Consider the following 72,089-nt stretch of genomic DNA (forward strand, 5'->3'; position numbering starts at 1 on the left):
AACTATTGTTTAATTCCATCGGTAATCAAATATATTCTTATAATGATATATATATATATATATATATATATATATATTCCAACACTTTCTAAATACATATTCATGGAAGTGTTTCTAATATATCATCATCATGCACAATTTTAACAGACAGAAACTTCAGGGCTGTGAGATAGCTTATTTTGGACACCGAAAAAACTTGCATGACTTTATAACACTAGCAGCCTAGCTAGAGGATTGATTATCAGACCAACAAAAATCAATTTAATTTATTTCCTGGTTGGACATGTATATAATATATATATATATATGTATCTATGGTGTGCAAATTAAAAATATCACCCAAAAATTACTAACTATTAACGCCCCACATCAACACCTACACAAAATGCAAATTTAAAGGTGGCATTTTCGTGCAAAAAGCATCAAGCTTCCTGACCCAAACAGATGGAAATTAGTCTACAAGAAAAATGCACCGATTGTTGTAAAGCAACCAGTCTACATATGAAGGTGGAGAGATAGAGAAATTACCCCAAGCAATACCTCTGTTCACTAAAGGAATTCACTCCAAGAGTCTTGGTGGAATATGCTTGCCCTCTGATACTTGATTCCAGAAGAACTACTCCAAAAATTACGACCCTCGCTTCTGTGGGGAAGAAAAATGAAGTGGAGGTCAGAGGCGCAGAAGCTTTGGGGCGTATTTGAAAATGGAGATGAAGTCGTGTGTGTGAAGTGGGTGGATTTAATTGCAGGTAGCCGAACTGGGGAAGAACGTGGAAGCAGCGAGGAAGAACGGAGATGATTTTAGAAATGGGTAAGGCTCGGGACGGGAGGGAAAGGGGGAAATAAATTAGATTTCGCGCCCAGAGCTATCCCGTCGATTTCATGTCGCTACAACATGTGATTTAATATCCCGGCGATTGTTTTCGCAGCTAGAATCTATTAAATCGCTGCAATTGTTGCATTTGGCCCGGCCCGTATTTTTAATGAGGATTGGATTTTAAAACCTGCGGCGAGTTTTTAATCGCTGGCAAAAATTACATATAGCGGCGATTTATTTTGCAGCAGATAGAAAATCGCTGCTATAAGGCCTATTTCTTGTAGTGTCATATAATCTTATATCATTAAAATTAATTGTATAATCATTGGTTTTAATAATGGAAAATAAAATTTCCATCGACAAAACCCACCTATTATATTTTTATTTATTTATTTATGTTTACTTAATGGTTAAGAAAATATTTTTTAATAAGTTTATATATATTGTTTTTTTGCCGCTGAGTGGCTCCACTCAGTGGGTGTAGCAGCACCATTTAATAATGTGATATCTATAATAAGTTGAAAGTAGTATATGTATTGATATATCAAAATTATTACTCAATAATTGCTGGAAAAAGTCACTTCCCTTGTAGTGATCTCACCAGCAGTATAAACAGTCACATTATGCCTAGCTAGCATCACTTGTATACATATATGAATTTGATAAAGACTTGGATATATAATAAGGTTTTTCTAAAGTTTATAGGTGACGTTATTGGAGATCAGTGAGTACTCATGCTTGACTTGGATCCGTAATCAATATTATATATCATCAATAATTTCATTTTTTATAAGTTATTAATATATCTTATTAAAGAATTATGATATTTATAATTAAATTGGTGTGTTGTGAGATTCATTATAATTATAAACTGAGAATCAAATCGAGTAATATTTTTATATATGAGCTCATGATGATCATGTATAAATTCTCAGATCAAGGATATGGTGATCAGCTTATTAATAAATAAATTATCAATATTTTTTTTTTCTCAAACTCGACTTCAATAATCATTGAACTTAAATGAGTAATAAAACTGCATAAGAGGACTAGTATCATCAGCTTGGCTATCTCATTGGTCAAAATTTGCCTAATATCATATTTTTTGCCTTCCACATATCTCCTATATATAAAATCTAATCTCATATTAGATTATTCATCTAAACTTTATATAACAACAAAATATTATTTATTTTTGACATTTTTTTTATTATTTTATCTAATTTCCTTTAGTCAAATAAAATATATTTTATTTTAATATCATAATTTATAACGGATACTTTTTTTTTTTGGTTTTATATTTAATAACATAATGGTTATTCTATTCATTCAAATTAAATTATTTTTTTACTATTTTCAATGATTTTTTTTCTCAAATCTAACATTAATATATAAAATTATATGATTACACTCATTTAAAATTCCATCTAAGAGTCACACCTTTCATTTTATCTATTTTTTTTCTAAAAAAGGAAATGTGAAACTACAAAAATTTACCAAATTGTAACGTACTGTCTGCTTGAATTTCCTTTTATAATGTAACATAACAACTTACGTTGTTGATAAAGATTTTCTCTGCTTACAAGAGTTATGGTTTTTGTTATACATATTTTATCTACTTTTGTAAAATATTAGTGAAATGTTCTCTACTTTTTGTCATGGTTTAAGAGCAACTGTAATTAGCTTAGTCAAATTTCGGTGAAACACAATAAATTAATGACCAACTTCAACCAAAATCGATCTACGTACAAAAGTATGGCTTAGAGTAAATTTAAGAGTACTGGTGTTAGCTTAGTCAAATGTCAGTGAAACACAATAAATGGTTAATTTGAGCCAAAACAGACCTACAATGGATTAGGCAAGATGAAGTTATCCTAATTTTGAGCTGTATAATAATAGTGAAATGATTTGAGTGAATATATTTTATTAATTGGGTTTTGGAAAATGAAAAAAAAAGTTGTATAAAAATATTTTTTAAAATAAGTATTGTATTGGAGTTTGTAAAAGTGAATTATATATAAAGTTTAAAAAATTATTTGAATGTAAGTTTTTAATATTATTTTTATTTTGAAGTTTGTAAAAGTCGTATTGATTTTTGTAATTTTTTTTTAATTTTATAAAAATTGTTTGATTTTTTTACTTGAATAATTATTAAGTAACGAGTAGATGAAAATATTGAAAATTTAAAATTAAAAAGCGTTTTATATTTAAGTCTTGGAAATGAAGTTATGAGACATATTGACAATTTTGGAAATTCAGCTTGCCAAACATGTCCTAATCTTAATGTGTTTATAGTAGAAAGAATTGGGCAGAAATGATTAGCTTGTGCAAGAAGATTGGATTAAAACAAACACTGAGATTAATTTTTTAGTGGACCCAATTTAATATATAAAACGTGAGAAATGATTTGTATAAGTCTCAAATAAATAAGTCTCATATAAATTCTTGTAAAAAAGTAGACTCCACGTAAAAAATGTAAAAAAAAAAAATACTATTCTTTATTAGTGGGACCCACTTTTTTACAAAAAACTTGTATATAACTTGTCTATTTGAAACTTGTACCTAGCATTACTCATAAAACTCATATTATATAACTGAAGGTTGAAACATTAACATCACATCCGTCATTAAAAAAGAAAAAAAAAATCACATTTATGTAAAATATTATATGCACGAAATAATAAAAAGAAATATTGAAAATATTTGTTTCTTGCAAGATAATTGCCAAAAATATTTTTCATAAAACATCAATCATATTTCTAACAACCCTAATTGTAAAGGAAAATAATTTGTATAATCTTAAAGTATACAGGTCTTGCATATATACATCCTTCTTGTATCCTTCGTCAGTATTGTATTAATTGATGTACCTTATCAAATCCATATATAGCAGCCAATAACGAATGGATGGAAAAGCTCGAAGCAGACGTGCACGAGTCACCGAGAGCAAATTGCTGCTCAGAAGTGGAACCGGCCGAGTTATGACCATTGACCGAAACTAAAAAGGGTGGATGAACTTTGAACTTTGAAAGGGATGATCAAAATATTCAAGGATGATATCATTTTCTTAATTCGAATTTCTTATTTTTAATTATATTGATTGAGATGATGACGTACTTCAAGCACTAATCATCTAAGTGATTAGGTATTTAATGGCCTCATCTGATCACCAATGATATATATTATCTCATATGGTTTTTTTTGACACGTGTCTTTGACTAATCTTAGACAAGTGTCTCTTTGTGGGTTTTAACGAGTCTGTCTATTCGGGGACTGCATGCGCAGGAACTAGAGGTTTTTTGTAACTTTCTCTATAAATTTTTTTAAATTACATAAATGTCCTTGAGTCCAACTTCCACACTTCTTCTAACAAATTTCTTTGATTCAAGAAAATTAATACAGACAACAATTTTCTTCCATATTAGCCAGAGGTTTTGTAAGGATGTCTGCAGCTTGGTCTTTACCAGAAATAAAATGAACTTGAAGGTGACCTTGGTTAACTCTTTCATGCACAAAATGGAAATCAATTGCCATATGTTTTGTACGAGCATGAAAGATCAGATTGACAGAGAGATAAGTTGCTCCAATTTTATCACACCACAAGGTGGGAGGTTGGTGAAGAAAAATTCCAATTTCTCTTAGTAAACATTGAAGCCAAATAAATTTAGTAGTGGAGTTTGGCAAGTCACGATATTCAACTTCTGTGTTGGAATGGGCCACTATGTGTTGTTTACGGGAGCTCCAGAAAATGAGATTACGCCCACAAAATATAAGATAACCATTTGTAGAGCGGTGATCATTGGGGCATCTAGCCCAATCAACATTTGAATAAGCATGCAATAAGGATGAAGAATTAGGTGAGATGTGAAAACCATGGAGGTCCCTTTAAGTTACTAAAGGATCCGTTTAACAGCACTTCAATGATTAACAATGGGACACTACATATATTGACATGCACGACTAACAACAAAAGATAAATCGGGTCGTGTTAAGAGAACACATTGTAAAGCCTCGACGGTGCTGCGATATAATGTGGGATCATCAAATGGGTAGCTATCAAAGCGGATGAGTGTGGATGATGACGACATTGGAGTGGCAACTAATTTGGCATTGGTCATACTACTACGTTGTAGCACATGCATGATATAATTATGCTGGCAAGGAAAAAGGGCATCCTTATCAAAGTGAGCTCCGATGCCCAAGAAATAGCTAGGTTGACCGAGATCTTTGATGGGTAGATTGGAACTAAGACAAAGGAGCAATTCATTGATGATATTCGGATAGGAGTCAATAACAAGAATTTCGTGAACATAAATGAGAACAAAGAGTTCTAAGTTGTTCTCTCTGTAAAGAAATAAAGAAGTGTCAGCTTTGGAAGAAATAAAGCCAAGTTCAAGAAGCTTGGAGTTGAGCTTTAAGAACTAGGAGCGTGGAGCTTGCTTGAGGCAGTACATGGCCTTGTAGGGGTGGCAGGCATGGTGGGGAAATCAAGGGTGAACAAAACCTCGTGGTTATGCCATAAAAACTGACTCAGTGAGATCCTTATGCCAAAAAGAGTTATGCACATCCAACTGACGTATTGGCCATTTTTGAGTAACAGCAATGGAGAGGATCAATCGAATCGTTCTAGGTTTAACCACAAGGCTGAATTTTTTGCCATAATCAACTCCAGGCTCTTCATGAAAACATTTTGCAACGAGGCAAACCTTGTGATGTTGAACACTGCCATATGCATTTCTTTTTAGTCGATGACGTTCATTTGAGCAATTGAGGGAACAAGGGTCTAGGTGTCATTCCGTAATAACGCTTCAAACTCATTGTTCATGGCAATACACCATTTGCGATGCTTGGAGATTGCAGTAAAACAAGTGGGCTCTGAGTCAGAGACAACCATGACAGCCAGTGCACAAGATGGAAATGGGATGGTGCCATCGGTGTGGACTTTCAGACATCGAATGTTGTCCTGAAGCCTAGTTCGCATGTTGTGGAGATGAGCAATGGGTGCTGAAGCCATGGGAGGAGGTGGAACAGGGGTAGTAGAGGAATTTGGTGTAGTCGCAAATGAAGGAGCAGGTGCAGCGAAAACAACAACGGGTGCACTGGTGGTAACAAAGGCTTTAGCAAGTGTAGGAAAGGTAGGTGTTGTTGGTGCGTCATGTGCAAGAGAAGATGGTGAAGCTGCATGGCTGGCGGACAGGGATGACATTGTTGTGTCACGTGCAGCATATGAAGTCGATGGGCTTGTTTGAGAGACTTGCAAAGAAATAGGTAAAATGGCCTTTGGAGAATGGGTCATGTTAGTGAAGTGAGTTGGCCATCAAAGGAGTCTTTGAAGGGGAAAAATTCTTCATCAAATGTCACATGACAGGAGGTGTATATCAGCTTGTGGGAATATGTAAGCAAGTGTAACCTCTATGGGTTGGGCTATAGTTGAGGAAAACATATAATCTGGACCTATAATCAGTTTTGTGTTAATTATAGGGCCTTAAGTTGGGCCAACAAGCTGAGCCAAAAACTCTCAAGAATGGGTAATTAGGCTTGGTGTGAAAAAGACATTCAAGAGGAGATTTTTGATTGACTATCGGAGAGGGAAGGTGGTTGACTAAAAAACAAGTAGTAAGAAAGGCATATGACCAATACTTTTTAGGGACTAAAGCATGGGCCATGAGAGCAAGTCCAGTCTCAACAAGATGACGATGTTTTCTTTTAACAGGGCCATTTTTCTCATGTGTGTATGGGCATATGAGGTGATGAAGGATTCCAATAGAGCAGAAAAAAATGTTTACCTCCGGTATTCACCACCCCAATCAGTTTGAATTGCTTTGATTTTCCAACCAAGTTTTGAAATTGATAAAAAGTAGGTTCAACATCAGATTTATGTACCAAGGGATAAAGCTAAGTATACTTGCTATAATCATAAAAAAAGATTACACAGTACCGATATCTTTCAATAAATGGCTCAGGGTAACGACCCCATACATTTGAAAAAAATTAAATCTAAGGGATGGGTGGAATGAGAAGGGGATAAATAAAAGGGAATATTGTGACTTTTAGCTAATTTGAATGAATTCCAAATAGTAGGCATCATTTTATTGGAGATGAGAAACTTATTGGAGAACAAAATATTTTTGACCAAGCGAGGAGAAAGATGACCAAAGCGAAAATGCCACATATCAACGAAGGCTCATTCACCAATGAAGGCGATTTTGAGTAAAGTGATGGTGAGCGATAATGAAAAAGTGTAGAGTCCATCTTTAGTTGGCCCGTGGAGGAGGAGTTTCCCCGTATTGATGTCCTTCACATAGAAAAAAGAGGGATGAAATTTGAAATAGACATGATTATCACGAGTAAACTTGAGAACTAATAAAAGATTTTTCTCAATGGAAGGAACATGTAAGAGAAAAGTGGGATTAAGGAGAAAAATGGTTCAGTACTGAACCCAACTATGTTTGGTGAAAGAGAAAACGAAAAAGAAAAGGACGGCAAAAACAAAAAAAGAATAAAAAGGAAAACCACATGCATGGAATATTCATAATTTCATATGAACCATTTGGACAATGAGGTTTGTTTGAACACGGGAAAAAAGATAACATGGAATAAACCATTTGGACAATGGGGTTTGTTTAAAACAATATAATTTCATACGTGGAAAATGTTTTTTCATCCAATTTTATGGACTCAAAATTAGTAAAGAGGACAATTGAATTCAAAGATTTGACTTAGGTACGGTTTGGACAGTAAGATGAAATGAGATAATTTTAGATGAAAATTGAATAAAATATTATTTTTTAATATTATTACTGTTTTGTGATTTGAAAAAATTGAATTATTTATTATATTTTGTGTGAAAATTTAAAAAAATTATAATGATAAGATGAGATGAAATACTTTCGCTATCCAAACGGGACCTTAGTGGATCGGATACTAGATCTGAACCAGTTGCGGTATAAAATTTTCACAAGAGTTTATAAATGATGATAAGTCAGGTTTCTAACACAGGTGCATGATCCTAAGTTCGGGTGCACACAGTAATTAATTAAGGAACTAGTTACGTACACTCATTATCGACTGTTTATTAAGTAGTTTTGAACTATACACGAGACAATACCCTCATCCTATCACATAATGGTATATCATTAAAATTAATTATATAATCATTGGTTTTAATAGTATGATATCTACAATCACTACAACAGAAAGGGTCTTTTGGGACGAAAATTTTCGTCCCAAAAGACCCCAATTTCGTCTCAAAAATATTTTTGGGATGAAAAAAATTCGTCCCAAAGTCGTTCCAATATCACTGTGCCAAAAGGTATTTTGGGACGAAAATCACCATTTCGTCCCAAAAAATTTCTTTTGGGACGAAATTGAAGGAAACAGTTCGAACACGTTCGAACGAAAATTTTTTTTGTCACGGTTTAAATTCGTCCCAGAAAATAGTTCGAACGGAAAAAATTTTAAGTTCGAACAGTAGTGACGTGTTTGAACGATTTCGAAATATGTTCGAACACACATGAATTCGTTCGAACGTTATGAATTGTTTTTGTGTTTGAACGTTAAATGGTCAGGTTGAACGGTATATGGGTTCGAACGGTATGGGCTATGTTCGAACATGACTGAAATTATTTACGTTCGAACGTTTTGTGATCGTTTGAACATTACGTTTACGTTCGAACGCTATTGTCGTTACATAGAGTTCGAACGTTTTACGTTCGTTCGAACGATATCTCTTTAATTTAAATCAATAATAGAAAAACTAAATAGACATTCATACTATTTGAAAAAATACATTAGAAACTGTTTAACACTCACAAAAGTATTAAAATAAGCACAAACTAAACAAATAACAGTCGAGACGGGTATTGTTCGTACATAAATAGATAATCCCAAAATCCATCAGTTGCTTGGAGGCCTGTACTGTTGCATAAGCTGCTGCATTTTGGAGTTGCATCTGTCTTCTGAACTCTTCTTGTTGTTCTTCATGTTGTTTGAGGCGCATCTCCATATCTGCTTGTTTTGCCAATTGAGCCTCTAACTCATGCTGTCTTGCAGTCAATTCTTCGATTCTGGAATTCGCATTCTCTAGCGCTATAGAAGTCATAGATGCATTCCCAGAAGAAGAGGAAGAGGGACCAGGCTTTACACAACGACCCAAACCCCTCAAATATCCTGAACGTTGACCCAGGACTTGTGTAAAAATCTCAATATCACTTGTTGAGGAATTTTGATCTGACGCAGATTCAGCACGTAGGGCAACCATTTTATCCTAGCCATATATAAGATAAAGAATTAATATCGTCATAAATATTCTAATATATTTAATTTAAACAGGTTATAAAACTTACATAATTTTCACGGGCATCAGGATGAGTCCACTCTCCATTACGATCAGTGTGCGATGCAGCATATAATTTTGTCAGATCATAATTAGTATCTGAATCTTGCTACAATAAATGTGTTAAAGATATAAAGTCATTATGATGAGTCCAAATAATTAACTATATCCAATAAAAAAAATAGCAATACCAATTTCTGAGAAAGACGATGGAAAGATCTTGAGCCTGCATGATGATTAATCTTCAATTTTGATCTATTTGTTTTGTTTATAGAACTTCGCTCCTGCAAAGAAATTGAAAATATTATGAAGCGAAATGACAGATATGACAAGTAAAATAATTAAATTTCATTATACCTGATATGATGGATCCTCAAACATGTCACAAAGTTTTTCCCACTCAGAAGGTCGGACATCCTGGAAAGGATGTTGGCGTGCATCTTCCTTCTTCTCAAACTTATTATAATACTCATGACACCTCGCCTTATATTTGCGGAATGCATTACCCATAACCTCTTCCACAGTCTTACGCTCCTCTCTCCGACCAAAATTTAATTCGAAATCATCCTTAAAAAAATAGTCACAAACACATTATCATTTATAATATTCTAAATTTAAGTAAAGTATAGGAATTTATTCTACTAAATCAATATTTTAAACATTACCAAACAACGCTTCTTGATAAGCTCTTTAACATCTTGGGGGACTTTCTTCCATGAAGTCGTTGCCAAAGGTGCGTAAGTTCGTGTAAGAGCACCCACATGTGATGCAAGCCAAGCTGCTGGTTGTCCTTCGCCCCCAGTATGTTCGTCAGGAATGTTAACCTTGATCTTACCCACCTTCCGATATTTTTCCAACGTCACCCCTCTAGTGGTGCCTCGACCTTGACGAGATTGTACTGTAGATTCTATAAAATATAACATTGTAATCAATTTCATTTATATCTCTTTTATAGGACCTTAATTAATAACTTTTATGAATATTAGATTTTTACCTTGTTCTGTAGAATCAGTCTCTAATGGTGAGTCTGAAGGAGAGCTAGGAACAGGTGGAGATGGGTTGCGAACTTCCTTCCTCTTTTGCGGCATAATTTCAAACTACTGATACATTCAATAAGTAAAATATTTGTCATCAAGTGTAATGTTAACACATAATTGGTCAATCAGAATCTGTATCAGTTTCATTTGACAATTCGCTCTCATCATCTGTAGATACTTCAGATGATTCAACATTTTCCTCAACTGTCGCATTAACAATTTCAGCCTCAATATCTTCTCTATTTAATGAAATCATATCATACTGGCTCAAATCCACAAAAAAATTTAAGGCAGGTTGACTCTCTTGGTATGCTTCTTGTGTAGAAGAGTCATCTTCTTCTTCATCTTGTCCTTCCGCTTGAGGGATAACATCATATATATTTCTTGGAGAATATTTTTAAACTACTCGCCATTGATTTCCTAACTTCGGGTCATCTAAGTAGAATACTTGAGATGCTTGAGAAGCCAAAATAAAAGGATCATCTTCATACCATTTTTTTGATGTATTAACACTCAAAAAATATTCATCATCACGGACTCCAGTACGAGGATTGCTTAAATCCCACCAATCACACTTAAACAGATACACCGCAAGTTCTCCCAAATATTTCATTCCAATTATATCGACAATAACCCCATAGAAATCAATATTTTCTCCATCATGACTTCCTTCGACTAGGACACCACTATTTTGGGTTTTCTTATAACAATCTCGATCCAGTGTGTGATACCTACTTCCCCGAAAAATACATGCAGAATATCGAGCAGCGCGTCTCGATGGGCCACGCGCCAATGCATACAGTTCATCAGATATATCATTTGGATTATTCGCATGCAATTGTACAACCTACATATTGAGTAAAGCATTTACTATATCAAAGTTGAAATTAATATTTTTTCATTTGTTATTGAGTAACGCATATGTAATTTCATTACCCGTTCTTCAAACCATCTCGGGAACTCCTCTTCATGTTTCTGGTTTATATCATTTACTCCTAGTTCCTTGAGCACGTTAATATGATCACTGAAATTGATGATTACCACAAATATTTTATGACAATTTTGTATTTTTTTAAAAGTAATGAGGCAATTTAAATTAAGAAAAAGTTATAACTTACTTCAAGTAGTTTTCTATCTCAGGGCAATTGTTCAGCACGTACCACTGAGCTTTCTCGAACTCTCTTCCGCACAAGTCATAACCACGCACTGCACCAATTGGACGAACTTGTTGGGAAAACACAGAAAATATATTCCGTTGTCTTGCTCGGTCAATGTGAAAGTTTCTTTCTGGCCGATCAAACCGAGTGTCAATTCCGTGGAAATATTTGGAACAGATGGTATGCCACTCATCGTCAATATATGCTTCTGCAATTGATCCTTCTGGACGGGCCTTGTTACCCACTGTCCGTTTCAACTTTAAAAGAAATCGTTCAATGGGATACATCCATCTATATTGAACTGGTCCTGCAAGTCGAGCCTCACGTGGCAAATGAACGGCTAGGTGAACCATGACATCGAAGAATGACGGTGGATAAATACTTTCTAGCTTACACAATATTATGACAATTTCTCGTTCCATTCGATCCAAAGCTTCTACATTCAACGTCCTAGTACATAAGTCTTTAAAAAATGCACCCAACTCAGTCAAAGCCACGCGCACATCTCTGGTCAAGTACCCACGGATACCAATAGGCAAGATACGCTGTAAGAAAACATGACAATCATGACTTTTTAATCCAGTTATTTTCCAATCATTTGTTCTCACACACCTTGTTAGATTCGAGGCATAACCGTCCGGTAATTTGATCTTCATTAGCCACTCACAAAATGTAACCATTTCATTCCTTGACAATGTATACCACCCAATCGGCATGTAGACAGACGAACCATTTTCTTGCAACTGCATTTCCCGTCTTATTCCCAACCGCTTCAAATCCTTCGTTGAGTTTATTGTATCATTTGTTTTTCCTTCAATTGACATCAATGTTCCCAATACGGATTCGCAAATATTTTTTTCAATATGCATAACATCAAGGCTATGTCGCAATTTTAACTTCGACCAATACGGGAGTTCGAAAAATATACTCTTGTTTGTCCAATTCAACTCATTCGTAGCTCGTTTTCTCTTTCGTTGTTTTTTACCAAATTCATTACAACCAACATCTATAAATTGTGCAAGTACATCTTCGCCAGACAAATATGGTGGAGGTTGGCCCCATTCAACAGTTCCATCAAACATTCTAGAATTTCCACGCCATCTATGGTCACCAGGTAAAAATCGACGATGACCCATGAAACATAATTTCCTCCCGTACGTAAGCCATTCAGATTTGGTATATTTGTTACAAGTTGGACATGCCATTTTCCCCTTAGTACTCCAACCTGACAAATTCCCATAAGCTGGAAAATCATTTATTGTCCACAACACCGCAGCATGCATCTTGAACGACTTGCATGTTGACGAATCAAATGTGACAACCCCATTCTCCCACAAATCTTTCAATTCTGCAATCAATGGCTGTAAGTGTATGTCTATATCATTTCCCGGTGACCTCGGACCTGGGATGAGCAAACTCATCATGAAATATGGATCTTTCATACACTTCCACGGTGGTAAATTATATGGCATAAGTACAACTGGCCAAGTACTATGACTAGTACTCATGTTCCCAAAAGGATTAAATCCATCTGTTGCCAACCCAAGTCTTACGTTACGCGGTTCTTCAGCAAACCATGGGTGTTCCTAATCAAATTCCTTCCACACCTGGGAGTCAGCAGGATGTGACAAAATATTATCGTTCCTTACTCTATCTGATGAGTGCCATGTCATATCTATAGCCGTTGCGCGTGACATAAATAATCGTTGTAATCTAGGTATCAATGGAAAGTGGCGTACGACCTTTTGCGGAACATTTGCCTTGTCCGATGTCCATATTGACTCGTGGCATATAGGACACTCGTTCAACTGCTCATTCTCTCGCCAAAATAATATGCAGTCATTCTTACATGCATGTATTACGTTGTAATCAAATCCGAGTCCTCGTTTCAACTTTTTTGCTTCATAGAAGTTACGAGGTAAAGTATTGTCTGTCGGCAGTGCCTCTTTAAACAGCTCAAGTAACATATTGACTGCCTTAATAGATAATCGACACATTGATTTTATGTGAAGCAATCTTACGGTAAACGACAACTTACTATGTCTTCTGCATCCTGGATATAGCTCACGCTGTGAATCATTCCACAAGCGTGCAAAAGTGTTATGGCCCCCATCATTTGAGCTTGATGTGTCCGTGTCACTTTCTTCCATAAACATTCCCGCACCGATGTCACCTAACATTTCCTCCATATCCTCATCGTAATCATCTCCAACAATCTCTGGTTGTACATCTTCATCGATCTCTTCTTCTTCATGTGGAGCCTCAAATGAAGTTGGATATGGTTCGCCGTGTAAGACCCAATCGGTATAACCCTTATCAATACCTTTGACAAACAGATGCTCTCTCACCAAGTCTATCTTATGAGAATGCAAATTCCTGCATTCTCTGCAGGGGCATCTGATACGCCCATCACTATCACATGTACCCAATGCAAACTTCAAGAATTTCTTAACACCTTCAGCATATACATTGTAATTCTGACCCAATCGATCGCTAACTCTCATCCAACTCTTATCCATGCCGATTATATTCATTACAAACAATATTGTAATGCATCAGTAAACAACCATGTATCATGTACCAATTAATGAGTATGCAACCTTTCACCGGGTAGTTGGTCCTATCCCGTTCGGGATTGTAAGATCATAGTCGCCAACCTATGATCTATTATATGTTACGTCCAACAAAATTTCGGCAGCATCTCTCCATAGTTCTCCAAATATGCTCGTTTGGTTGTGTGCACTGACGATTAACTCGTCGTTGCACCATCACCGAAATTGCATATTCGGAGAACAATGGATGAATCTACCAAAATCATAATGTTGGACGACAACAGATATAGTTCTATAGTTTGCGAGAATGATCTTACAATCCCAAACTGTCCACTATGGACAATTCAAGAGTTATCAATCAAGCATTCATCCGGATTGATAACTCTCGAACGGGTCTAAGGTTTATTTTGATGAACAAACAATACAAAATATGCTAATATATGTCAAACAATAACAACATATTATTTATACAACAATACAACAAAAACATAATTAGTAGGTATTATTTCAAGATTTATTCCAGATTTTAATTTAAATATTAGTTTTACTTGTTTATAATTAAGTATTTTAATTTAAAGATTTAGTAGCATTTTAATTTGAATATTAATTTTATTAATTTATAATTAAGTATTTAAGTATTATTAAATCTTAACTATTTATATTTTAATTTCAAATTTTAGTAGTATTTTAATTTGAATATTAATTTTATTAATTTATAATTAAGTATTTAAGTATTATTAAATCTTAACTATTTATATTTTAATTTAAAGATTTAGTAGTATTTTAATTTGAATATTAATTTTATTAATTTATAATTAAGTATTTAAGTATTATTAAATCTTAACTATTTATATTTTAATTTAAAAATTTAGTAGTATTTTAATTTGAACATTAATTTTATTAATTTATAATTAAGTATTTAAGTATTATTAAATCTTAACTATTTATATTTTAATTTAAAGATTTAGTAGTATTTTAATTTGAATATAAATTTTATTAATTTATAATTAAGTATTTAAATATTATTAAATCTTAACTATTTATATTTTAATTGAAAAATTTAGAAGTATTTTAATTTGAATATTAATTTTATTAATTTATAATTAAGTATTTAAATTTTATAATTATCCCAAACTATTTGTATTCTGTATACGTTATTGATGTCATGTCATTACCCGTTCGAACGATGAGAACCTATGTTCGAACAAAATGAATATGTTCGAACGGTATTCCTAACCCGTTCGAACGTATTCATTCCAGATTCCAGTCGTCTTCAACAACGCCGAAAACTCCATTAATTACAAATTCTAACAAACACAAACAACAATCTCAAAGCATACAACTTTCTAACATTGCAAAATATTAAGTTCAAACCATACATTTCTATTTTAAACGGAATACCTAAATTTTTGAAGATGAAAATGGAAGGAAATAGTGATATGCCGTGCAAAAAAACTCTCCTACAAGTAGTAATCCGAGAATAATTAAGTGAGATGAAAATGTTTTTGAGCTTAGAGGCTAGTTTGAGAAAGAATACCTCTTGGTTTCGCGAAGGGGGTAAACTTCGGGTGACTGAGGCGAGCGGGAGGAGAGAAACAATATTGTGAGGTTCTGTCGTGTTTTTGCAGAACATTTCATGTTCGAACGGTTATTTACTAACCGTTCGAACGTGAAAATATTAAGCGGGAGAAAATTCCCTCCTAATTTTCACGTTCGAACGTATAAATAGTATGTTCGAACGTTATTGATTTATTCTTGCTCGAAAATTAACCGTTCGAACTTTTATTTTTAACTGTTCAAACGGTGTTGTAAATGTTTATTTGTATTTTTTTTTCATTATACCTTTGAATAAAAGAACAACATTAATATATATAGACATATTAGATGATACTATAGTTTAATTGGCGGGATATTTTCCCACCACTGCAATAATCCGTTCGAACTATAACAAATTACGTTCGAACGGTAATCCAACTGTCTTTAATTGGCGGGATGTTTTCCCGCCATTGCAATAATCCGTTCGAATGTTTTTTTATACGTTCAAACGAAACATATGTGTTCGAACGGTTTACGAGTACCTTTCGAACACATATCCTTTATGTTTAAATATAATTTTTTTCATCATTAAATGAAAAGTACTATAAGATCATATGTATTAGTTATATATACTATCATATATATAGTAATCTATACTAAATATATAGTATATATAGTAATATATATTATCATATATATAGTGACCTATACTATCATATGTATTATTAAGATCATATGTATTAGTAATATATACTCACATATATATAGCCTCAAATATACTAAGGTCACATAATAAAGTATAGAGAAATTTATAAGATAATAGTATATTAGTAAGCTATACTCTATATATATATATATATGTTGTATAATATCATATATAACTTTAGTAGGTAAATTATAATGGAATATATAATATGACTTATATTAGTCAAGTATAAACTCATACCATATAGTACTATATGCTATCATATGGTATTATATATATATTACAATCTCATATATAACACTTTGATTGTAAAGTATTATGATATATTACTATTATATATACTATAAAAAAATACATATAAGTTATTATGTTTTCATTTAAAGTATTCTACTATCATAATATATATTATAATATATATTATAATATTACATATATATTACAGTATATATAATCTACTATAATAGTATATATATTATAATAATTTATAGGAATATAAATATAGTATACATTTAATATAATTTTTAATAAACTTACAAAACTTCCGTTCGAACGTAATATAGTAACGGTCGAACGTTTTTATATTAACGTTCGAACTTTAAATATTAACGTTCGAACGGTTATGCACGTATAAGTTATCGCGGGCAGCGATTTCTCTCACGCCGCCGTCCCCACCGTTTGAAAAAGCGAGAAAACGTTTGAACGCACTACATTCACCGCCGTCTGCCGTCGTGATCAGCACATACGTCAAACACTTTTCCTCCCAAGTAAAAGTATGTATTTTCAAACTCATTTTACCGTTTATTTTATAATTTTATGGTTTTATTTGTTTTTTTTTTCTAAAATTACATTTTTTCATCAAAAATTACCGTAGAACATCATAAATCTATTATAGGATGTTTAGAAATGAAGAGTACTTTGTTTTTAGTCGAAAAAACCACGGAATCGATTAATTTTTGAGTATTTTCATGGCCGCTGAGTTGACTCAGCCATGGCCGAGTTAGATCTGTTTTCCGTTCGAACGGTATTAACCAGTCCGTTCGAACGGGTAAGCCTGTACGTTCGAACTTGATCGACACGTTCAAACGTTATTAATTGTCCGTTCGACCATATATTTAGACGTTCGAACGCTAATTATTAAATTCAATTTATGAACATTTTATTAGCTTATTAAATTGTTTTCATCGTTTAATTGATTATATGTTCTATCAATTAATTTATTAAATTGCTATTAGTATATAATTTTGTAAATCTTTTAGTCGTAATTAGATTTTATCACTAATCTTGAATGTATATTTTATTTTTAAAATTTCAGGATCATAATAATGTCTTATCGGGGCCGTAAACGTGGTAGATCAGGAGAACCTTCCATCCAAACAGTTCGAGAGCGGACCGTTTTACTTGAGCGACAGGTAAAACTGTCTGATTTTGTCGCTCTTATATGGGAGGGTCATTCCCTCCCATCAGTATTCAATGATCGTGGTTGGGCACCAATCTTAGATCAGCGAGAAGAAGGAATGGAGCTCGTTTCCTTCATTGAGATCGTTACTGAGTTCTATAAAGAGCTCGGTGCTGCTAGCCCAGACGATGGAGGGGCATATAGGATCTGTGTCCGAGGAGCTCCTGTTATATTTTCAGCGGACGGACTCGCTGCATATCTGGGTATTCCTAGGCTTCTTGATGCCTATCCAAACTTGCCGCCTAGAGAGTCTGGTCCTTCAGGTGATGCAGCTATGTCTGAGGACGAGGGACCAGATTACACAGATGAGATCGATACACTTGCTGATCACGAGGTCAGAGACTTGATTGTTGGTCCAGATGCTCCAGTGTACGATGGCTCCAAGAGTATTAGGCAGCAGATTTATCTTCTTTCTTCAAGATTATGAATTTGATCATTGCCAACAATATTGACTCACGGCAGCACAAGACCGAGGTCGGCATGGATCGAGCGAGATTTATGATACGGGTCGCTCGTGGCATCCCGATCGACCTCGTTGGTTATATATTTGAGAGGATCCGATCAGAGGCACGGTTCATTACGACAGATATACTGCCGTTTGGGATCCTCATCACTCGATTTTTGCTACATGCCGGGGTTGTGTCCGAACCTGCCGAGCGTTCCCGATTTCCGATGGCACCGATCAACAGCACCACCCTATCACGGAGCACGGGACACTCTAGATTTCGTTTTCGTGGGGCTGTTCCTGACAGGGTTGAGATTCAGAGAGATGCGCAGCCGGGAGATACTGGAGTATCGGCTGGTGAGACATCTACACAGGCTGAGACATCACGCACATATATTCGCGAGGAGATGGCTGACATATTGCGTGCTGAGATCGGCGTACACACATCAGCAGTGATTGATGCAGTGCATACTGCCATGTCTGAGTTGCGTACAGAGATTATGGCTACCGTCTCTGGGTTACGTACAGAGGTTAATGAGTTACGTACAGCGATTAATGCCAATAATGCAACTCAGGTCACAGTTAGTACTCGACTGACACAGGTAGAGACACAATTAGCTGCAGTCGAGGATGTGTGTAGAGACCTCGCATCACAATAGTTTTTATCTTTTATTTATATTTTCTTTTGTTGTAATTATGAACAATATATATGGAATTTTGATAATTTGCTTTATTTGGTTGATTAATATATATGTGGTTGATAATATTTATTTAACTAAAAATCTTATTTAACATAAAAGAAATCATTAAAATATTTTAAAATTAATTACATAAAATTAATTAATGAATTTGTATATATGATAGATATTTTTTATATTTTGAGTTTCGTACCGAGATTAATATTATACTTTCGAATGTATAAATGTGGTGCTTGAATATGTTCTAACTAAATATATTCCGTTCGAACGGTTTAAAAACTTCCCGCCAGGATTTGCCACCAAATATTTTCCGTTCGAACACAACAAATTATTGTTCGAACGTTTTTGAACTTTCCCCGCCATAATAAAGTAATTATCCGCCAAATTGTACTGTTCGAACGTATTTTTTTATGTTCGAACGGTAAAAAATTTTTGAGACGATTTAATTCGTCACAGAAAATACTGTTCGAACGGTTATTTTGACGTTCGAACGATTTTTTAAAGTCATCAATTTTTTGGGACGAAATTTAAATTTCGTCCCAAGAAATGACGTCCTTAAATAATTTCGTCCCAAAATCTCAAATTTGTTGTAGTGAATAAATTGAAAGTAGTACATATCATGTCTCGATCTATCAAGATTACTGATCAATAGTTAATCTCACCAGCAGTAGTATAATCAGTCACATTATGCCTAGCATCACTTCATGCATGTATACATGATATATGAATGTGATAAAGACTTGAATATATAATAAGGGTTATCCATAAAAAAATAAAAAAATAAAATGATAGGTGACATTATTGGAGAGTGAGTCGTAGTCAATATATTATACATCATCGATATATATTTCATTTTTTATAACTTATTAATTCATACACGTATTTTATATATATATTTATATCTTATTAAAGAATTATGATATTTAAAAATTGGTTCATGTGTTGTGAGATTCAATATAGATAAATTATATTTGCCGTCGTGAGTGCATAAGTGTCACGAAATTCTTTTAAAAAAAATAAATAAATATGAGATCCACATAAAAAACTAATTTTTTAATTGTGGACTCTAATTATTTTCAAAAAAATTACGTAATGCTTGCGCACTCCACGATTGTACGTAGTATTACTCAATTATAAACAGAGAATCAAATCGAGTAATTTTTTTTTATATATGAGCTGATGTATAAATTCCCAGATGGATCAAGGATATGGTCAGCTTATCAATAAATAATTTGTCAATAATTTTTTTTTTCTCAAACTCGACGTAAATAATCATTGCACTTAAATGAGTAATATAACTTTATAATATATAGCACTCTTGGCTATCTCATTGGTGAAAATTTGTCTAATATTATACTTTTTGCCTTTTACCTATGATCTCCTATAAAATCTAATCTCACATCAGATAATTATTCATCTAAAATCTATATAACAACAAAATATTATTTATTTTCGACCTATTATTTTATCTAATTTCCTATAATCATATATTGCAGATGTACTAGTTATATTTTATTTTTTAATCAAAGAAAATATATTTTACTTTATTATCATAATTTATAACGGGTACTTTTTTATGATTTTATATTTAATAACGTTATTTGCAGTGAAAAAAATCGCTGCAAATAAAAAATTTTTGCGACGATTTTTGAATTTCGCTGACTAAACTTTTAAATGTCTAAATAATTGCGATGAAAGTCCGGCGCAGCATAAATCACTGCAAAAATATATTTGCAACGATTTATGAGATTATTTGAGGCGAATTTTAGCGCCGAAAAGGACCTTGTTTCTTGTAGCGAACATAACAGTTATATATTCTATTCATTCAAATTAAATTATTTTTCACTATTTTCAATGATCATTTTTTCCCAAATCTAACATTAATATCTAAAATTCTATGATTACACTCATTTCAAGTTCCATCTAATAGTCACACCTTTCAATATTTTATCCATCTTTTTCTAAAATTACACTTTGTAACGTCAGCTTAAATTTCCTCTTATGATGTAACATAACAACCTTACGTTGTTGATAAAGATTTTCTCTTACTTACAAGTTACCAGAGTCATGGTTTTTGTTATAAAAATTTTCCCTACTTTTGTAAAAAGTCAGTGAGATTTTCTCTACTTTTATCATGATTTAATAGCATTTAACTTAATCAAATGTCAGTGAAACACAATAAATAGCTAATTTCAGCTAAAATCTGGCCTTTTACGTGTATTTAAAAGAACAAAAGCTAAACATATGTGACCTGATTGATATAACTTCCAGCTTCAAAATAGAGGTATAGAGTTCAAAATACCCTTCCATCAACTCAAAAACAAAAACAAAAAAACAATACTAAAAGAACACTTTCATTGCCAACTTAAAAGAGGTTGGCCTCTCTGTCTTGTCGTCTTGTCGCTACATTTGTTTGAATTTGTGGAGGAAAACGATACCAAGGCCACGTACATGTTGGTTTTTCAGAGCTTGTCGTTTTGTCAATTAGTCCGAGACTACTTTCATGGTCAAATCCAACCTCGAGATGACAATGAAGTAACAAAAATAAATACAAAGATGACAATGAGTTTGGACTGTTTTGTTGAACCCTCCAGTTTACTGTAATACCCTACAATCATCAGTGGAACTTAGGCGCATTTTGATCAGTAATAAAGAAGAAACACCCTGGTCACTTTAGTCCTCAAAGAAAAATTTTCAACCGCAATATAGGAGCCACCAAGTGTAGCCCTCTCAGTGTCTCTCTATCTGCATGTGCCACGGTGTCAGTGAGCGGAAAAGGAGAAGAAAATGGCGAGAGAGGAGGAGGAAAAGGCATCTCTGGTATCACCGATATTGATGGAAAACTCTGAAGATCATGAAAATAATGGAGTCAGTAGTATTAATGAGGATGGAAGGAATAAAAGGAAAGTGGTTCTTGAGGAAGTAAGAAAGCAGCTATGGCTGGCAGGGCCTCTGATATCTGTGAGTCTGTTGCAGTATAGTCTGCAGGTGATATCTGTGATGTTTGTGGGTCATCTTGGTGAATTGGCTCTCTCCGGCGCCTCCATGGCTACTTCTTTCGCCTCTGTCACTGGTTTCAGTTTGTTGGTGAGTTTGGTTATCTTTATAATTTTATCTTTTAGATATACATGATATTTGTAGCACTTGCTCATAATTCTCGATTGGTTGATGTGTTGGTTGAGCTGTGGCTTGAACAGGGTGGGTTGAAATATATTTTTTATAAAGATTTCTTAATTGCTTATGGAATTTTACTTCATATTTAATATTTATGAAGTGGGTTTTACTTCATACTTAATATTTAAGTATTTATTATTTTTAAAAATACTTACGACAACAATAAATTTTATAGAGTACACTTTAAATTTGAAGAAGAAATTGAATCATTTTTTATTTTCCTTTTGGGAAAGATTTATTGGCACCCCAGCTTCTGACTGACATTTGGCTCACCGGTTGTGTGAGTAGAAAATTATGGAGATAATTTATTTGTACTTTGGATAGATTTTTTTTTTTCTCTCTTTTTCCTAAGGTTCGAGTGTATTGGAGTTTTTGAGTTTGAGTTACGCTATTTTTGTATTCAGTTTTTTGTGTTTGTAGCACTAGAATGCGAGTTTTCTAAGCAGAATCGTTTAAATCTTTATATCTTGCGTGATTGTTTTTTTCTTTCCTTTTCTGCTTCTTGACCATCCCGCAATATCAATTTGGGTACAGTATGTCAGTTTGATTACTCATTTTCTGTTCTTGCTGAAAGTGAAAGGATAAGTTTTAAAACGTGTTTGCTTGATTGAAAGTGAAAATGGTGGGCCAGTGACTGCTGTAAAGAAAGAAAAAAATTGTCGTATACGAGAAAAAAAAAATCGAACGTGATTAGAGTTGAGATGAATTGTATTATTTTTATAAATAGTAATAATTGAGATGATGTAGTGAATTTTATTAAATTTACAAACTTTTTGAATTTTTCATGATAAATATTTTATAAACTTATTTTAATATTTAAATATATTTAAATTCATTTTAAGTAAGTCTTATAAAATTTATTCTATCATCTTAATTTATTACTATTTATAAAAAAATTTAATTCAATTCAATATCCAAACCAGCGAAAGTTTCTGATAATAACTTCGTACTTTTCCGCAAGAATATTGCTCGATACCTATGAGGTGGATCGATCACTTCTTCCCTCGATCCCCTCTTACAAACTGGTGAAAATATTTTAATGGTACGTTAGACAACCATGGATGTGAAATTGGAACTGATGAGGTCTTCCTCTTTCCCAAGTTTATGCACTTAAACGCAACCTAACCTTCGCAGGAAACCGAGATTTTTTTGCCATAGGTACCAATGATACAAAAATTCTGAGTCCCTCGAAGATTCACGGTTCAACTCACCACTCATATGCGCAAATCGATTGTATTAACCAATCTAGATCACGTGAATTCCTAGCTTGTGGATTTTGTCCAAAGGTTCATTTGATTCTGTCGTGGGAAAGTTTCTAGATGGCTTTAATTTATACGGAAACCAAAAGCATTGCAAGCTTTCAACCCCAATTGATGGAGTTTCAAACAATAAAAGAAAAATATGTATATAATTATGGTTCATGATGTCACCATTTTGCTCTTTCAAATGTTGAATATACAACACGTTTGAAGAATTCATGGCATAACTCATCTTATAAAATTGGTTCTACAAGAGAGGATTATTCATTCCTTATAAATATGCTTAAGACCTTATCCACATGAAATGTGAGATTATTCCTTAACACTCACCTTCACGTGCATCGGTGCATGCCAGTATTTTTTTCTGGTCTTTGTCACGGAATAAGTAGTGTAATCCCCCATTTGTGGTAGACTTTGATACCATGAAGAAATTCATTGGCCTAACTCATCTCATAAAACCGGTTCTACAAGAGAGAAATGTTCATTCCTTATAAACATACCCAAGACCTTATTCATAGATAATATGAAATTATTCATTAAACAATGTTCAATAGAAGTCTGTACTTCAAAAAAAAAAAAAATGTTTGATAGAACTCTTTGTATGTTACTAATGTGATTATCTACTTGAACAGATGGGAATGGGAAGTGCATTGGATACCTTATGCGGGCAGGCATATGGAGCAAAGCAATATCATATAATGGGAATACAAATGCAGAGAGCAATGTTTGTCCTTTTTCTTGTAAGCATACCCCTTGCAATCATCTGGGGAAACACAAGATATATTCTTATTGCTTTGGGCCAGGAAGATGATATAGCGACAGAAGCAGGACGATATGCCTGTTACATGATCCCGAGCCTGTTTGCCTATGGTTTTCTGCAGTGCCTAATTAAGTTCTTACAAACCCAAAACATTGTCTTTCCAATGATGCTAAGCTCTGCAATCACAACTTTACTGCATGTTCTTATATGTTGGGTCCTAGTATTTAAAACTGAACTTGGAGACAGAGGAGCTGCCTTGGCAAATTCCATATCCTATTGGATCAATGTATTGCTATTGGTACTTTATGTCAAGTTCTCCTCTTCATGTGCAAAAACCTGGACGGGTTTCTCAAAGGAGGCCTTGCACAATATACTCACTTTTCTGAAACTTGCTATTCCTTCAGCTGTTATGGTCTGGTAATTTCTATAACTTAATGCTCTATATGCTTGAAAGCAAGACAAAAGAACTCTACATTTTCTTCCATCTTTGTTCTTTTCTGAGCTACAGAATGTAATGCATTTTGCTGTAATCTTTTACCATGATTTTGAACAGCCTGGAAATGTGGTCATTTGAAATGATGGTTCTTCTATCCGGTCTTCTTCCAGATCCAAAGTTAGAGACTTCAGTGCTTTCTATTTGGTTAGTTGCTAAGTTTGTTGATCTTTTTCCATGAATATACTGAATTTATTAGATAATTATGAGTTCCCGTTAACTCACCCAGCATATTTTGCCAGTCTGAACACCGCAGCAACAGTTTGGATGATCCCCTTTGGACTCAGTTGTGCTATAAGGTAAGTTATGCTGAATTGATATAAAAATATACTTCCGCCCAATGAAAGGCCCAAACCACATAGTCTATACTCTAAAAGGACTAGCCAATTATACAATTGGAGCCATATTGAAACTTTATAAACAGCAAGAACTTCTCATTCCCAAACAATGTGAGATCTCATACACATAGGCTCTGATACCATTTGTAACGCCTTAATGGAAGGCCCAAGCCATATAACCTACACTCCAAAAGGACTAATCAATGATACAATTGGAACTCCATTGAAACCTTATAAAGAGCAAGAACTTCTCTTTCCCAAGCAATGTGGGATCTCATATACCACCTACCTTTATCCTTATCATATGGGGTATCACATTAAACATTTTGGAGTATAGCCATTTCATAGGATGCCAGGGGAATCTGACTCTGGCTGTGCATAGATTTTTTCTTTTTTTGTGAGTTTAGAAATTTTCCTTTGATCTTCATAAATCTTTATTTTGATTTTGCTCAAAACGCAATATGATACTGGCATGAAGGATTGGAACATGTCCCTCACTTTCTTATTCACTGTCTTATCTTTTAATGGCTCATATTTTCCTTTACAGTACTCGAGTCTCAAATGAATTAGGAGCCGGGCATCCCGAAACTGCACGTTTGGCGGTACATGTTGTCTTTGTGATGGCAATAACTGTGGGTATATTGGTTGGATCAGTTCTGATATTGATACGCAACATTTGGGGCTATGCTTACAGCAGTGAAATAGAAGTGGTCCAATATGTAGCAATCATGATGCCAATTCTTGCAATATCCAACTTTTTAGATGGCCTCCAGTGTGTTCTTTCAGGTTTTTCTGTTTTTCATACCTTAATATACTCTCATACTCTGCATCAATATCATGACCGGATTAAAAGAAAATAATAGTATGAATTGTTCATGGGAAACTAGCAAAAATATTGCCTTGTTAGGGGTCTAGATTTGTGATTAAACTGTTTGGCAATGAATGAGGAAGATTGGCTGCAAACAGCAATGGTTGCAATGATTATTGAGTATTTCTTCACCCTCTGAAGGAATTCAAGGGCTTAACTTATATCATAAAACCGGTTCTACAAGAGATGATTGTTCATTTCTTATAAATATACACAAGACCTTGTCTACAGGCAATGTGAGATTATTCCTCAACACCCTGTAAACCTCCCACCCCCCCCCTCTCCTCGGCCCTCAGCCCATCAATGTTTCAGAGGAAAGGTTTTTATGGGGAAAAAAGAAAGAAATGTATGAACTGTGAAAGAGAAAAAACCTAAAAGATGCCTCTTAAATGTGTATGATCTGTCACACTCTAAAAGATGCCTCTTAAATATGTCTTCCCAAAACTTTAAGGGACCATGAAATAGAAAGATCATTCGAGTGGCTAATCTGTTGTCTCAATTTGTGTACATGTAGGCACTGCTAGAGGATGTGGTTGGCAGAAGATTGGTGCATATATCAATCTCGGTTCATACTATTTAGTTGGAATTCCATGTGCTGTTGTATTTGCTTTTGTCCTCCACATTGGAGGGAAGGTAAAAGTTTTCACTCTTTTCCTTCATAACTTTAAGCCCTTTGTCACTTCTTCACTGAAATTATTGCAAGTAATCTTATCTCTTGAGAAATTTTGCTCACAGGGGCTCTGGCTGGGGATCATAGGCGCACTAGTTGTCCAAGTGTTATCACTTCTCACTGTTACCATACGTACTAACTGGGAGCAACAAGTACAATCTCCTGTCCCTCTTCTGCTCTTTTTTATACGAGAAATACTTTAAATACAAATGAATTATACAAAAGTAATCTCAGAAATTGGCGTGGTTTGATATGATTTGTCAGATTGTAAAATTACTTTTATTATAAAGTAGATTTAATGGATTTCATAAAATTACGTCAATTTGTGAGATTCTTTTTGTGTAATCTCTTTGTGCCTATAACACCCATCTTTTGATATTTTCTCACCCATTTCAATTTTCTCACTAAATCTCTCCTCTTTTAGGCAAAGAAGGCTACAGAGAGAGTCCATGATTCAATAATTCCTGTAGAGATAGTCTCTTGAAGATGAATGGCGACTTCAGCAGATAAACTCCATTACTACTTGACAGTAGAGGAATATACATCTGAAAATTTTGGAATCTTAAAAAGGTATTGCAGCTTGATCTGCTTATGTAAGTTATATGATGTTTTATAATCGTTGGAAGCTGTCAATTAGATCTAAAGATAATGAATGAATACCGAGTAGTGGAAATCAGCTCACAAATAGCATTATTTAGGCATAAGAGACTGTGAATGGACATGTTATTCAATGGATTTGGCTAAGTTGGCTGCCACCATAGACAATTAAACTCTACTTTTATTCTCCTTAATAGCAATTTGAGTCTTTATTTGCGTCAAATTGCAATTGAAACTCCTCCGATTGATTCCCGACGTGAGCACCATAAGCAATCGATATATCTTAGAGTAACACTAAAGCCACCGTTAGGGGCTTCTGTTAGTGTATTTCATGTGTTTTTTTTTTTTTTTGGTTCTTTTTTTACATACATTTTTTTAACACTTTCAAATATTTTTAAAAAATAAAAAAAAAACATAATATTATTAAAAAATACTTCATTAATCACGAAGTAAAATAAAAAATAAAAAAATCCCAACAGGAAGACTAGTATTGATCTATATCTTATGTTTTTTGAAAAAAATGAGAATGATAATCCATTTATTTAAGAGTCGCGCTCCTAGCCGGTCGGGTGCGAAATTTATTTTTACACCAGCAAATCAAAAGCTGCCACGTAGGGGTCTCAACAATTTTCTATTTACACCCGCATACAGGTAATGAAACTAGGCCTTGTTTGTTTTCCAAAAACATCTCATCTTATCTCACCTCATTATTACAACTTTTCCAAATCCCCACATAAAATAAAATAAACAATTCAACTTTTTCAAATCCCAAAACAATAATAATATTAAAAAATATATTCTAACAATATTTTATTCAACTTTTTAACTTTAATCTCATTTAATCTCATCTCATCTCTGAAAACAAACAAGCCCTAAGTTATTTTTCTGATTCTCTCCTTCTCCCTCTCCCTCCCCCCACCCACGTCCCTGCTTACCCTCTCTCTCTCTCTACAACACGGTCTCTCTTGAAGCAACAACTGGTCAAAGAATTACAAGAGCATTAACCACATTTTGGTTGGTTGCCTAGAAAGTACGAGAATAAAACCATGAACAAACCACGTTTTTAGTTTTTCAAATTATATGCTTCTTCATGAACAAATTTAATAGCAACTACTTTTAAGAGAAAAAAAGTGACTGACTACTAGTTAACCATGCCAGCTGATCTTCTTTATCTTAGGTTGGTTAATTCTTAATTTTCTGTTCGTAGCTCATGATCAATTGGCTTTAATTGAAATTTACTTGCAAAAAGAGAAGTCTCTAACCAGAACCAAAAACAGCGAGAACTGTGTTTGAGAACAGATCATCGAAGAGAAGGAAAAAAGGAGACAAGTCTTCTAAAAGCAACACCCTAAAATCAAACCATTGGAGCAACTAAAATACATGTAGTGATAGAAATGGTGTGCCTCAAGTGACCGTTACTTGTTTGGCATGAGTGGCCCCAATAAATCATGGGAGAGAGAGAGGGGGAAGGAAGGGGAAAGATCTGAAGGAGGTGAAGAAGAATTCGTGGGAGAGAAGAGGGGAAGAGAAAATCTTACGCGTGCGTGTGCATATATTTCATTCTTGCACCTCCTATGTGGCAAATTTGTATTGGTAGGTGTAAAAACAAAATTCCCACCCGACCGTCCTTAGGTTTTTCTCTTTATTTAATGATGGACTTGACTTAATTTAAGGTATCATTTCGGCACACTTGGCGCGTTAGAGCTAGGAGTGATAAGATCTTAACGATTAATTTTGGAGGATTTTGAAGAAACAATCTCATTATCAAATGTTCAATGACTACGATTTGGATTGGAGGTATAAATTGAGTGCAATCTAATGGTTATGGTCAGCTAATCCTTAATAATAGGCACGATTTAACTACAATTTTTTGAATAAGAAAAATTCTATTTATAAGTCGGTATGGATTACATACCAGTAAAGTGCTTACATGGTATAATTTAATTTAAAATAAAAATAAATTTTGAATTTTGAATCTTACAAATCAAATCTTATCAATTAAATGATTTTCATCCAAAGAGCTTTTTTCTCTCTTTCTTTCTTTTATGCTCATATCGATTTAACTCCAACAACATCAATTCATCCCCTCCCCAACTCTTACACAATCAGCTATGGATAGGGCTGTGCGAAATTTTGAAATTTTCGACTCTGCTCAACATCCGCTCCGATTCAGACTCTGACGGAGTCGGAGTCATCGGAATTCGGAGTCGGAATTTGGAGTAGCTCCGAATAGATAATCGGAGTCGACTCCGACTCCATTTTTTTTTTAAATAGAAACCCAGCTGTAAAACGATGTCGCTTTGAACATTGGCTTGAGCGAGATGTCGAGCGCAAGTCGAGCGAACCTTTCTGCATGGGTTCCGCTCGAGCGCTGAGTCGAGTGAACCTCTCTGGAAGAGTTCTGCTCGAGCACCACGTCGAGCGCACTTCGAGCGAACCTCTCTGTATGGGTTCCGCTCGAGCGCCGTTCGGAGTTCCACTCGGAAGTCGGAGTTCCGATCGGAGGTCGGAGCTCTGACCTCCGATCGGAGTCGGACTCCGACTCCAGTTCAGAGTCGGAGTCGGAGGGACAATTTGGCTCCGACTCTAGTCAGAGTCGGAGGTCAGAAACGATATCTCTGACTCCGTCGAAGTCAGAGCACAGCCCTAGCTATGGAGGACTCGGATAGGTCTTCCTCTTCTGTATATTCTAAGTAACTCAAGTGACGTTGATCGTGTGTTATCGATTAACTTGATAATAGAAAACTCTTTAAATAAACATTGAAATTTAAGAAATTATTTATCTGTCAAAGTATTTTTTTTTTTTTTTTTTTTTAAAGATACTCACTTATGAAACAATAGGAAAGGTATAGCTTGGTGTTGGAAAGTACCAACTTACATCAATAGGCACATTTTCACATTATAATGAATATTGATATTTTTCACATAATATATGGTTCATTTGAAGTGATTTTTTATTTATTTAAATGGTTGACATAAAAAAAAACAATATGTTGGTGTGACCGAGGATGACTAATTTTCTTTCTCTTCAATGAGAAATCATTATATAAAATTTATAAAATCTTGGCAATGAATAAAATACGGAAGAGCACTCATTTGCTAAATGAGTTATAACATGCAGGGAATTTAGAAAAGTCTTGTAATAAGAGTTGTAGCCATAAACTCTTATTACAAGATAAATGGATATTTCTATAACCATCAACTCTTCAATAATTGTTGGTATTTTTTAATAGGAAAATGTTGATTTTTTCCTTGAGTTTGACCACTCGTGCATTTTTATTTATTTTTAATGCTTAAGAAGTTGATTACTATTAAATTTGTGTATTTTTTTAAATGTTTAAATATATTTAAAAAGAATGTTTAAAAATAAAGAAAAGAAAAATAAAAAGTAAGATTGCACTAGGGGGCACCCCAACTATAAGAGTTGGACAGCATAGTAGATGGACCCTTTTTAATAAATAGTCACTTGTAACGTTTTTTGTTAATGTCTTATTATGGTGGATTTTGAAATCATTTAAGTTACGTTTGGATGTTGAAATGATCTAAAATAATTTATAAATAATAATAATAAAAATAGTAAATAGAAGTAAAAAATTAATAAATAATACTATAGTAATACTTCAGTTAAGAGCATCCCAATTGGATTCCATATATGGGATATATCCCTATAATTTGGGGATAAATTTAGGGTTTTGGTGAAAACTCCGCATTGGATTTCCTATTTAGCGGTTTAACTTTACGGGTTCTACAATCATTCCCCATCGCATTCCAGCTTCCCTTCCGTCCCGCATCTTCTTCTCTCTCGGTGTTGACCCCTTCCTCGAAACATCAACGATCGTAGCTCCTCTCCATCAGCAGATTTTGTAAGTTTTGATTTCGGTTTCTAAAAAATTCTGTGACTTTGATTTTGCAACACCAAATCAAAGCAGCCCCTTTCTCTGATTTTTGAAAAAAATTTCTCACTTCATACCTCTCTACTTATCTGTTTCTCTCTTCTCCTATTTCTTCCTCCCGAGGCCATGATCAAGGTAAGTATGCAATGGAGATAAACCAATTTGGTGCTCTGCATCGGCGATCTCTTCGTTGTTTGGCTGCAGAGAATATTTCTTTGCTTTCAGATTGGTTCAATTTTGCTGAATTTTGTCATTTTCCTTTAGTCATTCTCATTTTGGGCTTTGTATAGATGAAAATCGGTTCTCATTTTGTCCTTGCATTGCCATTGATTTGTCTGTATTTTGGTTGGCTGTATTGAGTGTTTAGTTGCTGAGAAAATTTTGATTTTCGTAAATTTTTTTTTTAAATTACTTTGTATAGATGTTTTTTCTTTCACTTTTTATGAGATGTGACTTTCGGACTTATTGAGGTTGTCGAAATTGTAAAAGAATGTGATATTTGAAAAGAAGATAATAAGACAAAAGAGTTAGTAGTTAAGATTGTAAATGGAAGTGAGAGAAAAAAAATAATAAAGAAAGAATAGATAAATATTATTTAATAGAATAGAGATATGAATGGAAAATGAGGTATAGAAGGTTTTTAACTTATCTTTTAAAATCCTACACGATGTACTTGATGAGGAAGTCTACACTTCCCCCTTCCCTCGACACCCCCATTTTTTCTTTCTCCTCTCTCTCTTTCTTTCTCTCAGGCTCTCACTATTCTCAGTCTCTCTCAAACGGCCGTGGCACATTGACTCTTCGATTCAAAAATCTCTCTCTCTCTCTCTCTCTCTCTCTAAGGTATTTCTAATTTTCCCTTTCATTTATATAGACATTTTTTTGAATTTTTTTTATTGTTTTTATTATTATTGCTACATGGATCTATAGATTTATCGTGGATGGATAGTTAGATTTTTTTTTTTATTTGTTGTTTTTTTTTCAATTTTTTGTGTTTCCTGGTTGTTTTCAACTTTTTTGCCGTGGGTGGGTGGCCGTGGGCAACGGGAGACGAACTAGGGAGCCAATCCACCCCCCAAAATGTGAACTAGCACCCCCACCTCGAGGATGCAGCACCCCTAGTTTTAAGAGTTTGGATCGACCGATCTTTTTTCATAGGATATAGAGAGATGTTTTATAGAAAAAATAAAAGTTGTAATGTGTAGATATTAATTTTTTAGAACATTTCCCTGTAAAAGAGAGGAATTTTTTTGTGGAGTTTTGAGCTCAAACACTTGTGCAAAGTTGGTTCAAGCTATATGAAAATCAGTTTGGCAGTTATATCCTGGAGAAGACAAGTCAAAAGAAGGTATGATGCACTGGTTCATTTGAGACTTTGTATACTACAGAGGGCTTGAATCTCTTTAAAAAAAGTGAGATTTTCGTACCTTGGTCCAAACTGGATTAAAATTGTATGCCTTATATTTGTTGTATTAAAATCTCCTCAAGTTTGTACTAACAAACTGAGAGGTCTCAATTAGGAAGAGAGATAGAAGCGCACATGCTTTCACTTACAACTTCTAAGTTTGAACAAGAAGTACATAAAGGTGTTTTTTTTAAACCTCATGTGCATACATGTTGTCAAGATAATAAAACTGAAACACTTTTTTATTTTTCTAAACTTGCATTTTACAATGAAAGGATTGACATTTAAATAGATACATGGAGCTAAGCTAAGTATGGAAACAAATAAATGTATGGAAATAATTGATATTTACAAATCAATGACTAATTCCTAAAATCATGGTGTTGATGTCTTTGCTAATTTTGTGCAAATTAGGATCCTGTCAACACTCCCTCTCAAGTTGGAGCATGGAGATTCGTAATGTTCAACTTGTGTGAAAAATAGTGAAAAAGTTCTCGTCCTAAGGTTTTAGTGAAGATGTCGGCAACTTGCTCATGGGAAGAAGTATGTAAGGTTGTAAGGAGACCGGATCAGATCTTATCTCGAATAATGTGACAGTCAATCTTAATATGTTTTGTGAGTTCATGGAATACAAGATTGTGAGCAATGTAAAGAGCAGATTGATTATCACAATGTAAGCTGAAAGGCTCAGAATGAGAAATGCCAAGATCAGTGAGCTGTTTTAGTCAGGTGAGCTTGTAAGTGGTGACGGCCATGGCGCGATATTCAGCTTCAGTAGAAGAGCGGGCCACTGTCGTCTATTTTTTCTTCGCCAGGAAATAGGACTCGTGCCTAGCTAGATGAAGTATCTTGTGGTGGAGCAAGGAGTATTGGGACAGCTGGCCCAATTCGAATCTGTGTAGGCAGTAATATGTAAACTGCTTGAGGAGGAGAAGAAAATGCCTTGCCCTGTACTGCCTTTGATGTAACGAAGAATACGAGTGGCTGCTTGCAGGCGAGGAACACGAGGGAAATGCATAAACTAACTGAGGATGTTCACTGTAAAGACAATGTTAGGATGAGTGATGATCAGGTAGATGAGGCGTCCAACGAGGCGTCAATAGGCACTAGGGACAGGAAGAAGGGTGCCATCTTTATTAGTGAGCTTCAAGTTTTGTTCCATGGGAAAGGGAGCAATCCAGGCACCAAGTTGTCCACTATCATTTAGAATGTCAAGAGCATATTTTCATTGATTAAGAAAGATGTCTTTTTGTGAATGAGCAACTTTGAGACCAATAAAATATTTGAGGGGACCGAGGTCTTTGGTTTTAAAGTGTGTGGAGAGAATTCCTTTGAAAAACTCAATCTGAGAGAGATCATTACTAGCAACCAGAATGTCATGAACATAGACAAGAACAATGGTGATACTCGTGGAAGTGACCAAGGTGAATAGAGAGTGATTCGCTTGAGATTGAGTAAAACCTGCATCAAGAAGCATAGTGGTTAGTTTAAAAAACCAATTGCGGGACACTTGTTTGAGGCCGTTGAGGGATTTGTGAAAACGACAGACGCGAGTCTCCTCCTTGTGACAATAACAAAGAGGTGGTATCATATAGACTTCCTCCTCAAGTACATCGTGTAAGAAGGCATTATTGACGTCATGTTGATGAATGATCCATTGTTGGGTAGCAGTGACAGCCAACAAATATCGAACAATAGTCATTTTGGCAAAGGGAGCAAAAGTCTCATGATAGTCTAGGCTTTCAACTTGATTATATAGCCTTTGGCTACCAGCCGAGCTTTATATCTTTCGATGGAACCATTTTCCCTAAGCTTAGTTTTAAATACCTATTTGCAACCGATGGATTTCTTACCAGGAGATAGTGACTCAAGTGTTCAAGTGGAATTGGCTTCAAGTGCACGAAGTTCAGTAGACATAGCTTTACGCCAATGGGAATGGCGAAGAGCATCAGAATAGCAAGAAGGTGCAACAGGAGTAGTAAGAGCATGTAAAAAATTAAGGTGAGAAGATGAAAAACGAGAGTAGGAAAGAAAAGCAGATAAAGGGTGAGCAGTACTTGAGGTCTGTGTAGCAGGTGAGGATGTCGTGGGTTCCGTGTGTAGGGTCGAGCATACATAATGAGATATGCTGGTCGAGTGGTTGTGTGACGGGGACGGAGAGAGGTGGGAAGAGAAGGGGGATCAGAGGTACTAATGGGAATAGTGCGAGTAGTGGATGGTAAGATAGGCTTAGGAACAGGGAGACGAAGAATGGGAAGAGATGTGTCTGGAAGATCAAGAATTTTTTGAAAGGAAAACTTATGTTCATAGAAAATGACATCGCGATAATAGAAAATGGCTTGAGTGTTGAGATTATAAAACTTGTATGCTTTATGAGTATTAGGGTAGCCAAGAAATATAGATTTAGAGGCACGAGGAGAAAATTTATCACAAGAAGCACGGAGGGTTTGGGCATAACAAAGGCACCCGAAGACACGAAGATGATCGTAGTTGGGCATGGTGTTAAAGGGTAGTTCAAAAGAAGATTATTTTGAAGAATGCAACAGTGAGTAGATATTCACCCCAAAATTTCAAAGATAAGTGAGCTTGAAAACGAAGGTTGCTAGCAATATTCAGTAGATGCCGGTATTTACGTTCCTCAATGCCATTTTGTTGTGGAGTTTCAATACAAGTACGTTCATGAATAATGTCATGATCATGAAGATAGGTTTGAAATTTATGAGAAAGAAATTTTCGTCCATTATTAGTTCAAATTATTTTAATTATAGTGTTGAATTTATTTTGGATGAGGGCAAAAAAATACATGAGATTTGTATAAACCTCAGATTTATAATGCATGAGATAGATCCAAGTAATGCATGAAAAATCATCAACAATAGTAAGAAAATAATGGGCACCACAAATTGAAGAAGTATCATAACAACCCCAAATATCACAAAATATCCAATTGAAAGCAAAATGATTTTTATTAGTAGTAGAAGAAAAATGCAGTCTTGTATGCTTAGAACGAGCACAAACATAACAATAAAAAATGACATAAGAATTATTAAAAAAATTGAGGAATAAGTAGGCGAGAATGATGACCTAGGCGTTAGTGTCATAAGTTTTTCTTAACAGTAGATTGCACTGAGATAGCCATAACGGTGTTGGGTCGATACACATAAAGCCCATTGTAGAACTCACCCGCTCCAATCAGCCTCATCGAGTGTGGGTCTTGGAAGGAAAAATTTGTAGAAGAAAAAGAAACAAAACAAGAGGTGTTAGTAGTAAGATGAGGGACATATAATAGATTAAAATGAAAGTGAGGGATAAAATAGACATTTTGAAAAGCTAGGGTAGGGGACAAGATACATGTGCCGACATCTCAATGGAGAAAGTGTGGCCATTGGGAAGTCAAACGGATTGTAGAGAATGTGGTTTTCTCAAATCGGCAGAAACTTCTTGGTCTTGGCACATGTGGGAGTTGGCACTGTTGTCTATGATCCAGTCATCGTGGCTATCAAAAGAGGAAGGGGAGGAAGTGACATTACTGACGAAGTTAGTAGAGGAAGGGGTCAAAGTGAGGAGGTCCAGCAATTTTTGGTAGAGATTCGGTGACATTCCTGGTACCGGTGACGAATCAAAGGAGATCGAAGCTTGATTGGCTACTGGTGCTGTAACGCCCCAATGGAAGGCCCAAACCACATGACCTATGCTCCAAAAGGAATAATCAATGATACAATTAGAGCCCCATTAGAACCTTATAAAGAGCAAGAACTTCTCATTCCCAAGCAATGTGGGATCCCATACACCACCTACTCATATCCATATCATATGGGGGTATCACAATCTACCACCCTTAAATTCCCGACGTCCTCGTCGGGCCTGTCCATTGTAGGTGGCACGGCTCAAGTCCCACATTTCTGATTGGGATTGGCTCTGATACCATTTGTAACGCCCCAATGGAAGGCCCAAACCACATGACCTATGCTCCAAAAGGACTAATCAATGATACAATTAGAGCCCTATTAGAACCTTATAAAGAGCAAGAACTTCTCTTTCCCAAGTAATGTGGGATTCCATACACCACCTACTCATATCCATATCATATGGGGGTATCACAGGTGCCACCCCAGACGGTGGTTTGCTGAGAAGTGAAAGGCGTTGAATGGGGCAAAGCTCTCGGCCAGGTGGGTATCCTATGAGCCATTATCAATGGTTATGAAGGTGGCCATTCTTGCCACATTCCGTGCATCGGAGGGAGCTTTTCAGGTGACCAGTAGAGCTGCCGAAGTGAGTTGCGAAGGCCAGGGAGTTTGCTGGTGTTGGCCCCATGTGGAGGAGACGTTGTTGCTCTCATTAAAACAGAATAGAAAAAACTTTGGTAATGGGGGGAAGGGTTCCATGGCTAGGATTTGGGAACTGAGTTGGGAAAAAGAGTCATTGAGGCCAAGCAAGAATTGAAAAGTCCGTTCATCCTCTGCTTGTTGTTGCAAATCTTTGAGATCATTGCTAGTTCGTAGATGGCTGAGTTCATCCCAGATTTGTTTAATCTGGTTGTAATACTCATGAATAGAATGTGTGTTTTGTTGTAGGGAGGAAAGCTCGCGCTTGAGGTGATAAAAACGAGCATTATTGCCGCGGCAGAATTGAGATTGGAGGTCGATCCCGACTTCGCGTGAATCTGTGTGATATTCAAGAGAGTTGGCTATATCAAACCATACTAGCAAATGTTCCTAAATATGATTTATACTCTAATTGATTATTTCCTTGTACAGAGTATAGTCCTCCAACAGCTATGTAATATCTTACGATATAAACACATTGTAATTAACGTCTATATATATATACAAGGAGAAGGCTCTCAACACTCTCACGGTGTTAGAGACATTTTTACAAACATCAAGTGCTCACTTTCTTCATTTTTAATGAAATTGTACCATTACAGTGGTTGGTTGTAAAAAAATTGTATGAAATAGCATTTCTTGAGCCACGATATAAATATAATCACCGCTTCTTCTATCGCAAGTCTAACAACCTCTAGTTTTTTAAAACTGGCCAATTTAGCAATCCAAAAAACAATTTAATTTGTTTGAAAGTTTAATCAGCAGCATGACCGTCTTTTCCTTGTGAATTATTCACTGCTCTCCTTAAAATATGATAGATGGCAAGTGCCAGACGTCAATAGATGTCGGTGAAGAATCACTATTAAGGAGTCAATGATGTTCTAAGGACTGATTTAAGGGCTGCAAATAGGACAGGTGGAAAGTTAAAGATTTTTTCTCAAATATATTTAAAACAGATAAATTTATGGAAATCATATATATCTTTCTCCTAAAGAAATTGAATTCATAGCAAACTAGTCATGGCACACTCAGTCTAACAAGTTACCAAGTCAGACTTGGAAATCATATATATCTTGCTCCTAAGTCAGACTTCTAACTTGCTCTCTAAGAAATACAGAACTTTCCAAGATACCATCTCTATAAGTTTCAAATAACTGCTTCTCTTCATGCAAAGATCGAGCTTGATTTGAGATTCTGGGGATTTGAGAATGGGAGAAGTACAAGTGATTGGTGCATCTCTAAGTCTTTTTTGCTGCAGAATTGAATGGGCTTTGAAGCTCAAGGGGATAGAATATGAGTATATTGAAGAAGATTTAAGAAACAAGAGTTCCATTCTTCTCCAGTACAATCCTGTGCATAAGAAGGTTCCTGTGCTTGTGCACAAGGGAAAACCAGTTGCTGAGTCCCTTGTCATCCTTGAGTACATTGATGAAACATGGAAACAGAACCCCATATTGCCTGCAGATCCTTATGAAAAATCTGTGGTGAGATTCTGGTCTAGGTTTGTTGATGAAAAGGTAAATAAAAAAGTTAAATGTCTCCCCTTCTGTTTTTCATTTTTCTGCCAGTTTCTTTTGCTTAAATAACAAAAGAAACAAACTTGAATCTTAAACATGCACTTTTGGAGTATTTTAATTTCTATAAAGTGCAGTGTGTTGTTGGAGCTTGGGCTGCTTGCTGTGCACAAGAACATGAGAAAGAGGAAGCTATAAAGTCTGCACAAGAATCATTAGGAATTCTGGATAAGCAGATTGAAAGTAAGAAATTCTTGGGAGGAGAAAAACTGGGTTTCCTAGACTTGGTGGTGGGTTCTTTACCTAACTGGCTGGAGTTCATAGAAGAATTAGGAGGTATAAAGTTGGTTGATCCAGAGAAGTTCCCATCACTCCATGCATGGGCACAGAATTTTTTTGAAATCCCAATCATCAAAGAGAGGATACCAATGGCAAAAGATCTAATTAACTACTGCAAAACTTATGGGCTAGAGCCTAACAAGAAGCAGGTCTAATCTCTGCAGAATACAAGTCTAATAATCAGAGATTGTTCACAGGAGTATCCTTTTCTCTGGACAAATAAATTGTAGCCAAAATGTGTACTTATATTTCTCTTATTTGATAATATGAATTACTAAATTATATTATAAATTTGATTATTCTGTCCATCATCTTTATTAGCTAGAAACAACCTCAACTTGAAACAAAAACAAAGAAACAAATGAGAATGTGGATCTCCAAACAGTGAGAGTCGACAATGATTTTCCCCTCCAAAAATTTGAAGAATGTGAGTCTAATACTAGCTTTTCATAAGGTACCAACAGAAACATGAGTGCCCATTTGGTAAATGATATTGATTGCAATGCAATGCATGCTGAATATTGAAATGTCTTATGGTTTGATGAGACTATTAGAAGAATTAGCAGCAATGGTTTTCATGGGACTCTAAATGTCCCGGCATTAAAAGAATTTACCGAGCTTTACAAATCATTTGAGATTAATCTACTTAACTTTCTCTAGGTATGTGACCTTTGCGCACTCCTACAGTTATAGAATTAATTGTAAAATTGCCGAAGCACTACCTAAAGCAATGATATCAATAGATTCCACACAACATCCAAAGGTCTCCTTACCTTACTCTGCTCAGGTGCTTGGCAAAAGCATCTATCCTTCTTTTACTATAATTCATACTGCCACATCAAGCAGATATGGGTTTTAACTCATTTGAGATTCATTTCAAATGGAGGGAAAGCAGTCCTGTGAAATGTAACAAGATGCTAGAACACCATTAACGCTTCATTGACAAAAATATATCACAATATCCTCGTAACAAATTCCTATTCGGGAATCGGGAGCTGGTTCCAAGATACAGGCTGGTTCCACCAAAACATTGTATAACATATTAACTATCATGGGGGGAGACAATAGAACCTTAATTGGAGTAATATTTACCAACTGTATGTACAGGGAGACTTTAGTGCACATATTCGAGTGTTAACAAATCAGGTAGTGACACGGCGACACCGACACCAAAATGCAGTCCCCCCACTCTTGCCTCGAGCCACTGCTATTTCTTCATCAACATAAAACCAGATAAAGAAAGGATCCTTGTTGCTTGGATCTCTGTCTTCTTTCTGGCCAAGGCTGATCTCTAAAGGCTTCAGTGGCCCAATTTTTATCCGAATACACTCAAAAATGAAAGCCAGTATTCTCTGCTTCCATGAAAATCTACCTTCAAAGGTTAAGCATCCAATTGGTCCAAGATATACCCCATTCTCGATTCTCTTTGCCTGACAAATCAAGAAAAGATTCTTTTGGTTTCTCAATATACAAACGCAAATCCCATAATTTTCTTTCTACTGGATGAGGATTATGCAAAGAGAAAAGCTCCAGCAAGTTCATCCTTGAAGTGATGCTTTAGTGAATAGAAATATCACAAATGGCATTATTAATAGTAGATGAAAATTTTTGAGTACGTGGATTGAGTCGAGTAAAGTGCTTCAGAACACTAAGATCTTGAGCAATGAAGGAAAACAGAAGAAATGTATCAAAATTGACAAACAAACTTAATCCCTCGGCAACTCAATGAAAGGAAGTAAGTTTCACCCAATAAGGTCCGAATAATATACTTCTATATTTACAACTTTGTTTCTCTTAAGATCCTTTGACACCTCTCAGTTCAATAAACTCAAGAGACTTAACTATTATGATCTGCAGAGCAGTATTACCCCCACTATTTTCTCCAGAAACACAATTATAAGTATTCCATATTCTAGTAGCCATTTGAAGTATTTGTAAACTGAACACAGAAGTATTTTAAACATATCCTGGGGGTTTTAATCTCTTCACTTCCCTTTTAAGCAAATATGGTAACATGACAAAGAAATGCACAAGACACTTACGGCTGCATCGAACCTCTGAATCGCTGTAAGAGGAAAATAACGACCCCGGTTCACTTGCTTCTACGATTTAGCACAAAAGCCCCAATAAGCATAAAATTTAAAGGAGGCCCAAAGCTTGAACATGATTATGCAAATCAAGGAACAGAATTATGCCAACCTCAGCGGTAAAAATAAGCATCCATGTTCTGCCAGGGGATTTTGATCCACCAAGCGTATCAAGAAAACCGGAGGGATCAATTTTTGCCTTTTCAATCACAGAAAGAGCAGACAAAACCTCCTCTTCCGAAACCTTTCTTGTCTTAGCAGCCCTTTTCAGCACTTCCACACTCTCCTCAACTTCCTAAAGCACGAGAACAGTTCACAAAAATTACCCAGAAGAAGACTATCAAATTCATCAACGCAGCAATACAGAAAGACCCATTTAAGCAAAAAGATTAATGAGGTCCAGTGGTGCAGAAGCTTTTGGTTTCCCTCAGTTCTCAGAAAACTAGAGACAAATAAACACGCAAAGCGAACTAATTTAAAAGCAAAGATGATCAAGAAGGGTCGAAGCAGCAAAGAAAAAAGCATACTTTATTGGGCTGTTCATCCTGGTCAAGAAGTGGGGTGGTGGCAGTACTTTGTTCCTTTTCATCGAGGGTTGCTCTGGTTTTTGATCTGGAAAATTTGAGAAGATATTGGTTTGTGGCTTTGAGGGAAAGGGAGCTTCTGGGCTTAGCATAAGGAGGTGTCTGAGAGAAAATGGATGGTCTGAGTGAAGTTTTAGATAATGATGAGTTTAAGACCACGAAACCGAAGGGAGAGGACGAGCAAGACAGCATCATATGCGAGAGCGAGAGTGCTGCTTGGGAACCCATTGCTGTTTGCTTACTGTGCTGTCATTTGAGAACCACTACCATTTTTGAATCTCTGGTGAATGCATCCATTCAATTCAGTGAGTGGATTGGATTACTACTTTTGGAGTTTTGCTTTTCATTTTTGGATTCAAAACTATTTTAGTTCCAATTATTTTTACCTTCGAGGTATATCATTCGTAGGAATTTATTATGCATGATTCTCAAACTTCCTATCTATAAATTTTTTTTTTTTTACAGAATGTGTAGGTAATTTTTATAAGATATAAAAATATTTTTTATAGAATATAAAATATAAAGTGATAAATAATAACTAATGATAATAATTTTTCATCGTAGATATCATACCTGTGTTACTCAATACTTTCCATCTTTTTTATAATAAAGAAAATTATAATTTGATAGACATATTAAACTACACAAACTTATAAATTTTTTTACTTAAAATTTGTGTTTAGACCAAATATTTTTTATCTAATAACCTTTCATTTCGCATTTCGCAAACATCACAAATTTACCTAAACAATTACAGTACATCCCCTTTATCTTAAAAAGGACAAACTTACCTATACACATTCTCAACAAAAAAAAATATCCCTATTAGATTACAAAAAGTTTAAAAGATAAAAAAAAGTGAAAAAACAAAAAGTAAAAGCAGATCAAAACACCAACCAAAATTAAAAGTTACTACAATAAAAATATATATCCTTAATAAAAAAATAAAAAATAAAAAGCAGAAAAGAAAATTTAAATACCCCTTCCCAAAATTCAAGATTAAAAGGTTAAAATGAAATAAAAGTACGAAAATTTTGGTTTTTTATAAATATTTTTTGGTTTTATAAGTTTTCATTAATTTTTTTTCTTTTGGTTATAGTTTACTTTTTCATTTTTATTTTTATTTTTATAGAGGTAGTTTACAATTTTTTATACTCTTGATGTGACATTTCAAATCGAAAATTTCCACATAGATCTAATATTCACAAGGGGATGATACAAATTTTAAAAACCAACCCAATTGTTGGCGATGCCAATTCAAGATCATATTAATATTCAATAGCATTGCCCTTGATAAATAAAAAATTATGAAATTTTCTTCATATAATAAAGTATCACTATTTTATAACACAAGTACCCCCTAATATTAGTAATATAAACTTTGAATATAAACCCAGGATGAATTCCCATGAACCAAACCCAAAAACTACATGATCAGAGAGCTCAAAAAACCCAAAATTGAAGGCAAAGAGAGAGAGAGAGAGAGAGAGAGAGAGAGAGAGAGAGGTAAGCCAAGCCAAGCCAACATTTATTACATAAGTAAAATGTCATTACTCACATGAAATTTTGATGGATTTATTGTTAGTTTAATGTTTTCCAAACAGAAAAATTAAAGAGGGAAAATGGACCATTCTTTTCACTCCATCGCTTGGCGTTTAAGAAGAGCAAAGAAAGTGTAGAGTGTATCCGAGATTGAGTCCATGAGGGAGAGGTCTTCTTCAAGTTTCTTTCTGAACAACTCCAAGAGCTCGTCTAGTATAATTACCACATCTCGGCCGAAATGAACCTCCATCATTCCATGCATTATGGCTCGCCAGTGAGATGAGATTACTTCACTCTTCGGACGGCCCCCAAGCTGTAAAACATTTGGTAAATCCTCTAATCTCTCTATTCTGAAATATCCATTTCGATCCACTGCAGCTTCCAATTCTTGTGGAGACATGAGATACATTGGTATGTTAAAGGAGTCCACTTTTTCCTCGCTAACTTTTCCCTACACAAAATTTAAAAAAACCCTCATATTTTTTTAATAAGAAATGCTCTAGCCAAAAGGAGATCGATTCAACAAACTAATATATTTTGATTTTGATGTGGTACATTATATTGGAAAGTTATTTTTATTATAAAATAAATTTAACGTATCATTTAAAATTATGTCAATTTATGAATCTATTTTTATGCGATATCGATTTCTTTGTAACTATAATACTTCTCATTTTTATTATACGATTTGAAGTAAAATGAAGACAATCCTATTCTAGTAAGATGTATATATGTTTCATGCAATATCCAAATGCGGCACTAATTTTCTACTAAATGATCATGCATATATCCAACCAAATTAAGCAAAACATATTGCTTCATGATCATGAATTGATATGATATGTTAAGTATATTTAACGTACTATATCAAGTCATGATGTCAGTTAGTATGTTTACTTTTGTGAGATCTCTTTGTAACTAAAACATTTCTTTTTATTTAACTGTTTGACATAAGAAGTCAAGTTGCACCATATCAATTACTAGTCTAATTAGCGAAATAACAAAATACCGAATGAAAAGTAGTATTGCTCTAATTTATTTATTATAGAAATAAGAGCTTCGTATTTATTTGTTTGGCCTTTGATCTTATGCTTTCATCCAACAAGAAGCTGTATTTGAAAAGTGCAATAAAGACTTGAGAACATGATCAGATGATCATCATGTACGTATATGTTTAATTTGTACTTACGTACGTACCTTCTTGGCCATATCCATCAGGCAAGACCCCATGAGTTCAAACGTAATATTTTGTGGATTTTGAGAATGGGGCATTCCGTTGGGGCGGCCAGCAATAACAAGTGCAATCAATCCTCCAAACACCACCTCTTGAGCCCTAGCATGCAAAAAGCACTCCATATCTTCTGAATATTGAACTTCATAAGCCTCAACAACCACATCTTTTGAATTTGAGTAGTGGATTTTCCCTTTATTCCAAGCAGCTGAACTTTTGTCGATGATCGGTTTAGGTACTTGGGAAAGCCAATTGATGGCATAGGAAGAGTGAACAAAGTGAAGAGATGCAGATGGAAATAAGCGACAGTAAAAAGAACCTGCAACACCTGCAGCAAAATACTGCCTATCCGGTGGGAGGGAGGTGAAGAGTGTATTGAAATCATTGGAGCTGTGATCATTGAAGAAGACTTGGAATTCAGGACATACATGATGATCAAGATCATGGAGTACTCCTCCTTGGTATTGATCATATTGCCACTTAGACTGCACTGCGTTAATTATACTTTCAACTGCGAAAAATGTATTAGGCCCAACAGAACAACCTAAATCTGCAATTCTGAAGATGTTTGAAGAAACAATGCTCTTGACATCAAGCTTTTCTCCAACTGCCTCAATAATTACCTTTTTTGCAGCATCAACGCCTCCTCTCTGAAGCACAGAAAGTTTAGTTATTCATTATCTTCATTAATTAGTAGTCTTCGGTTGTTTCTGAAACATGTCGTGATCAGTTTAAGTATTCTTCAAAGTGATCGGTTATATATCAGGTACCACTTGAAGAATTAACTATGTTGGGTTGCCTGTTATTCTTTTTTTCACCTAAATAAGTTTGGCATACTCTCTCTCTCTCTCTCTCTCTCTCTCTCTCTCTATATATATATATATATGTATATATATATCAAGAGAAACACCCTTTTCCAAAATTGCAATGGATTAGTGACTTCTTGATCCACCATAAATAGTACTCGAGGACGATTAATACATGAACTAGTTACAAGCTGGTTTGACTACATGCATGCATCTTTTTGCAAGTTATATATAAATATATATATATATATATATATATATGAGAGTTGCTACAAATACAAAGAGATTACAAAAAAGTAAACCCATAAACTGATATGATTTTATGGGATCCATTAGATCTACTTTACAATAAAATTAATTTTATAATATGATGTATCACATTAACTCACATCAATTTGTGAGTTTACTTTTGTATAATCTCTATGTCTCAAGTATTTCACACACACACACATATATATATATAGTTCTTGAATCTTATGTCTTAGGTTATCCCTAACCTGGAAATCTTGGAGAACAGCAGAGAGTTGGAAACGTAAGACAAGTTAATATATAACATGATGCAGAAGAAGATTTACCTGGTATGAGGAGTTGTTTGCATAGCTGTCCATACCATCCCCTCCTTTCATTGGATATGCTTCTGTCCTCCACCTTTCTTCCCTTTGCTGCTCTTCTCCCATCTCTCTGGTCAACTGAACTTGACGATCTCAATTAATGGTGTTGGCCGCATGGCAAGATATATATATATATATATATATATATATATATATGTATCTATATATTAATAGTGATGATTAATTGAATTAGAAGAGTTAAATAAATAAATAACTAGGACAAAATTGATAAACTTTCATCATGTGCTGTAATTAATTAAGGTCCTTTGATAAAGTAATTAAGGGTATGATTGGAGTTGCAGTATAGTCTTAAAAAGTGCTTAAATAGCTTAAAAAGTTCTTTAATGAAAAAATTAGATTGTTTGGATGTTATATATTAAAGCGCTTTTAATCTCAAATAAGGTAAAAAGTAAATCTCAAACATATTTTTCCAGATAATGCGAAACGTAATTTGAATTTTAAAAAAAATTGTCAATGGACGAAAATATTCATACAATTTTAAGATAATTATAAATTTTAAACTTTCAAGAACATGATCATAATCTTTTAAAATTTAAATAATGGTCATTTCTATCTCAGAAATCACTTTTTTAATTTGTTTTCAAGCAAATGTAATATGTTTAAAAATGTTTTAAACATATAGTTACCAAATATTAAATAACTTTTTAATAATAGAACTTATTACTTAAGTTAGAATTAAGTTATAAACCCTAAAGTTATAAGTTATATTTTTCACAATCTCAAATATACACTAAATAGTGAATATATAATATGGTGAATATGCATTTCCCTTCAAAAAAAAAAAAATAGTGAATATATTAATGATTAGATATTATAATGGTAATAATGGTGTCCTAGACAGCTACTCCTCACCATCGTCGATCTGCCTGAATAAAACGCGACAAAATACTTGATAGATTAACGAGGCCGGTCAAGTTTGGCATAATTAAGGAAGTCATGTTATATGCACCTTAAGATCATAAGGTTATATGAGCAAACGCACGTTCGGGACCATCACTAAATAATATTAGGAAAATGCTTGGGCCACATGGTCCCGAGACATTTTCCCCATTTTTTTTATTATTATTAGTGATTAAGAAAATTTTTTTTAATAATATTATGAATATTTAAAAAAAAAATTAAGGATATAAAAAAATGTATTAAAAAAATGTCAAATGACCTTATTGGGAGACTCTCTCAAACTTCACACTCGATGGGTGTAGTACCGTTTATAATATTATTAAGTTAGAATTATATTATTTATAATGGACAGGACATCCCAAACGATTAGCCCCCCACATGGGCCTGGGCCTTTGATCTAGTCGAAAGCATGTTCCATTGTCGAAAAGCCCATTATTATTATCAAGGGAACCTAGCCCACTACAAATATCGACTGGGTAACCACCCAGTGACGATAAAGGATAAGAACGGTTATCATTGGAAGTCTAAAAAGGGGATTAATCCCATCTCTAGATTTTAATTCGAATAATGGATAACCATTATCACCTAAGGAACAAAGACACTTCAGGGAGCTCCATATAAGGGAGGAACTCAGGTACGTAAAAGGCATCTGATTATTTGGTATTAGAGAGATTATTTTCAGTCACTATCTGCTTGCAGGTGATCGTGCGACAATGGCGGTGAAACACGTCCACAACAGTTGGCGTCGTCTGTGGAATTTAAAGTCTCACACTCAGCATGCTTTTCACAAGTCCATCACCACACGGTCTCAAGAAACTAGAGATCAGGGAGAAACTTCACAAAACATGGAGGAAAGACTTGCATAAATGGAAGAGATAATAAAGAGACTTATCACAGAGGTTGACTCACTGCGAAAGGAGAATGAGACTCTCAAGTCAATGGGCCGTCAGGAGAGGATGCGACACCCAGTTAGGTTGACATGGTAGATATGGAGGCAAACAGTGCAAGTGTTGGAAAGGGCCACCAGGAGGACGAGGAAACGAAGAAGCTGCACCACGATGTGCGCAACCTGATGGATAAATATGAGGAGATGGCCAAGAAGATAGGAACGTCTTCTTCGGTCCACCAGTTACCATCCAGCACAAATCTGTCATTCTCTGCTAAAATAATGGCAATGTCTTTACCTCCAAAATTCAAAATCTCGTTGGTAGATCTATATGACGGCTCCAAAGATCTCGTAGAGCATCTTGAAACTTTCAAAACACATATGACGCTTCACGGATTATAGCTGAAATTGGCGAGAGGATGATTCGGAACACTGCAACCAGGTTCGATACAAAGTTTTGACAAATTGGGACAGCAGTTCTTAACCCAATTTATGGCAAGTAGAAGGCATAGAAGACCAGCCACATATTTACTAACTGTCAAGCAGAGAAAGGATGAAAGCCTGAAAGCATATATGGCGCACTTTAACAAGGAAAATATGACAGCTGATGATCAAGACGAGAAGATTATGTTGGTGGCATTACTCGGGGGTGTTTGGCCGAGGAGCCCCTTTATGGCTGAAATGGCCAGGAAAACCCTTTTCACGCTGCGAGAGTTCATGGACAAGGCCAATGATTTCATGAAAGCTAAAGATACACTTATCGCCCTAACGACTCGTGATGAAGGAGCGAACGGTTACCAGAAGGAAGTCAGAGGAAGGACAGAGAAGGTGGTCAGAAGGCAAGAAGAGTCCAACAGGAGCAGAGGCATGCTAGCAATTTGAGAAGACAAAACGGTGGTTATGTACACTACTCCAGCACACATAACCGAGACAAAACAAAAGAAGAAGAACTAGCCAACAATAACGGGCGACAAACCAAGAAGTACTGCACTTATCACAAAACAAAGGGGCAAGAAACTGTGGATTGCCACAACCTAAAGCAAAAAATACAATATATGAAAGGGAGTGGCGAATTAGAACGCCTGGTTGCCCAGAACATTCCCCCCCCCCCCCCAACGACATACAAACGACCTAAAAATCGAGCACAGAAAACGAATGAGTGAAAGCCCTAGGAGACGGGAATCATCGAGAAGAGAGAAGAGGTCACATGAACCATGTGACCAAAGACTGAGAGCAAATGATAACCACAAAAACCCACCATTGGACAAAACACATACAATCACAGACGAGTATGCAGGAGGTGGCCCGACTTCCTCAAGAAGAAAGGCATACGCTAGGTGGGCAATGTATGAAGAAGTTTATAATGTGGAGAGACCCGTCAAGTAGCCCTGAGTAGAGACATCCCCTGGCGATGAGGATTGCCAAGAGGTTGTATATCTCCATGATGATGCATTGGTGGTAACAATGCTGGTGGAAAATTTAACCATGAGGAGAATACTAATTGACAATGAAAGTTCGGCAGATATCCTATTCTAAGACGCCTTCAGCAAGATGGAAATCGGCTCGAATCAATTGAAACCAGCACCAACTACATTAAAAGGGTTCACTGGAGACGCGATACAGCCAATGGGGTCCATTGCATTACCAGTATCTGTAGGCACGGACCCTCATGTCGCCACGACATTTTAGTGGTGAAAAATCGATCAGCATAAAATGCAATTATTGGGCGACCCACGTTGAAGTCCTTAAAGGCAATCACCTCAATCTATCATCTGAAAATGAAGTTCCTGACGAGAGGTGGCATAGGCGAGGTACGCGGCAAGCAGGTCCTAGCCAGAAAGCGTTACGTGCAGGAGCTCAAGCCAGGACAAGGAAAAGTCAGTATTGTGGATACTGAGGAGGGGGCAGTTCTCCCGCCAGCGCCCCAGGTAATGATGATGAAACTGGAGACTAGAGATGAAAGTACTTTGAATCAATGGGAGGCAGATCAGCCCTTCGAGTTGGTCACTCTTAAGCAGGGTCACCTTGAGAGCCATGTGAAGATCGGGACTAAATTAACAAAGGAAGAAATACAGCAATTAATAGACTTCCTTTTAGATCATACAAATGTGTTCGCATGGAGTCATAAGGATATGCCCGAGATAGGTGAGGAGATCATGGAACACAAGTCGCGTGTAGATCCAAAGGTGCACCCAAAAAAACAAAAGAAATAAACTTTAGTACCGAGAAGTACTAGGCAATCGTAGAGGAAGTGGATCGGTTGCTAGAAGCAGGATTCATCAAAGAAACACAATATTCGGATTGGCTATCCAACGTAGTATTGGTAAAAAAAAATCCAATGGGAATGTGCGTGGATTTCACCGACCTCAACAAAACTTGCCCAAAAGACAATTTTCCATTACCACGGATAGATTTAATAGTAAACGCAACAGCAGGGCATAGGATGTTAACCTTTATGGATGTCTACTCGAGATACAACCAAATCAGGATGACTGAGGCTGGTCAATAAAAGATTGCTTTCATAACTGACAGAGGACTATACTGCTATAAAGTGATGTCCTTCGGCTTGAAGAAAGCTGGGGCAACCTACCAGAGGTTAGTAAAAAAAAATGTTTAAAGACCAGATTGGGAGAAACATGAAAGCATAAATCGATGATCTGCTCGTAAAAAGTATGGAGTTTGCCTAGCATGTGAAGGACCTTAAGGAGTCTTTCCAAGTTTTGCGGCGATATCAAATAAAGCTCAACCCAACGAAGTGTGCATTCGGAGTACAATCGGGAAAGTTCCTAAGTTTTTTGGTGTCAGAAAGAGGGATCGAAGCAAATCTCGAGAAGTAAGAGCAATAATAGAAATGAGGTCGCCCACGAACTTGAACGAAGTGCAGAAGCTAGTAGGAAAGATAGCAGCTTTTAACAGGTTTGTATCCCGATCAACAGATAAATGTCTTCCATTCTTTCAGGTGCTTAAGAAGGCACAAGATTGGGATGCCAAGTGCGAGGAAGCATTCACCCAACTAAAGGAATATTTGGCTAAATCGCCATTGCTCAGCCACACCAACCAAGGAGAGCCATTGTTGTTATACCTGGCAGTGACCCTAGACGCTGTGTCAGCAGCTTGGATGCGAGAGGAAGGCAATGAACAAAAGTTGTTGTATTACGTAAGCAGGGCCCTGAGAGAAGCTGGAACTAGGTACCCAAAAGTTGAGTTAGTCGCCTTTGCTGTAGTAGTAGCAGCAAGGCGATTACGGCCATATTTCCAAGTCCATCCGATAAAGGTGATTACCACATCACCTCTGCAAAAGGTGTTGCAAAAACCGAACACTTCAAGGAGGCTGGTCATATGGTCGCTTGAATTAAGTGAGTATGACATTAGTTACATACCAAAAAGTATCGTGAAAGGACAGATCCTGGCCGACTTCGTAGCAGAATTTTCAAATTTTCGAGAAGAAGTCCATAAGTCATCCGAGAGGAATCCATGGCAAGTATATGTAGATGGATCATCCTACAGAGCAAGGGGAGGAGTTGGTGTGCACGTGGTACAAATGAAGGCGGAGAGTCGCACCATGCAGTACAATTAGAATTCAAAGTAACAAAAAATGAAGTCGAATATGAAGCAATACTCGTCGGCCTAGCAGTAACGAGGGTGTTAGGGGGCGATGAAGTTGAGATGAAAGCCGATTCACATGTAGTAGTCAGGCAAATCACTAGGGAATATTTGGCCAAGGGAACCAAGCTAATAAAATACCTCCATCTAGTTCAGGATCAGTACAAACGCTTCAAAGACTTTCCAATCGAGAAGATACCTCGAGCAGATAATTTCAAAACTAACCGATTGGCACGCGCGGCCTCAGCAAAGCAGGAAGAGGCGCTGCCATGGGAGGTTGATTTGCAAACGATAGCTAGACCGGCAATAGGATAGGAGAGTTTGCAGATTTAAGAGAGTATGCCAAGATGGGCTAATGGCATAAGAAAGTATTTAGAGACGGGTGATCTTCCCCTATCTCGGGAGGAGGTGAGAAAGTTAAAAAACAGGACGACCCGGTTTACTATGGTAGACGGGGTGCTTTACAAGCGGGGTATTTCAAACCCATTATTGTGATGTGTAACGAAGGAAGAAGCAGAGTACGTCATGAAGGAAGTACACGAGGGAATTTGCGAGAGTCATTCAGGAGGGCGATCACTTGCCGCAAAGATTGTAAGGGCAAGATATTATTGGCCAAATGCGCTCAAAGATGCGAAGGAGTTCGTGAAAAAATGTACCCAATTTCATATTCATGCACCAATCTTAGGTGCACCTCCTGAGGAGCTGTGATCCATAATTTTAGCATGGTCATTCACCCAATAGGGGATAGACCTAGTAGGCCCTATGCCTCCCAGCAAAGGAGGAACCAAGTTCATCATCATAGCCATCGACTACTTTATAAAGTGGGCAGAAGCTGAGGCGATGGCTACCATAACAACCCAAAGTGTGATGAAGTTCCTGTGGAAGGCAGTAGTGTATAGATTCGGGATACCTCAATGTATCATTTCTGATAATGGAAGGTAGTTCGATTATGAACATTATCGCCAATGGTGCGCGGAGCTAGGAATAAAATTCAAGTATTCTTTTGCAGGCCATCCTCACGCGAACAAGCAAGTGGAAGCAACCAACAAAACCATCGTGGGGATATTAAAAAAGAAGATAGGCAACAGAAAGGGAGTGTGGGCCGACGAGCTCTTGGAGACCTTATGGGCTTACAGAACAACACCAAAAACCTCAACAGGAGAAACACCTCAACGGGAGAAACACCTTTCGCCCTAGCTTACGTAAGTAAGGCAATAATTCCCGTAGAAGTAGGGTTACCAAGCAACATAAGAGAAAGTTTTGACCCAGAAAAAAACATGGCAAAATTTGAAGTAAACCTAGATCTGTTGGAGGAAATAAGGACAGATGCAGAGGCCAAAGTTCTAGCTTCCAAAAAGAAGGCAGAAGGCAAAGCAGTACTTCAACAAGAAAGTGAGACCCAGATCTTTCAAAATTAGTGATTTAGTGTTGAAGGAGACCAATGTCACCACGGGAGAAGAAGGAAAATGGGCCCACAATGGGAAGGCGCTTATGTCGTGATTGCAAGCCACAAAGCAGGAACTTACCACCTCAAACATGTTGTGGGGCGCGAATTACCCCATCCATGGAATGCAGAGCATCTACGAAAATACTACGTCTAAGGGAAAGATATGTAAATTTTCTTTCATTTGTTAATTTGCTTATTGATATCATTTTCAATAATAAAAAAAATACCTGCACATTTTTTTCTCACCTTTCTTTGACTTTCTAAATATTGTGGCCAAGACCTAAAGAATAAAAGTGGCATGGTTGATGAACTCTCCCACTAGCCTAATATTTAAAGGTAAAACGGTCGAGAGATCTCCCGTTAACATCTTCTCGCCAAAAAAGATGATGTGGTCTAGGGACTCTCCCACTAGTCTAATACTTAAATTTAAAACTGTCGAGGGATCTCCCGTTAACACCTTCTCGCCAAAAAAGATGACGTGGTCGAAGGACTCTCCCACTAGCATAATACTTAAAGGTAAAACGGTCGAGTGATCTCTCATTAACACCTTCTTGTAAAAAATGTGAAGTAGTCGAGAGACTCTCCCACTAGCCTAATACTTAAAGGTAAAACGGTCGAGAGATCTCCCGTTAACACCTTCTTACAAAAAAAGGTGACGTGGTCGAGGGACTCTCCCACTAGCCTAATACTTAAAAGTAAAACGATCAAGGGATCTCCCGTTAACACCAGGCCAAAAAAGGTGACATGCTCGAGGGACTCTCTCACTAGCCTAATACTTAAAGATAAAACGGTTGAGAGATCTCCCATTAACACATTCTCGCCAAAAAAGGTGACGTGGTCAAAGAACTCTCCCACTAACCTAATACTTAAAAGTAAAACGGTCAAGGGATCTCTCGTTAACACCTTCTCACCATAAAGGTGACGTGGTCGATGGACTCTTCCACTAGCCTAATACTTAAAGAAAAAAACAGTCGAGGGATCTCTCGTTAATACCTTCTCTCCAAAAAAGGTGAAGTGGTCGAGGGACTCTCCCACTAGCCTAATACTTAAAGGTAAAACGGCCCCTTCTCGCCAAAAAAGGTGACGTGGTCGAGGGACTCTCCCACTAGCCTAATACTTAAAGGTAAAATAGTCGAGGGATCTCCCGTTAACACATTCTCGCCAAAAAAGGTGACGTGGTCGAGAAACTCTCCCACTAGCCTTATATTTAAAGGTAAAACGGTCAAAAAATCTCTCGTTAACACCTTCTCGCCATAAAGATGACGTGGTCGAGGCTCTCTCCAACTAGCCTAATACTTAAAGGTAAAACGGTGGAGGGATCTCCCGTTAACACCTTCTCGCCAAAAGGTGACGTGGTCGATGAACTCTTCCACTAGCTTAATACTTAAAGGTAAAACGGTCGAGGGATCTCCCGTTAACACCTTCTCGCCAAAAAAGGTGACGTGGTCGAGAGACTCTCCACTAGCCTAATATTTAAAGGTAAAATGGTAAAGGGATCTCCCATTAACATCTTCTCGCCAAAAGATAACGTGGTCGAGAAACTCTACCACTAGCCTAATACTTAAAGGTAAAACAGTAGAGAGATCTCTCGTTAACACATTCTCACCAAAAGGTAACGTGGTCGAGAAACTCTCCCACTAACCTAATACTTAAAGGTAAAATGGTCAAGAGATCTCCCGTTAACACTTTCTCGCCATAAAGGTGACGTGGTCAAGGGACTCTCCCACTAGCCTAATACTTAAAGGTAAAACGGTCGAGGGATCTCCCGTTAACACCTTCTCGCCATAAAGGTGACGTGGTCAAGAGACTCTCCCACTAGCCTAATATTCACCTAGTATCGACGCGGTCGAGAAACTCTCTCGCTAAGGCCATTAAAGTATCAGGTATGAAAAGCATATCTTTAAGCAGATCACCAAGAAATAGCAAAGGGAGCTTAATATCAAGTAAACAAAATATCATGGGATCCATTAAGTTAAATTGTTCCCTTGAGGGTTACAAAGCCTTCAAATATCATAACACGCAAAGCGTTAGGAAAAGTTAAAAGTTCCCTTATAGGGTACAAAGCCTTAAAAAAAATACAAGTCTTAGGATGGGTGAGGGAAAGCATCTGGCATTTTAGCCCGACCAATGGAGTCACAAACATGCAAAGCAACCTCACTGGCACGAATAGATTTCCAGTCCAAAATGTGCAGGTTAGTCTCTGATTTGCAAAGGAGAAGCTCACGAAGCTGTTTTATGCCAAGTTTGAAACCAACACCCCAGTCTCACGCTCGAACTTTGGGAGCGGCTACTAGTTGGGGAAGAACCTGACTAAGGTCTTGTTGGGAATCCTCCAGGGCGAGAGTCAGCTCGGACACCTTTTTCTCTAAAATAGTGATTTTCTTTTGGGTAGAATCGACAACTGCGCTAAGTGGAAGATACTCATTATCACTATTTTTTAAATTTTTCTTCACCTTAGTCAAAATCTTTTCAGCCTCAGCTTTCATGCCTTCCACTGCACCCAACTTTATGACTAGCTCTCGCTGCTCATTTTCTAGGGAAACTAGGTGAAAGGCATAGTCAGACTTGGTCACCTTCACCTCTTCAAGTTCTGCCTTTGCCCAATCATGGTTGGCAACCAAGTCATCTCTCTCTTTCAAAGCAAACTCTACCCGAGTGACCAGTTCATCTCTCTCTTTGTTGAGGACCTCTACTTGGGCAACCAAGTCGTCCCTCTCTCGCAAGACCCACTTATGCTTGGTGAAGGCGAGGGGCCAAATCATCCCGTTCTTACACAGCCATCTCTGCCTAGCGAAGACGAGCAGCAAAGTCATCTCACTCCTGCTCAACTATCTTCGCCTGGTTCAGGCGGGTAGCAAGATCATCCCATTCCTTCCTGAGTATAGCCACTTCTTGACGATAGTAATCAACGTCCACAGCAGAACTTGACAACTCTCTCTGAAGTGACTCAACTTGGGCACGGAGAGCAACTAATTCATCATCAGTCGTGCGGGAACTAGCTTCCAGCTGGGTCAACTCATTTGCCATTTGATCGTTTTCCTCCTCTAGACGTAATCTGTCCTCCACCAAGTCAGCAGCAAGGCAACTGACCCCCTAAATAAAAATAATAATAATAATAATAAATATATATATATAAATAAAAAAAATATATCATTTAAGAAATGATATGAAAAATATACTGAAAGGAAAAGTGGGTACCAAATGATTACTGGCGCAAAAATATTACGAAGATGTTGAATGGCGACGTTAAAAGCCTCTTCACGGCTGGCGTGTGAGGATGACGATGAGCCCGACAGATGAGGGCTCGAAGATCTTCTCGGGTTGGGGGCCTGAAAAGGGGTATTAGCAAAGAGTCCCCGAGGGGAAGCCTCATCGGCCTGACCAGGCGGAATGATAGAAGGGATGCTAGCATATGCCTAAACATGAGGACCCGAACACACTTCAGCTTCATCCCGATGAGATAATCCTTGGTTAACTGGAAGGTCTTCCTCAAGAATAATCAAGGATAGCTCGCCTTCCCCCTAGGAGAAACACTGAAAGAGGAGAAGGGATCGAGACCTTGCTCTCGCTAACAAGAGAAAGGGCTGGGAAAACATAAGGCAAGTCGGGAGTAACTCCACCAAATATCATTGAAGCAAGAGGCGAGCCAGTGCCAACTACTGCTTCCTCGACATATTCATCCTCGGCATGTCCCTCCTCGACATTTTCCACCCTTGAAGGTTTCTTGGGAACATCAAGGAACTAAGCAGTAGCAGGCAGGGACAAAGGCAATGTAGGCAAAAGAGCCTAGAAGGATGGGAAGTCCACTTGAGTAGATGGAGGCACCAGCAAGTCGGGATTCAAAAGGATGACGTCATCCTCCCCCAAAGGGCTGTCATCGTCTTTCTTTGGCAAATCATCCACCGATGTGTTGGAAGGCTGAGCAACAGCCGCAGCAGTAGCTTCCACCGCGATTATGACCTCAACGTCCTCTTCGGCTAGAGACATCATGCCGTCCAAGGAAAGAGTTGATGGCACAGTAAGAGTAGTCAGTTTACACAGTTTCTCCCGAGGAGCCGCCAACTTCGTGCTCCCACTCGCCTGAGATTTCTTTTCACTCTGTTTCGCCTGAGGAGGAGCCAATTTAATACCTCCACTCGCCTGGGGCATCGCTTCGCTCAGTTGCTTCTAAAGATGAGCCAACTTACTACCTCCACTCAGCACAAGAGGGAGCAAGAAGTCATGCTTCGATGAGATGGACTCATTTGAACGAGGCGAGACCCAAGCCCTCTTAAGTTTTCTCTTCTTTGGTCCATCTGCACCAAGGCAGTTTCTCTTTTTTAAATCACCTGCCGGTGGGGGGGCACCCAAAAACTCATGTCTTGATATATGTACCTGACTGGGAACCATCAAGAACTTCTCAATGTTGCTGGGGGTCAAAAGCACATCTGAGAAACATAAATGGGAATGAGCTTGGGCCCAAGAATCTACTAACTTCACGGGCCTCCTCATGTGGGGAAAGAATAACCTTGAAATCATCCCCATTAGGAACAGAAGACCAACATGCCCTATCAGGAAATTCCCAACCTGAGCCAGTGAGCAAGAAAAACTTATTGGTCCAATCTTTTACATGTGAATATTTGCGCTCTAATTCAACCAGCGCGCTACGAGATCTAAAACTACAAAGATTCCCCTCTAAATGCCTAAACCCATGAAGGGAGAAAAATTCACAGGCGGTTAAGTCTGGGTACTCATCGCCTAAGGGTTTCAGTACCTTTCACCACAAGACAAAACAAGCCATCAGAAGTCTCTAGGCGTTAGGCACCAACTGAGCAAGGACAAGTCCTAGGACGTCTAGCACGTCACGGACTGGTTGCACAAAGGGCAATCGAAGTCCCATAATAAACATGGCAAAGTAAAGGGCAACAGAAACTGCCATACTTTTTGCATCAATAGCTTTCTGGTTTGGAATTGGTACTTTCAAACCAACAGAATCGAGAAAGTTGAAGTTGTTTCGAGCATTCTCCCGTTCACGATCAGAAACAGTTGAGGACCATCAAGAACCCGCAAATATGGACGCCAGAGGAGCAACAACGATTCGAGTAGGGTGATCGTGGGGTGGTGAAGGGCCACGAGCAGAAATCACAGCCTTGCCTTTGGAAGAGGAAAAAGCCATGGAGTAATGAAACAAATCGTGAAGATAAAAAGAAGGCAAGAACTCATAAATGAGAGCAAGAACTCAGAAATGAGAACAAGAACTCAGAAATGAGAACAAGAAACATGAAAATGATAGAAGTTTGAAAGGGGATGAAAAACAAGAGCCCGAGGGGCATTAAATAGGAGTTTATGTGAGGTGACGGTTGACATGCCCGAGGAATGGAAAGGAAAAGACGCCCTGACACGTCTCAAAAAATGAAACGGCGCTTAGATTCAAGTCCTATCACACTGTTTGTAATGAGACTTCACGGGGTAACTGGAAAGGACATCCCAAACAGTTAGCCCCCCACATGGGCTTGGAAGAAATTGCGAAGAGAAAAAGAGGGCAAGAACTCCGAAATGAGAACAAGAAACACGAAAGAGATATAAGTTAGAAAGGGGAGAGAAAACAAGATCCCGAGGGGCATTAAATAGGAGTTTATGTGAGGTGACGGTTGAAATGCCCAATGAATGGAAAGGAAACGACACCCGGACACGTCTCAAAAAATGAAGCGGCGCGCTTAGATTCAAGTCACATCACACCGTGTGTAATGAGACTTCACGGGTTAACTGGAAAGGACAGCCTAAACAGTTAGCCCCTCAAATAGGCCTAGGCCTTTGATCTAGTCTAGAGCATGTTCCATTGCCGAAAAGCCCATTATTATTATCAGGGGAACCCAGCCCACTACAAATACCGACTAGGTAACCACCCAGCGGCGATAAAGGATAAGAACGGTTATCATTTGAAGTCTAAAAAGGGGATAAACCCTCATCTTCATATTTGAATTCGAATAATGGATAACAATTATCACCTAAGGAACAAAGGCAGTTCAGGGAGCTCCATATAAGGAAGGAACCCAGGTACGTAAAAGGCATCTGATTCTTTGGTATTACAGACATTATTTCCAGTCATTGACTTAGGCATCAGAGGCGTTCCCACGAACCCCCAAGTCGCCTTGTTCTTTAGTTACAGGTGATCGTGCAGCGGTGGCGATGAAACACGTCCACAACATATAAGTTCGATGGGTAAACATATATCATTGTTTTAAATCAAAGCCAACATGTCCCACTCCTCACCACCGTCCCAAGAAATATCCATTCCAACCGTATTTTTTGGTTAGGGACGGAAAAAAGATGGTTGGACCACTTTCGAATAGAAATGAAAATTTTTGTTCAAAAAACTTTTTGGGAGATCTTTTGGGATGAAATTGAAATTAGCTTTTGGGACGAACACTTTCATCCCTAAAAAGTAATTTTGTTGTAGTGATATTTTTCATGTTATTTAGTTTTGAGTAATGACACATGAACAACCTAGTGACGTTATTTTTATAAGATATTTTACAAAAATATCCATTATTTAAAAAATTATGTTCATCTTCTATAAGTTATTTGTTGCCCATATGACTAACACAAGAGGTGGTGAATTGAGTTGGATTTTAAAATCTGCAATTATAAACCAAAGACACAATATAAAATATGAACAAAATATAAGGCATCAGTAAATATAAAGAGTAAGGATAAGAGGAAGCAAACTCAGTATTTTAATGAGGTTCAGCCCCACTGCTTATCACCTCGCCTCAAGCTACCCCTTGAGGATTCCCAAATTCATTATCCAACCTCCTTTAGGTGGAGATAGAAACCTATTACACATTTGAGCAATACCGCTACAAAGAATCCGTGTATAACACCATCTACACTTGCAATTACCACACACGTAGTGATTCAACTATTCCCTGTGTAGAACCCCTTCTACATACACAAGGATTATACACACCCTTTTACTGATACATCGCAAGAGCTGATAGTGGGTAGGTTATCAAAAAACACTCCTCAATGAGTGGAATAAGAATAATACAACACAAACTATATCTCTCTCAAAATAAACAAGGGTTAAAGTACAATACTTAGAGAATAGAGATTTAAAGTTTTGAAAAGGAGCACCACTCACTTTTCAAAATTTTCAAATAAAATTTTTTCATTTTTGCAGTTTTTAAAGACAACATCATTCACTTTTTAAAATTTTCAAACATAATCTTCTACTTTTCGCATATGACAAAATGAGTATGATTTACTTTTCAAATTTTTAAACAAAATCATCTACCTTTTGCATATGTCAAAAAGAGCATCAATCATTTTTTAAAATCTTCAAACCTAATCTTTTACTTTTTGCATATGACAAAAGGAACACTATTTACTTTTCAAGTTTTTCAAACAAAATCATCTATATTTTGCAAATGTCAAAATGAGTATCAATCACTTTTCAAAATTTTCAAACATATTCTTTTACTTTTCGCATATGACGAAAGAAGCATTATTTACTTTTCAAAATTTTCCAACAAAATCATCTACCTTTTGCATATATCAAAAAAAGCATCAATCACATTTGAAAAGTTTCAAACAAAACATGCACATGTGAAAGATGACAATCAAGCATCTATCAAATTTTCATAAATTCAAACATTTAATTTTCAAATATGTCATACACATGTGGAAAATGCAATCTAATGCTTTATGAGAAAATATTAATTTTGAATCTTAGTCCAATTTCGAATTTTATCAAGAGATTTACAAAATTACTCTAAGAGCTTTATTTGTAAGCTTGTTCCCTTTCTTGCTCAAGCTTGATCTGTTGATGTGCTTGGCTCCATTATGTAGACAACTTGAGTTTGAGATTCTCTTATATTTGAATTCATTTGTTATCATCAAAATCTATATGTAGATATATAATTTTATGAAGGTTAAAACATTGGGTCCAACAATCTTCTCCTTTTTTATGACGACAAATACTTAGTAGTAATTATATTTAAGCTCCCCTTGAGAATGTGCATTAGCTTTTCAAGCAATTGATAAACATAATTCCAAGCATATATAACAAGTTTAACAATCCAAAGAATGTTATTTTAAAATAAAGCATTGGAAATAACATATTAAAGTTCTAGTCTAAAACTTATCCCCCTTTCGGCATCAATAAAAAGGAGCCGCAGTAAGCAATAGACTTGCGAAAATGGTGCATTTGTAGAGAGTTGAATAATTGGAGCCACCTAAGTCCCGACAAATGCTGCAAAGCCTTGAGCCACTTAGGTCACGACAAGTGTTGCAAAGCCTTGAGGGCCCGTGTCCTGACAAGTGCTGCAAAGTCTAGGCCTAGCTCTATGGATATAGTGCGGAGCTGGAACGAGAAAGAGTCCAAATACAAAGTCAACATCAGCAAATAACAACAGAGGTTAAACGTTTAAGAAAAAAATTAGGGACAAACTGTCGTTAATCTTGTTGGCTTAGCTAAATAAATTTTAACAATATGCGTCCAGCAGATTTTGTGATTTTTTACTATGTAAGATTTGAAGAAATGATAGCTTGTCTTGTTTTGATTTATATCTCTGTAAAATTAGTCTTAAGTTTAATCTAATTCACATCAAATCTTATTTTCTCTCTGTAATCAAACTGCATTCTCACTCTCTAAGCTTTTTCCTTTTTGTTTTTTTTTCTTTTTTTTGCAATGGCTCAGCAATCTTCTTCCAACAATCCCCTTGATCACAATATGAGATATTCTACACCTTAGCCACCAGTTATTTCTGCTTTTGTAATAGGTGTCATGATGTAGCATAAGAGTCACCTGACTAACAAGTCAGATGATGATGCCATTTATGAGCTTGTGAGCCTCGGTACTCGATACTCATCGTCCATTGTCGTGTTTTCCCGGCAATTGCAGTCCAGAACTCATGAGGTTGAAAAACTTAACGAGAATATTTGTGTACTTCAACAACTTGTTCATGAGTCTAAAAAAAATATATGAGACTTAAAGCAAAAGAATAAGGATTTAAAATCCTTGCTTAACTCTTCATTTCGATTGCCTAATCCATTAGATAATGATAGCATGTTGATATATGAAAAACAAGAGCGCTTGAAAAATGAGACTAAAAGTCTGAAGTTTTTGTAAGTCATTTGAGATAATAAGATAAAAATATTTAACAGATATTCATGACATGCATCATTCCAATTTCTCTTTTAAGCATGTTTATGTTAACAAATATAATACACTACCAATCATACCTCGATATACCTTTGAGTCAACTGGCTTACCAGTTTCATCCTTGTTAAGTTTGGTGGATAGGCTTATTGGTATTCGGATTTCCTTCATACCTTCCATCCGAAACTTATTGAGTAATTCTTTGATATTTTGACTAATTAATTAATATTCCACTTTTTGCTTGCTTGATATGCATTCCGAGAAAGAAGTTAAGTTCTCCCATCATGCTCATTTCCAATTCTTCTTGCATACTCTTAGCAAAAACTTTGAACATATTTTCGTTAGTAACACCAAATATTATATCATCCACATAAATATATATTAGAAGAATATCATCCTTTTCTTGTTTGATGAAAAAAGTTGTCTCGATTTTTCCTCTTGAAAAACTTTTTTTAATCAAGAAACCATTGAATCTCTCATACCAAGCTCTAGGGGCTTGTTTGAGTCTATATAGTGCTTTTGTGAGCTTGAAAACATGATTTGGAGAAGTATAATTTTCAAAACCTGGAGGTTGCTCAACATATACCTCTTCATTTATAAAATCATTTAAAAATGCACTTTTAACATCCATTTGAAAAAATTTGAAATCTTTATAACAAGCATAAGCAAGTAGCATTCAAATAGTTTTTAATCTTGTGACCGGTGCATATGTCTCATCATAATCGATTCATTCTTCTTGATTGAAACATTGCGCTACAAGTCGAGCTTTGTTTCGAGTGATGACTCCGGACTCATTTTTCTTATTTCTAAAACCCCATTTTGTTCCAATAATAGTATGATTTTTTGGACTAGGAACAAATGTCCAAACATCATTTCTTTCAAATTGATTTAGTTCTTCTTGCATAGTTAGAATCCAAGATTCATCAAGAAGTGTTTCATCATTATTTTTGGGTTCAATATGAGATAGAAAAGCAGTATAATTGCAAACATTTCTGAGAGATGATCAAATACTTACACCTCATGATGGTTCTCCTAGAATTTGTTCCGCTAGATGATCTTTCACAAATTTTTACTATTTGGTTGCATCTTATATTAAGTTTTGATGATCTTTTCTAATGTCTTCATGTTGGACTTCCTCTATTGAGTTCTCTTTGTTGAGATTGACACTATCTGTTTTATTTATACCTTCTCTTTCTTCATCAACAGATTTATTTTCCCATGATCTTTCCTTTCGAGTTGTCTCCGAATGTCACGTCTCCTTCTTCTTTAGATGTAAGATCAATGAACTTAGACTTGTCTCCCGTCATGTGTCTTGAACATCCACTATCTAAAAACTATTTCTTTTAGCTTATGGAGGACTTCATGCATACCTACAAAAATAATTAAAATGATTTTTCTCGGTACCCAAGTTCTTTGGGTCCTTCATTTATTAATATTAGAAGAAACAAGATTTTTAGGTACCGATATGACCCTAATAGTCATTCTATCTTTTCTTCTAATGGGACAAGCATGATAATTATGACCATTTCTATTACAAAAATTGCAGATGGCATGTAACATATATGAAAAACTTGAGTGATTGTAATAGTATCTATCTTTAAAATATTTATTTTTATCAGAAGAATTTTGAATATTAGACTTTGATTTAGAAGAATTATCAAAAAAGTTTCTTTACGACCTGTATATTTGTTTTAGAATGTATCACAAGCTTGCCTTGTCAAAAACATATCTTTGACTACCAAGAAGTTTTTCAAAATTTCTTTTTTCATTTGTAAAGTTTTAAACAATGTTTTCTAAATCAATCACTTTCTTCTTCAACTCATGATTTTCATCTTTCGAAACGATATTTTCTTTTCTTAAAACATCAATTTCGTTTATTAAAGAAGAATTTTTCTTTTTCAAAGTAGTATATTTGATACCCAATTTCTCAAGTTCCTCATATACTTCTTCCAACACATTTTGCAATTCATCATATGAAGGATTTTCAATATTATCAAGATCTGTTACCTCAAGGTCATCTTTAGCCATAAGACAAATATTTGTAGATTCTCCATTGCTTGTTTCGTTGTTTAAGTTGCTTGAATCATCATCTCATGTAGCTTTCATTGTTTTCTTGCCGTTGTTTCGATCTTTCTTTAGCAGAGGACAATCTGCATTGATATGTCTAGGCTTATTGTATTTGTAACAAGTTAAAGAGTCATTTTTACCTATATATTTCTTGAAAAAAAAATTGAAGGATTTCCTTGAAGGAGCTTTTAATTCTCCTTGTTATCATCACAACTTCTTCATCTTTGTCATCACTTTCCTCATCTTCATCACTTTTGCTTTTATGAGGAACGGCTTTAAGTGTCAAGCTCCTCTTTGGCTTTCCTTCTTCTTCTCCTCTTTTCAATGTGTACTCATGGGTGATAAGTGACTCAATGAGTTTATTTGCTTCAAGTTTCTTAAGGTCTCTAGCTTCAAGAATCGTCATCACTTTGGATTCCAAGCGTTTTGGCAGAGAGTTGAGAATTTTTCTTACTATCTCTACGTTGGAATAGACTTTACCGAGAGCTGTCAAGCTATTTATGATGTTAGTGAAACGAGTGTACATACTAGAAATAGATTCATCATTATTCACTTTAAACATTTCATATTCGTGAGTAAGAATATAAATTTTCGATTCCTTGACTTGCGAAATTCCTTCATAAGCAACTTCCAAGTTATCCCAAAATTCATTTACCATCTTGCAAATCATTATTATGTTGAACTCATTCCCATCGAGAGCATTATATAAGAGATTTATAGTCGTTGAGTTTAATATTGTAATTCTATCGTCTTCACAATCAAACTCCTCTTACTTCTTTTTTACCTTCACTCCATCAACAACTTTTGTTGGAATATAAGATTCATTTACAACGCATCTCTAGATTTTTCAACCTTGAGATTGAAGGAAAATTTTCATTCTAACTTTCTAAAATGTGTAATTGTCTCTGCAAAATAGTGGAGGTCGACTGCTAGATTGGCCTTCACCAAATGTAGCTGCAATATTAGACATAAGGTTTTAACTCAAAAGATAGTAATCTTATAAAAGAGTCATTGATCTGATACCATTTGTTACTGATCATAGGCAGCACCTATGTCACCTAACAATTGGACCTACCAGACTAGCAGGCCACCGTCTCCACCGATACACCGTCACCCCTGGTCGGAGAGTAAGGGTAAGAAGAAGCAAACTAGCACAGGTCAAATAGCACAAGTCTCCACCGGTACACATTCGCAAGCAAGAGTTCCCATGAGTGATCTGCCCGTATCAACAGCACAGGTCAACTAGCTCTGATACTAATTGTTGCCCAGATGACTAACACAAGAGGGAAGGGTGAATTGGGTTGGGTTAAAAAATTCTCAATTATAAATCAAATACACAATATAAAATATGAACAAAATATGAAACAACAGTAAATATAAAGAGTAAGGGTAAGAGGAAGCAAACTCAGTATTTTAACAAGGTTCAGTCCTACTATCTACGTCATCGCCTCAAGCTACCCCTTGAGGATTCCCAAATTCACTATTCAACCTCTTTTAGGTGGAGATAGAAACCTATTACACACCTTTGAGCAGTATCACTACAAAGAATCCGTGTAGAACACCCTATACACTTGCAATCACCTTATACGTTGTGATTCAACTATTCCCTATGTAGAACCCTTTCTACACACACAAAGGTTATACATACCCTTTTACTGGTACAAGAGTTGATAGTGGGTAAGTTATCAGAAAACACTCCTCAATGAGTGGAATAAGAACAATACAGCACAAACTATATCTCTTTCAAAATAAACAATGGTTAAGGCTCAATGCTTAGAGAAGAGAGATTGAAAGCTTTGAATGAATGTTGTATGCTCTTATTGTTATATGTGTTATTCTAAATTTGAAGAACTCAAATGAGTAATTTATAGGCATATGAGACTTTATTTTCAAATTTAAAAAGATTCACATGTTAAAAAGGAGTACTACTCACTTTTCAAAATTTTCAAATAAAAGTTTCTCCTTTTTGCAAATGTCAAAGACAACATCATTCACTTTTCAAATTTTTCAAACCTAATATTTTATTTTTTACATATGACAAAATGAGAATGATTTACTTTTCAAATTTTCAAACAAAATCATCTACCTTTTGCATATGTCAAAAAGAACATCAATCACTTTTGAAAATCTTCAAACCTAATCTTTTATTTTTTGCATATGACAAAAGGAGCACTATTTAATTTTCAAACTTTTCAAACAAAATCAACTACCTTTTGCAAATGTCAAAAAGAGTATCAATCATTTTTTAAAATTTTCAAACCTAATCTTTTATTTTTCGCATATGACAAAAGGAGCACTTTTTACTTTTCAAAATTTTCAAATAAAATCGTCTACCTCTTGCATATGTCAAAAAGAGTATCAATCTCTTTTGAAAAGTTTCAAATAAAACATGCACATGTGAAAGATGACAATCAATCATCTATTAAATTTTCAAAAATTCAAACATTTAATTTTCAAATATGTCATGCACATGTGGAAAATGCAATTTCATCCTTTATGAGAAAATTTTAATTTAAGCCTTAATCCAATTTCGAATTTTATCAAGAGATTTACAAAATTACTCTAAGAGCTTTATTTGTAAGCTTATTCCCTTTCTTGCTCATGCTTGATCTGTTGATGTGCTTGGCTCTATTGTGTAGACAACTTGAGATTGAGATTCTTTTATGCTTGAATTCATTTGTTATATATGTAGATATATAATTATATGAAGGTTGGAACATTGGGTTCAACATTATTATATAAGAAGTTGTAAAAATGGTTGTATGATTATCATTTTCTTTTAATTTTTTTAGGAACTTAGCAAAGAGAAATGAGATAAAATAAGTGGAGTGTTACAACCACAAATGGATTACATAAAATTAATCACATCAAATGATGCGATTTTATGTGATCTGTCAGATTTACTTTATAATAAAAGTAACTTTACAATCTGATGAACCACATCAAATCACAACAGTTTGTAGAGTTACTTTTGTGTAATCCCTTTGTAGCTAGAGTATTTCTCAAAAAAGTATGATTTAATCGAATAGTCAAAAAATAGAAATGATATTTGCAGTCATATAGTAAGTAAGCATTGCACATTCCGTTTTTAAAAAGTGAGTAAATATGAGGCACACATAAAAAAAAAAAAATAACCCAATAGTCAAGAAATTTATGTGTAAGCTACTTCTCGATGCATTTCATGATAAAGAAATGGTGCATGCTTTATCACGATCGAAGTATAGGAAATTTTTTTTTTTTTTTTTTAAAGAAAATTCCATTTATAGAACTTCAGTTACAATCATGAATACAATGAGAAATAATTCCCATATCAACAGAAGAGATGGAATGTAACAAAGCATCCCTAGCAAGCTTATGAGCAGCTTGATTTCCTTCCCTCCTAACATGTGAAGCTGACCACTCTTCATAGCTATTTAGCTTAATCTTGACATCTTCAATGAGCATACCCATAGCTGACCAATTCTCCTCTCTGTTGTTTATTGCTGAGATGACTATCTTGGAGTCGCCTTCAAGGATGATCCTTTTGATTCCCAGCTGTAGACCAAAACAAGAGGCTTCTATAGCTCCCATAGCCTCTGCCAACAAAGGGTCAGGGAAGAGGGGTCTAAATTTCCTTGAAGTTGCCACCACCCTCCCATTCCAGTCCCTGATGATTAGGCCTATCCCAATCTTGCACTGAATTCTATCGACAGCAGCATCCTAATTGAGTTTATATGTGTTTTCAGGGGGTGGATTCCATGATGAGTTCCTGTGTTGCACTGAAATTTGTTGAACTGACTCATTGATAGGGCTAGAGTTCAATTCATTTAGAGTTTCCTTAGCCAGTTTAACCACTAAGTTGGGACATCTGAACTCTTGTTGGAAGATGAAAATTTTTCTCCTCATCCAAACTCTTCTAGCCACCACAGCAAACTCTTCAACCAGTTCCTTGCCTCCTGAATCCTCCAGCTCTTTTATGAGATTCTTGATTGTAGGTTTGGGGAGGAACATTTTTGAAGTTTCCTTGAGCACTGGTGCCATACATCCTGAGAAGTAGGGCAATTCCAAATGGCATGAATGACACTCTCCTCTTCCAGGTAGCATATAGGGCATAAAGGCTTTTCCATGATCTTCTTCTTAAAAAGATTTTGGTTGGTAGGCAGTCCCTCATGACTGGCTCTCCACGGGAATAGTTTGTCAGCAGGAGTGATTTGAAGCTTCCACAAGTTCGACCAAAACCTCTCATCATTAGAGCCACTAAGAGCCTAGCCCCTCATAGATTCCATGAAGTCCATATGCATGTGGTAGGCACTCCTCACAGAGAAAGACCCTCGAGTAGTACCTGACCAAATTAGTTTGTCAGGGCTGTTGTTAAAGCTAATAGGGATCTGCTTGATCAAAGTAGCTTCTTCAGGTAAAAACAGATCCTCCACCATACTAGTCTTCCATTGTTTTGTGCCAGGATCAATTAAGATACTAACAAAAGCCTCGGGACTCAGTACCCTCACTGGACTCATAATCTTAGCATATGGAAGTTTTGGAACCCACTTATCCTCCCAGATTTTAATAGCTTCACCATTTCCTACTCTCCACCTGGTGCCCCTTTTAACAAGTTCTCTAGCATCCATTATACTCCTCCAGATGAAAGAAGGCTTGCTTCCTAGTTTGGCTTGAAAAAATTCACTGTGGGGAAAATATTTAGCTTTCAGTACTAGAGAAGCTAGAGCTTGAGGATGATGCAATAGCTTCCAACCTTGTTTTGCCAGCATTGCAAGGTTGAAACTATGTGATTCTCTGAAGCCCATGCCACCAGCTGTTTTCAGTTTTCCCATTGTCTTCCAAGATACCCAATGGATTTTCCTTTCCTCTTCAACCTGACCCCACCAGAAATTTCTCATTACCTTGTTTATATCTTTCAGAAGGGACCAAGGTAGTTTAAAAACCCCCATGCTATAAGTTGGCAAAGCCTGCACCACTGCTTTTAGGAAGATTTCTTTTCCACCTTGTGACAACAATTTGACTCGATGGCTGCTTAACTTTTGTCTGACTTTGTCCAAAATAGACTTGAAAATTTGTATCTTGACCTGCCTATTAGAGAAGGGAGTCCAAGATATTGTTCATAAGGAAGGCTAGATCTCACCCTTGCAATGTTCAAGATAATATCCTGGTTTTCCTTTGGAGTGTTCTTGCTAAACTGTATTGAGGTCTTCTCTTTGTTTAAACATTGGCCTGAAGCTTTTTCATAAATGTTAAGCAAAAAGATTAGCCTGCTCCATTCAAGGGAGTTTGCTTTGCAAAAAATTAGGCTATCATCTGCAAATAGCAGATGGTTTAGGTGTATTCTACCTCTTGCAAAGGGGACACCCGATATTACTTTTGAGAGTTGAGCTTGGTTGAGTGTAGAGCTTAACACTTCTGCACATAGGATGAAGCGGTAAGGAGACAAGGGGTCTCCTGCCTGATTCCTCTTGTAGGCTTGAAAGGTTCTTGAGGGATGCCATTGAGTAGAATGAAGTATGACACAGATTCCACACACTTCATCACAAGTTTGATCCAGTTTTCAGCAAAATCCATTTTCCTCATCACTTCTCTTAGGAAAGCCCATTCAATACGATCATACGCTTTGCTCATATCCAGCTTTAAAGCCATGAAACCCTCTTTTCCTTTCAATCTACTATTCATGGAATGTAAAGCCTCAAAAGCCACTATAATGTTATCAGAGATTAATCTGCCTGGGACAAAGGCTGCTTAGGTAGGAGAAATAATGTCTTGCAGTATAAGCTACAATCTGTTGGTAATGGTTTTTGAAACAATCTTGTACAAAACATTACAAAGGCTTATAAGGCGAAAGTCAGATACTTTAGAGGGACAATTTAGCTTAGGAATAAGGGCTATATAAGTAGAGTTTATAGCATCAAAATAGCCTTCAGAGTTGAGTAAGAAAAGAGCAGCTTCACTAACCTCAAGTCCAATTGTGCCCCAATGGTTTTGATAGACAGCTGGAGGGAAACCATCAGGCCCTAGGGAACTCAGAGAGTTCATGCTAAATAAAGCTTCTTCAACTTCTTGCCTTGTGAACTTTCTAAGAAGCTTTGAGTTCATTTCAGCTGTGACAGATTTCTTCAAGTGCTTTAAGCATAAGGGAATGTCTTCAGGGCTGGAAGTAGTAAAGAGACCCTTGAAGAAGTTCTGAAATTTTGCACTTATCTCCTCCTTAGTAACTGCCTCTTCACCATTTTCATCTGTAATTTTTCTAATGAAATTCCTTTTCCTTCTTTGGGTGGCACATTGGTGAAAAAATCTGGTGTTCCTGTCCCCTTCCCTCAACCATTTCTGTTTTGCCCTTTGTCTCCATTTTTTGTCTTCCTCCTCAAGCAACTTGTCTAATTCTTATTTTTTGGCCCTTATTTCCTCTGTTAGATTCCCTATATTAGCCTTTTCTAGATCATAAAGTTGTTGTCTCTTGGCTTGATGTTCTTTCCTTAAGCCATTAGTTATAGCTTTGCCCCATTTTTTGAGTTTATCTTTGCATCTGGACAGACCTGTAATAGCCAGATCGAGTTTATTTTGTGCCAAAACACTCCCCTTCCATGCCTCCTCTACAATCTTGTGACACTCCTCTCTAACAGCCCAGCAGGCCTCATATCTAAAAGGCCTTTCTTCTCTAGTAAAGAACTGACTTCTCGAGGAGATAGATATTATTAGAGGCCTATGGTCTGACTTTTTGGCAGCCTCTGTACTCACCATGGAATCTGAGAACATTTCAATCCATTTAGCATTTGCACATGCCCTATCCAATCTTTCCTTGGTGAATTGAGGACCCTATCTATTATTACACCATGTGAATTTGTCTCCTGTGTAGCCCAGATCACTCAGCCCATTCAAAATTAGAGATTGTCTAAAAGCTTCCATCTGAGAGTAAAGTCTCATTCTCCCTCCAAACTTTTCACCATTATGCAGGATTTCATTATAGTCTCCTACACAAAACCATGGTACATTATCAGTAGGTTTTAAAGTATTCAATAAGTTCCAGCTACTACTACTCTTGGATGTCAAAGGATGGCCATAGAAACCTGTCATGAGCCATTCCCCCTTATTACCTCTTTGTTTGATCTTGGTAGAGATATGGAAATGAGAATAAGATGTCAATGACACATTCAAATCATCCTTCCAAAATAAAACCAGGCCACCACTTGCACCCTTGCTATCCACCACAAAACAGTTTTTCATTCCTAGTTTAAGTTTCACTTTCTCCATCTTAGACTTCGAACACTTAGTCTCCATTAGGAAAATGAGACTTGGGACCTTGGTCTTCACCAATAGGTGAAGTTCGTGAACTGTCCGAAGGTTCCCAAACCCCCGGCAGTTCCAGCTTATACAAATCATGGCAATTGGTGGTGCTACCTAGCAGCCACCACCAACATATTATCTTTAATCTCACCCAAACATGGTAGATTAAGCTTCTGTTTTTTACTAACATCTGAAAGCCTTTTCTCATCTTGATCAGAGGCAAGATTCCTCTTCAGAGGAGTTAAAAATTGGACCTTTTGAGAAGTAACCTGGATGTTCTCAACTGAACCAAGATTGTGAGCCCTTGCTCGTCTTTTCCAATGTGGGTTCTTCTTAACTTGAACCAGCTGGTTAATCTTTTGGGACATAAACTGATTTAGAGAGTTAACCTAAGCAGCTAAGGAGGAACCCTTGGCAACTTTTGGAAAGTCTTCTATGTGACTAGTATGTAACATCACCACATCTGCAGAAGCTTCCGAGGACCCACATCCCTTATCAACAGGTTTCGAGGTAGAGCCAGTAGTTCCTGAAAATCCTCCCTCATGATCTTTTTTGAAAATTTCCTTTTTATTAAAAAAAGATCTTGTTAGATCTTTTACCGCAGTAGGCAACTCTGGTGAAGTTTCCTCGAGACTTTCCACATTTGGTAGGTCAGCTTGCCTCTTCTATTGGTCCTCCTTTTTGGGAACCACAAAGGTATGGGTGTCTACTGCAGGATCCTGAAAAATAGGGGCCTGATTATAGTCGACAAGGTGGCCTCCCTCCTCTAGCTTGTCCTGCTGCCAAACTGGATGCTCAACACTCCTGCCACCTCCTTCGTATCTTTTAGTGATTGTGCTGCCAGCTTTTGGAGGGTTAGCACGGAACCAAGGGCCAAAATCATTGCTTGACTGTCCGAATGTTCCTCGAGATCCTTTCGAGCAACCTCCAACCTTATGCTTAATGGTGCCACACTGGAAACAAAAGGAGGGAAGGCGTTCGTATTTAATAGGCAACCATATATGTTTATCTTCTAGCTTCAGTAGCCTCCCTCTACACAGAGGCCTTGTGATGTCAATCTTCACTTTCATACGTAAAAAAGGACCCCATGCGTTACCAGACCCATCGGTGTCCAACTCAAGAACACTTCCAACTCCAGACCCCAGTTGCCTTCCTATTTCATGGGTCATGCTCACCAAAGGCATGTTATGAAATTATATACAGAAAACCTCAGAAGAAAAAGACGGTGCTTCTTGCAGTAGGGTCCTTTCAAGATCCTCCATGCATACCAAGAACCTATCAAAAGTCCAAGGTCTACCTCGAAGTATCTTCTGTTTATCTTGTTGGTGCTGAAACTCAACCAGGAATTTATTATGACCCATCTCTTTGAACTGTACCCAACCCACCGTGTTCCAAACTTTCGCCATTGTAAACCGAAAAGCTTCTTTGTTGACCATTCTCTCAGAAATGACCAGTGCCATGATGCATAACTTCCCTTTTCCCACTTCTCTATCTACTTCAGCCTGTGGAATCTCCACCT

At 36.4% G+C, this 72,089-nt stretch overlaps 5 protein-coding genes across 5 annotated transcripts; 2 read left to right on the top strand and 3 right to left on the bottom strand.

Annotated features, from left to right (window-relative positions):
* Window positions 1-21,423: 21,423 nt before the first annotated feature.
* LOC108983811 (protein DETOXIFICATION 16-like) lies at window positions 21,424-27,121 on the top strand. Its single transcript, XM_018955578.2, has 8 exons — window positions 21,424-21,826; window positions 23,805-24,349; window positions 24,486-24,572; window positions 24,668-24,724; window positions 25,311-25,549; window positions 26,146-26,264; window positions 26,367-26,453; window positions 26,726-27,121. The coding sequence occupies exons 1-8, from the start codon at window positions 21,527-21,529 to the stop codon at window positions 26,783-26,785; spliced, it is 1,494 nt and encodes a 497-aa protein (XP_018811123.1). The 5' UTR covers window positions 21,424-21,526; the 3' UTR covers window positions 26,786-27,121.
* A 10,427-nt stretch (window positions 27,122-37,548) lies between these two features.
* LOC108983810 (glutathione S-transferase U7-like) lies at window positions 37,549-38,646 on the top strand. The gene is made up of 2 exons (XM_018955577.2): window positions 37,549-38,038; window positions 38,173-38,646. The coding sequence occupies exons 1-2, from the start codon at window positions 37,730-37,732 to the stop codon at window positions 38,527-38,529; spliced, it is 666 nt and encodes a 221-aa protein (XP_018811122.1). The 5' UTR covers window positions 37,549-37,729; the 3' UTR covers window positions 38,530-38,646.
* A 628-nt stretch (window positions 38,647-39,274) lies between these two features.
* Window positions 39,275-41,354, bottom strand: LOC108983809. The gene is made up of 4 exons (XM_018955576.2): window positions 40,989-41,354; window positions 40,574-40,756; window positions 40,417-40,476; window positions 39,275-39,804 (listed from the first exon to the last, which is right to left on the bottom strand). The coding sequence occupies exons 1-4, from the start codon at window positions 41,271-41,273 to the stop codon at window positions 39,517-39,519; spliced, it is 816 nt and encodes a 271-aa protein (XP_018811121.1). The 5' UTR covers window positions 41,274-41,354; the 3' UTR covers window positions 39,275-39,516.
* A 1,327-nt stretch (window positions 41,355-42,681) lies between these two features.
* Window positions 42,682-45,301, bottom strand: LOC108983808 (loganic acid O-methyltransferase-like). Its single transcript, XM_018955575.2, has 3 exons — window positions 45,200-45,301; window positions 43,785-44,468; window positions 42,682-43,038 (listed from the first exon to the last, which is right to left on the bottom strand). The coding sequence occupies exons 1-3, from the start codon at window positions 45,299-45,301 to the stop codon at window positions 42,682-42,684; spliced, it is 1,143 nt and encodes a 380-aa protein (XP_018811120.2).
* A 21,270-nt stretch (window positions 45,302-66,571) lies between these two features.
* LOC108983806 lies at window positions 66,572-68,229 on the bottom strand. The gene is made up of 3 exons (XM_018955574.1): window positions 67,623-68,229; window positions 67,193-67,326; window positions 66,572-67,000 (listed from the first exon to the last, which is right to left on the bottom strand). The coding sequence occupies exons 1-3, from the start codon at window positions 68,227-68,229 to the stop codon at window positions 66,572-66,574; spliced, it is 1,170 nt and encodes a 389-aa protein (XP_018811119.1).
* Between the last annotated feature and the right edge of the window lie 3,860 nt (window positions 68,230-72,089).

The sequence above is a fragment of the Juglans regia genome, chromosome 6 (assembly GCF_001411555.2).
Source record: "Juglans regia cultivar Chandler chromosome 6, Walnut 2.0, whole genome shotgun sequence".
Classification (NCBI taxonomy): Eukaryota; Viridiplantae; Streptophyta; class Magnoliopsida; order Fagales; family Juglandaceae; genus Juglans; species Juglans regia.

What these genes read in the sequence shown, in the direction of transcription:
- LOC108983809 (XM_018955576.2), bottom strand. Translation starts at nt 41,273, where the DNA reads ATGGGTTCCCAAGCAGCACTCTCGCTCTCGCATATGATGCTGTCTTGC. An exon ending in AGGATGAACAGCCCAATAAA is followed by an intron (nt 40,757 to 40,988) that starts GTATGCTTTTTT and finishes CTCGTGCTTTAG; the next exon opens with GAAGTTGAGGAGAGTGTGGA. An exon ending in TGCTTATTTTTACCGCTGAG is followed by an intron (nt 40,477 to 40,573) that starts GTTGGCATAATT and finishes GCTAAATCGTAG; the next exon opens with AAGCAAGTGAACCGGGGTCG.
- LOC108983806 (XM_018955574.1), bottom strand. Translation starts at nt 68,229, where the DNA reads ATGGGGGTTTTTAAACTACCTTGGTCCCTTCTGAAAGATATAAACAAG. An exon ending in TGACAAACTAATTTGGTCAG is followed by an intron (nt 67,327 to 67,622) that starts GTACTACTCGAG and finishes CCTACTTCTCAG; the next exon opens with GATGTATGGCACCAGTGCTC. An exon ending in TTGCTGTGGTGGCTAGAAGA is followed by an intron (nt 67,001 to 67,192) that starts GTTTGGATGAGG and finishes AAACTCAATTAG; the next exon opens with GATGCTGCTGTCGATAGAAT.
- LOC108983810 (XM_018955577.2), top strand. Translation starts at nt 37,730, where the DNA reads ATGGGAGAAGTACAAGTGATTGGTGCATCTCTAAGTCTTTTTTGCTGC. An exon ending in CTAGGTTTGTTGATGAAAAG is followed by an intron (nt 38,039 to 38,172) that starts GTAAATAAAAAA and finishes TATAAAGTGCAG; the next exon opens with TGTGTTGTTGGAGCTTGGGC.
- LOC108983808 (XM_018955575.2), bottom strand. Translation starts at nt 45,301, where the DNA reads ATGGGAGAAGAGCAGCAAAGGGAAGAAAGGTGGAGGACAGAAGCATAT. An exon ending in CAAACAACTCCTCATACCAG is followed by an intron (nt 44,469 to 45,199) that starts GTAAATCTTCTT and finishes TCTGTGCTTCAG; the next exon opens with AGAGGAGGCGTTGATGCTGC. An exon ending in TGATGGATATGGCCAAGAAG is followed by an intron (nt 43,039 to 43,784) that starts GTACGTACGTAA and finishes AATTTTGTGTAG; the next exon opens with GGAAAAGTTAGCGAGGAAAA.
- LOC108983811 (XM_018955578.2), top strand. Translation starts at nt 21,527, where the DNA reads ATGGCGAGAGAGGAGGAGGAAAAGGCATCTCTGGTATCACCGATATTG. An exon ending in TCCTCCACATTGGAGGGAAG is followed by an intron (nt 26,265 to 26,366) that starts GTAAAAGTTTTC and finishes TTTTGCTCACAG; the next exon opens with GGGCTCTGGCTGGGGATCAT. An exon ending in GTACTAACTGGGAGCAACAA is followed by an intron (nt 26,454 to 26,725) that starts GTACAATCTCCT and finishes CTCCTCTTTTAG; the next exon opens with GCAAAGAAGGCTACAGAGAG.